The 69052-nt window shown below is 46.2% G+C and overlaps 11 protein-coding genes and 1 pseudogene across 12 annotated transcripts; 2 read left to right on the top strand and 10 right to left on the bottom strand.

Annotated features, from left to right (window-relative positions):
- Positions 1 to 3210: 3210 nt before the first annotated feature.
- On the bottom strand, positions 3211 to 3561 carry LOC104341911 (feather keratin 4). Its single transcript, XM_009946493.2, has one exon. The coding sequence runs from the start codon at positions 3559 to 3561 to the stop codon at positions 3211 to 3213; it is 351 nt and encodes a 116-aa protein (XP_009944795.2).
- Positions 3562 to 8240: 4679 nt separating this feature from the next.
- On the bottom strand, positions 8241 to 8591 carry LOC104342207 (feather keratin 4). The gene has a single exon (XM_009946492.2). It carries the CDS (start codon positions 8589 to 8591, stop codon positions 8241 to 8243), a length of 351 nt encoding a protein of 116 aa, XP_009944794.2.
- Positions 8592 to 14771: 6180 nt separating this feature from the next.
- On the bottom strand, positions 14772 to 15068 carry LOC104342269 (feather beta keratin). Its single transcript, XM_009946490.2, has one exon. The coding sequence runs from the start codon at positions 15066 to 15068 to the stop codon at positions 14772 to 14774; it is 297 nt and encodes a 98-aa protein (XP_009944792.2).
- Positions 15069 to 17866: 2798 nt separating this feature from the next.
- LOC147413554 (feather beta keratin-like) lies at positions 17867 to 18163 on the bottom strand. The gene has a single exon (XM_086478262.1). It carries the CDS (start codon positions 18161 to 18163, stop codon positions 17867 to 17869), a length of 297 nt encoding a protein of 98 aa, XP_086334388.1.
- Positions 18164 to 20875: 2712 nt separating this feature from the next.
- Positions 20876 to 21172, bottom strand: LOC147413555 (feather beta keratin-like). Its single transcript, XM_086478425.1, has one exon. The coding sequence runs from the start codon at positions 21170 to 21172 to the stop codon at positions 20876 to 20878; it is 297 nt and encodes a 98-aa protein (XP_086334551.1).
- Positions 21173 to 24991: 3819 nt separating this feature from the next.
- On the bottom strand, positions 24992 to 25288 carry LOC147413556 (feather beta keratin-like). Its single transcript, XM_086478267.1, has one exon. It carries the CDS (start codon positions 25286 to 25288, stop codon positions 24992 to 24994), a length of 297 nt encoding a protein of 98 aa, XP_086334393.1.
- Positions 25289 to 28004: 2716 nt separating this feature from the next.
- LOC147413557 (feather beta keratin-like) lies at positions 28005 to 28301 on the bottom strand. The gene has a single exon (XM_086478408.1). It carries the CDS (start codon positions 28299 to 28301, stop codon positions 28005 to 28007), a length of 297 nt encoding a protein of 98 aa, XP_086334534.1.
- Positions 28302 to 32029: 3728 nt separating this feature from the next.
- On the bottom strand, positions 32030 to 32326 carry LOC147413558 (feather beta keratin). Its single transcript, XM_086478312.1, has one exon. The coding sequence runs from the start codon at positions 32324 to 32326 to the stop codon at positions 32030 to 32032; it is 297 nt and encodes a 98-aa protein (XP_086334438.1).
- A 3408-nt stretch (positions 32327 to 35734) lies between these two features.
- On the bottom strand, positions 35735 to 36031 carry LOC147413559 (feather beta keratin-like). The gene has a single exon (XM_086478421.1). The coding sequence runs from the start codon at positions 36029 to 36031 to the stop codon at positions 35735 to 35737; it is 297 nt and encodes a 98-aa protein (XP_086334547.1).
- A 3304-nt stretch (positions 36032 to 39335) lies between these two features.
- LOC147413560 (feather beta keratin) lies at positions 39336 to 39632 on the bottom strand. The gene has a single exon (XM_086478325.1). It carries the CDS (start codon positions 39630 to 39632, stop codon positions 39336 to 39338), a length of 297 nt encoding a protein of 98 aa, XP_086334451.1.
- A 9779-nt stretch (positions 39633 to 49411) lies between these two features.
- On the top strand, positions 49412 to 51617 carry LOC147413561 (feather keratin Cos2-2-like; annotated as a pseudogene).
- A 14959-nt stretch (positions 51618 to 66576) lies between these two features.
- LOC147413562 (claw keratin-like) lies at positions 66577 to 67011 on the top strand. Of its 2 annotated transcripts, XM_086478288.1 has the most exons (2): positions 66577 to 66820; positions 66866 to 67011. In XM_086478288.1, the coding sequence occupies exons 1-2, from the start codon at positions 66577 to 66579 to the stop codon at positions 67009 to 67011; spliced, it is 390 nt and encodes a 129-aa protein (XP_086334414.1). The 2 variants fall into 2 exon arrangements, with proteins under 2 accessions (XP_086334414.1, XP_086334413.1); XM_086478287.1 differs by having other exon boundaries at positions 66577 to 67011.
- Positions 67012 to 69052: the final 2041 nt, after the last annotated feature.

Raw genomic sequence — 69052 nt, forward strand, 5'->3', positions numbered from 1 at the left:
GCTCTAAAATTTGTGTCATTGTTCCTGGCTGCAGGAATTACAGCTATTTTATGTTTAATTAAAACGTAGCTCAAGGTTTGGTTTAAGCCATCTCACATTTCAAGGAGATTCTCAAATAAGCTTCCCTAGTCTTTTTTAGCTTCACTAATTCTGTCCATTCCTCAGTACTTCTCCATATTCTAAGGATTAGAAGGCTTTCTCAAAAATAATTTCCTCTATAGCAGCTGGTATCTATTTGAGAAATTAATTCGCATAACAGTATCCATAGATTATTTTAATAATTTTTTAAATTCTTTCTTCACCCAAGCTCACCTTCGAAAACACAAAATACTCTTACAATCAGACTATAACTTTAGAAAAAGGATCTAGCAACATTTTCAGAGACGTCTACAGCCTTACGTGAAAATAATTACAATAATTATTGTTTTAACTCCAGCCACTTTATTGTACAGTCAGAATGACTGAACGGCCTGATCTTTGAGATGAATTAAATTGAGTGAATCAGAAGTTCACAGCTTTTTTTTGTATAATCGAGAACAGACCTATGTATTCATATTATAATTAAAACTACTTACATAATGTGAGAACATCCTCCTGAGACATCTGTGAGTGACTAAATGTCTGAAAAATATTCTTAATCAAAATGGAGCTGGAAGCTTACTCACAGTACCCCCCACATAATGGCTCCACACACAAAAGCGATGCCAAAATCTGTGCACAGAGAAACAGACTCGCAACAAATAGAAGTTTCCCTGGCAAGAAGAGTGCTCTCTGCAATAGATTTTGAATCGTAATTAATTAGCTCATTATAAAGAAATGGATGCCTCAGAGGCGTTCGAGCAGTTGAACAAATCTGTAAAATTTCTTGCAACTCAGAGCCCTTCTATGCCGTTCCTTTCTCCCACCATTCACAACACTCTGATAGTTCTTGCTTTTACTTCAGACCTCATTCTCAGCTAATTGTACTGACACAGATGCTTATTGAGAGCATTAGCAACAGCAGCTCACACAACAATCTAGGGCACCTGGTTCCAGGCCACTGAGAGTGGACTCTGCTAATGCCCTACGGTGTTAGCCATTTCTGGCCTATTGCTTAAAACAGAAGATGTGTCTATGGCTTAAGGTGGTTTAGTTCAGTCAGGTTGGATGCCTCTGCGTGGCGTTGCTGTTTCTATTGCAACCCACCACTCATTATTTGCTGTAAATTGTTCTTTGGCCCGGGCGGCTGAACAGTACATGCTGTGTGTGTAATCTGAGTTGCCTTTTGGTGTAGGCAGAGCCTGGGACTTGAGCTTCAGCTTCTGACACTCAGGTAGCTCCCCTGAAGCCAAAGGTGTTCAAATATAGGTAGATATATAGTCCTCAAAGTTCATACCTCAACATAGTTATTTTCATTGTTAATGTTATTCAAATAGTATTATGAAGAACTTTAAAACGACTAAAGTTTGAGGTTTGGTTTTGTATCTTACTGTGGTCTAATAAGCTTAAACAATTTATGGTGCAATTTCCTTTTTTGTGAAAAAATAGATGTGACTAACTACTGCATCCAGATCTGTGGAGTATTTCTGCAAAGAGCCAGGAGTAGTGTGGCTGGAATTCAATGGGGAACAGCAGAAGAAAACAACAAAAATTTATGCTGGAGGGAAGACATTATTTACTCACCAGAACTTCTGCAAAACACCACACTCAAATGGGTGGGTTTTAGTTATTTTTCAAATATGTTTGAATAACTTTTCATATATAGATTTTAATTCTATTTCAAGTTGTAAGACTGCAATTAGTATTTCTCTGCCCACGGCTCTACGTGCCAGATCCAGCTTCCTTGCAGAATGATATCTTGGTGCCAGCAAGACTGGTGAATGTGTACTTGTATCCATCACCTCAGAGCAAGGAATTGCCTATAATCATTGGTATAAACCATTTTCACAAGGCATCGTTTCTTGCTGCCAAGGGTTACATGAGATACAACTCACCTGTATTTTGCTGCAATTACATGCCAGGTCCCTAATTTCACCTTTACTTCCCTTAGTCATTTAGGAATAAAAGATCACAGCTTACTCGTTTGGAGCTGGAGACCCAGGACTAACACACATTAATTTAAAGCCTTTCCATCCCAGTAAGAAGAGAAATGTTTTCATGCTCAAAATAAACTTTGAATTTACATTCGCATGGGGTGAAAATTCGGCCTGTCATTTGCCTGCACAGATGCCCAAAACCAGTGAGTGGACACAAGTACCTCTGCCAAAACCAACTATTTCAGCACTAGCCCATGAAACTCCACACAGAGGCACCAGGAGCTGGGTTTACAACGTGAGTTACAAATCTACATTTAAGTAGCCTTATATAGGTTGGCCTTAATTACAAAAGATACTCAATATAATTGTCAGGGGGATCTGGTCTCCTCTTAGAGCATCCCCCCCAAACTCCCCATGGTCTCTTCTCTTTGGGGTCCCTTTTTGCTCAGACCATGGCCATCAGAAACACTTTCTGATGAACAAGTGAGATCTGATAACAAGCACTTGAAGTCCATGGTCTTACCTGTGGTGAAAGCCAGAGCTGGGGAAGGAAGTGCAGCAAATCTACAGTGGTCCTAGACAACATATCTACTCTGTACATAGTATCTGCTTTGCTACAGTGTATCTAATTTATTCCCACAATGTTCCCAAAGTTTCCTGGCTGTAAAATGATTTCTTGGCATAGAGGTCATCAGCCAAATCCTTATTTCTGATCAACATGAAAAAGTAGGTTTCGATTAACAAAACAGAGGAATAGCAAGAAATTTCATAAAAAGTGGGCTGCTAAATGCTTTTCAAACAAACACCAGGAGACTTGGATTGTGATGCAGCAAAACTTTAATGAGAGCAAAACGCGGAATAAAAAAGTACAAAGCATATACTTCTAGGATTCAATAAGACAACAGCTAATATGTCTTTTCATCCTGTTTTTTTTTTTTTCTCTGTGCTGCTGAGACAATAAAGTCCCATCTACAGCAACAGGAAAAAAAAATTTTCATCAGAAGTATGAAGTATTCAAAGAATAAGACAAGCAAAGACCTGGTTTTAGGAGATGCCGAGCTCCCACAGCTCCATTAATATCAGATTAAGTTGTGGGTATTTAACATCACTTCAGAAACCATGGCTGTGAGCTCAGTCCTGTATCAGGTCATGCTCCAGCATTCCTGGTCATTTCTTCCTGCTTGCTCCTCATGCTTTAGCACGGCTCACTAAAGCCACTGCGGTAGGTGTTGTAGCGACGGTAGGGCCGGCTGTAGCCACTGCCCAGGCCTGGGTAGCCAAAGCTCCCCAGTCCTGAGGAGCTGCCAGAGGAGATGGGCACTCCCTCGGAGCTGAGGGTGCTGCCGACAGCAGCGGAGGTGGTGGATCCCACAGCGGTGTTCTGGGGGAAGGAGCTGAGGATGGGTCCAGGCAGGGTCACCACCACGGGAGGGGGCTGAATCACATACGTGGAGTCCTGGCACTGCCTGACACAGGGCTCGTTGCAGCTGTTGGCCAGTGGGGTTGGGCCGCAAGTGGTAGGAGGACACAGGTCATAGGAAGACATGTCTGTTGGACAGAAGGAAGTCTAAAATACAGGGAAGAAAGTAAATGCAATACAAAAGCTATATTAAGTTTATAAAAGTCAGGTAAGAGGATAAAATATGTGAAATAGAGAAGGTGGTCAAAGAGGTAATCACTTATTAGATCATAATCCACAGTAGACAGTCAGAAAATAGCGTTGAAGTTTCTCTTATCTTTATAAGGCTGCTGGAGGATGTCTGTGCCCGGCAGCTGGCCTCTGAACTGTGGTGCCAGTCACGGTAAAGTTTGCCCTAACCCTTACCAGCAAAGGCATTTCCCATTGATTGTCACTTTCCCTTTGCACTATGGAGAAGGTGCAGTTGTGAATGTACCAGCAGCTGAAGAACAGCAGCTGGAGTCAGGCATGGAAAGTGGTTCTGAGCTGAACACTGGCACATAACCGCGTTTAGTGCCCTAATGCTAGAACTTAGGCGCTAACAGCCCAGCCAGCAGCGTTCGCATGACAACGGGAAAGCGTTCAAGAAGCATCCTTTGCTCCCAAATGTCATACAACCGCAACAGGCAAACTTGGAGTGCAAAGGATTCTTTTCCCTATCAGAGGTTTCTGCCTTGGTTTGAATTCAATATATTTGAATCTGCTGGGATCCCCACTCTTCTGCCTGTGGAAAACAGGAGGATAGATCCTGGAACTCAGCACAATTTTTTTCCTTTTTTTTTTTCTTTTTATTCTAGTCCCACTTTCTTAAAATGAGACTGTGTTTCTGACCTGGTTCATTGGCTAGCTAATCCCTTAGCGTCCATCTCTAATATGAGCATGAAGTTGCTTGTTTTGAGAGACAGTATTGCCAGTCCTCTAAGTCTTGTCTCATTACACCCGCCTTCACAAGCAAATAAAGCCTTCCTTTTTGACAGAAGTAAGCCTTTCTAATTTTCCTTCCCAAAAGAAAAGAAAGCTAGAAATATTTATGAAGAACTAAGAATAACAACAAAAAAAACCCACCACCAAAAAAGAACAACAACAAAAAAAAGCAGTCATCAAAGTTACAGTTTAGCATTTAAAAAGACACTGGGTAGACTCAGACTTACCTGTTCACCTGGGCAAATAAGGCAAAAGAAGTGGATAGAAAAGTCTCGAGTTGTACACGCTTTTATACAGTGTTCCAGACTGCCTGCAGACCACAGACATATATTATGCATTAAATTATTTAATGATACATACTTTTGCATGCAAAGTCCACCAAACTGATCAACACTTTTTTTTTCCTTTCATAATCTCTTTTAGTTTTGATTTTTTTCCCCTCCCCTTATTACATCCACATTCCAGTACAGACAAAGCTTTCATCTTCACCAATGTGCACCCACTTAATTGCTTCGAAGACTGCGGTGACTCGCTTGAATTACAGCAGTAATTATGCTGCCTCCTAAGGCCAATGTACATTTTATGTTTCATTTTAGTCATCAAGACACTGCTTAAGGGGAGTGTATGTGATGCACAGTCCTTATTCAAGACTTCACTCCTTTAGGTGAACAATCATTTAGCTCTGAGGTGGGGGCCTGGGCTCAATTCACAAGAATTTCCATTTCAAGGACTCAGCTTTACCACAAGACAAGATGTATAATGGATATTCCCAAATTTTGCACTTCTGCACTATTTCAATCCCACACAAGCATTCAGCTGAGAAGAGCACCAAATTTCCATAAGTATTGCAAAGGTTAAAGAAAAATAAGAGCAGTGAGAACTGCTGACCACAGACAACAAAACACGTTCCAAAACTGCTTGGGCAAACCCATGGTTTTCCCAGTTTGTATGAATACAGCTGACGCAAATGCATAGACTGCATTTCTTTACCTAATCATAAATTTTAACTTCATTTTCCATGTCGAATTCAAACAATCACAATTTTAATGAAAGAGCTTGATTACTTGATCTTATTGCTCTGTGGCATTTATTAACTGCATCTAATTCTCGATAGGATTTCTGTGCAGTCTCTCATATGAGAAATCACCATTATTCTTACCTGAAATCCCAGTAAGTCACTGGGACGTGCAGTAATTTTCACATCGGATTAAGTATGAATATGCAAGTTAAAGATTGCTTTTGAGTGTCGGTTTTTAAAGACAGTGCTTTGCCCGAGCCAAACTATGGCATCAACAGAAGTTACACCCAGCAGTTCTCCATTACATTTATCATTACATGATTTGTTTCACCTCTGCAGCCTGCAGTGGCCTGCCCTAGCTGTACTCCAGCCTGCTCGAAATACATGCACAGATGGAAACCATGCAAAAATCAGGGATCAGCTCTCTCCTCTTAGCACCACCATCCCTCAGCAACAGATATGAATTAACTCTAAATGTGGAGTGTCTTTATGCATAGTTTGGCCTTGGTCTTCAGAAGAATAAAGGACTTCAAAGTTTGGAACAGCTTTTCGCTAATGGCTCAAATATGCAAAATTTCATACTACCTAATGTTCAAGGTATGTGACAAGATCTCAGCACTCGCATCAGCTGGCTAATAACCTAATTTCAAAGCGTGTGAGTCAAAATCACTCAAAGGACTTCACAAACTAATTCAAGGTAAACACCTTCAGAAACATTAATAGTTTTGTTAAAAGTTCTCATAATTGATTTAAAAAAATAAAGCCAAATCTTCATCTTCTGTAAAATCCTATAACTCTACGTATTTCAACGGTTCTGCAGAAGAAAATTTTCCTCTCCTTTTCTATAAAAAGGGAGAGTCTTTTTCTTCCCTTTCCTCAAAATCTCTACTATCCAACATACTAGCTGTCATCTTTTTATATCTTTAAAAAAATTGTTTCCTTACAGGAGGTGAAAGCTATCCCTCACCTGGAGAATTCATTTCCCTTTCCTCTGTAAGAGGAGATAGCCAAGGAATGCCAACTTTTCCTCAGTTTTCCCTCTAGGGACATAAACAATTTTTTCTTGGAGGGTACATAGTATTTTAGAAACAGACTCATTAACAGCCTGGAAATGTTTTCATTGATATTCTGCCTGTTTAATCTAATTAGCACCTAGAGTTCACCCAGAAGGTTGAGAGCCTTTGGATCTTGCTTTTTGGGATTGTTAAGGCTGGTGAACCAGGACATAATAGCTCTCACTTATGGACCAGTAATGGAGCTTCACATTCCATGCACTCAATTAAAACCCTTTGTGTAACAACAGAGCGCTCCCATGACTGGCTGGTGAACTACCAAATTGCCAAAGAGCTGACAAATTACTTACATGAGCTGAAATTTGTATCATCTTTATGTTGACTTCAGAGGCTTGAGTGTAATAGTACAAGGCATTCAAATGATCCACGGGTCTTTGAGATGAAAGAAGCTTTGAGGAAGGCTTTTCATCTGATGCCAGGATAAGACTAGACTGGTACATAAACCATGAGCAATTTAAGTATTGGGGACAATTTAACCAGCTGCAACAGAATTTATATAACTGGAATTATCTGTGTACCTCAAACCTTCCCAACAAGAGAATCTCTTCAATTTTTCCCCAGAATCTATTGCTTTAGTAGCTTCAGCGGCTGTTGCAAACCTAGTTTCAACCTCAGGTCCTTACTTTTAGCAAAAGCAAGATATCTGTAAGGATTTCTAAAGGTTTTGATGTCTACACATGCCCTGTGTTTATTTTATATTGCCACGCTTCATTCCTTGACATGAGCTTTTTGTGGGAATTCTGTAGGGCTGCAGCCAGGAGAGTAAAGACAGCCATACTTTTATAAGGAGCCCTAAAATACACAGTACTTATCCAGCAAATAGATAAACAGGTTTGCTCCCTGTCAGAAAAAGCTATGTGTATACCTCCTTCTGTTGGACTTCCGCTGCCATTCATGTTTTACGCCACAAATCCAAGCATCCAAGCAATGATTTGATGGCAAAAGAATGTAAATCTTTCTTTGCACTCTGAAGCTCCAGGCCAGAGTTACTGAGAGTGTGAATCACAACAGGATTCCTTAAATCAAGTATCATTATATGCTAGATTAGATATCCTGCCATTCTGTTAGATCATAAAACGTTTCCAGCCTTGAGAATAATTTCTTGGCAGAGATGCATAAAGCTAAGTATTATGATGAGTCAGTGTGGAATCAACATGCATTTCAACTGAAAAATTAAATATTTTCTTGATCTTGAGCTCTAAACATATGTTCTTCTCCTATTATTAGTGGCCCCAGTAGTATTCATACCATGTCCCTGCCTGGTAGTGATGATCTACACAGCGATGAATTTCACACAGAAAAATTTTTAAAAGCAGGTAGAAGGGGAAGAAAAAAATAACAGAAGACTCGAGATATGATAAAAGCATAACTTTAATAATACTAAAGTGGATTAAAATACTGCAAAGCAACAGGTTTCAATATGGGAAGAATGGCACATCTCATGGTGATGTATTCCACAGACAAAGCTCTTCTTTCAGTCTACCATTGCACCTTAAAAATCAAGTCCCATCTACTGCCTAAATTATAGGTTTTACACCAGGTACTATCAAATACAGTGATGCAGAGCAGAACTACATGTTGATTAGAATTATAAAGTAGTATAACAAGAGCAAGAAGGGGCCTCATTTTAGGGAATTACTAACTCCCATTAACTTCAGGTGGAGGTGTGGGTATCTGACATCACATCTGAAAACCATGGCTGTGAGTTCAGTCCTGCATCTGGTCATTTCTTCCTGCTTGCTCCTCACACTTTAGCACGGCCCGTAGAAGCCACTGCGGTAGGTGTTGTAGCGACGGTAGGGCCGGCTGTACCCACTGCCCAGGCCTGGATAGCCAAAGCTCCCCAGTCCTGAGGAGCTGCCAGAGGAGATGGGGACCCCCTCAGCACTGAGAGCACTTCCAACAGCTGCAGATGCTGAGGATCCCACAGTGGTGTTCTGGGGGAAGGAGCTGAGGATGGGTCCAGGCAGGGTCACCACCACAGGAGAGGGCTGGATCACCACCGTTGAGTCCTGGCACTGCCTGACACAGGGCTCGTTGCAGCTGTTGGCCAGTGGGGTTGGGCCACAGGAGGTGGAAGGACATCGCTCATAGCAGGACATGTCTGTGGGATGGACGTGAGTCTGAAATATAGGACCAGAATTGAACGCAATGTAGGAGTTGTATTGCACTCACATTTACTCAGCTCAGGTGTTAGGAAAACAGGAGCTTTCTAGAGATCCTTTTAGGAGTTGGATGGGGAGCGAGTTGAGAAGGAAACCGGATTCTTAAATATGCTAGAAGAAGATGGAGGCTGAAATAATCCTCTCTCAGTTGTTGGTGATCCAGTGGAACAACTGGTAGAAGAACAAAAACACACATACCTGTATCACCACTTTAATTTCAGTATTTTGATTGGCTGTGTGTCTGGAAAGACAGTACTAAGATCCAGCCCCAGGTATTCAGAGCATTGTAGAAGTAGTAATTATGAGTAATACCTAGCCACAAATGTACTTACAGATAGAGTTCAATAGACACCTGGAACATGAAATGAAAAATTGTTTTCCAGGTTCCAACTTTGCCTATGAAGAGGTACAGGTTTCACTACAGTTAAGCATACTTGAAGCTGAGGTCTTTCGAAGTCTTTCCCAGACAATTTGTCCACAGACATGTCATCTATGAGAAAGCCAGGAGCTCCCTGTGTACTCCCAGTGTCTCGTTCCAACACACCAGTAAACACAATGTTCACTGTTTCCTATGCCCATCTCAGTCTGTTGGGTGCTCAGCTCTCCTTTATTTTTGCTGTTCTTTCCCCTTGTTCTCACAGTCCCTGAGAACATTTCCCTAAACTTGCAGGAGATGTCATCGCACCCTGTAACACAATTTCAAAACTTGGCAACCATAAGGCACGAAGCAGAACTTTTTAATGATGTCCGTGTTGATTACTATAGCAGAAGAAGGTTGAGGATATGTGATTAGAGCCAATATCCTTGCTGAACTCCGTTTGACGATTCCTTATCACCTCAGTATGCAGCTTCATTTTGTCTTCATTTAGAAAGCGGCATTTAGAGCACAAAACTTGTGGTTCTGTGTAATTGATTTTTAAAACTCACAAACCTCTGTTTTAAACCTTCCTAGTTTCCTTTGTCTCCAGCTCTTTCTTTTATTATCTGGTTCATTTTACCCTCCTCTTTCACACTGTGGCCAGTAATATATTCATCATAAAAATGTGAACACTGAGGAAGCCGTGGAATAAACAGCAAAGAAAAGGATTTTTCTGGATGACATTTCTGAAGATAAATCCTTTACAAAGACTACTATTTTCATATCAACCCAGTTGAAATTTCAGGCATTACAGATGATGGTTAAGAACGTTAAAGACATAAAATGCACATCTCTGAATCATAGAATGGTTTGAGTTGGAAGGGACCTTTAAAGATCAGCTAATTCCAACCCCCCTTGCACAGGTATTCCACCCATTCAGTTTGTTAATCTTTAGTAGTAGTAGTAGTAGTAGTAGGATTTGCTAAGTCACTTAGCATGCCTGATAGCCCATATTTGAATAAATTTATACCACCATTTCAAGGATCTGTATGGCCAAGTTGGGACTCCAGAAATACCTGCAATTCTAACAGCAGAAAATAATTTTTTTTAAGAGAAAAATTCTTCCCCCCCCAACCAATCCAGCAACTAGCAGAATACTGTGAAGGAAAAAGAACAACAATCAAATAGTTATGAAGGCAAGAATTGAGCAAATAGAAAAAGAGAAGTAAATTTGAACTAACCTTGTTCACAAAAGAGAAAATGTAAGAGAAGTGGTAGGAAGGACCTCGAGTTGAGTTAGCTTTTATACTGCATCTCAGAAGGCCTGAGGACCACAGACACCCTTTCTGCATGAAATTATTTACCAACGAGTACATCCTGAATGCAAAATGCCTCCAACTGATTAAATGTCTTTTCCTTACTGTTTATTACCTTGTTTTCATTTCCTTATCTTCTGACATAAATATTCCGTCACACAAGTTTCTCTCATCTAATGACACTATGGGCCAAATTTATTCCAGTGCCACCTTTCAGTCACAGCAAAATTTATGCTCCAGTGGATAGTTTCCCTTTAGTCATAAAGAAAAATGTTAAGAAGAATTTATACAACACGTAATTCACCATTCAAAGGTGTCCTTTTATTAAGAATATGAGTGTAAATCCTTAATAAATTCTGGTCTCCACCAATGTTTACAAAGCTCTGACTCCAGCCAAGCATAAGAACACTCTAGACTGAACTGGTTTTGTGAAAGCCCTGCTAAAAGGCACAAGTATATGCACACCTGAAATCCCACTAAATCAAATGAGAAAGAATCAGAGCCCTGTGTGAAATTCAGAGAAAAATACTATTATATCATACCAAATTTGGGTAGCGTCACCCTATTACACTTCAGTAACACAGTTTGAGGCACAGCTGCTAGCACACGGGGATATTTAAACCTGATTTATCAGTTCTTTTGCAAAGGGAACCTATAACTCCCTTCTGTACCATCTCAGACCACAAATATGAATAGCAGTTCACAAGTCATCTTGAGGACACATATGAATTTTAAAATATTTTGAGGCAGTATCTTTGCACAAGCTTAACTGTGGAGTCATTGGGGTAAAAAACCACACGAGGGCCTGTTTGCCATTGTATTTTTTCCCCTCGCTACAGACTGCAGTACCACAGTGATTATACTGCAGACAGAAGCGATGATGGAAGTTCATTCCGTAAATAGATACAAAATTTTAATATTTTTTTAACTTTACTTTGCAGTCTCTCCTGTGCAAGCTGCAGGGTTTGAACATCTTCTTGGAGATGAGTTACTAAATATTGTGTATGAAGAAGCATAGACATCTGGGAAATTAAAATTCTTGGTCTTAGATGCCTAAAGAAGGGCTCCAAAGTCCTTCACAATTTTCATTAACAATGCGCATATTCACAGAATTAAGTTATCAAACTGTCCATGATATTTGATGAGGTTTTAACACCCTCATCATCCACCCAATAGGATATATTTAAAACCTCTGAACCAAGATCATTCTTTGCCATCTATAAACCCACACTTAGGTTTCTACCTTCACAAAGTGTAGCCATTTGTATTTTAACAGACTCTATGAAAACCAATCCTGAACAATCCTTTAAAAAAAAAATGAATGTTTTACAAATTTTTAAACTGCTTTTCATATTTCAATGTTACCTAAAGTCATCCACCTATGCTCTTAAATATTTCCCTTCCCTTCCAGACATAAACAATGCTACCAACCCATAAATATGTAAATATTTTTGAAATAAAAATTCTTCTGTAACATCAGGTGCTTACTGACAGCCTGGAAAATTAATTTTCCTGTAAAACTTGTAACAATATCCACAGAAGTTTTCAACACTTCTCTTCTGCTTCCTTGTATTTGGTACATTACCTCACACTTTAAAACCAAACTGATCAGAGATCACTGCAGTATTTCCAAAAAGGCTCCTGAACTGTCTCCTGACCATCAACTCCAGATTGGTCTGATTGGCTCAGAGAACTCATCCAAGAGGCTTCAAGATCTCCTTGGAGACCTCCTCAGAGATTTTTTTAAAGATGGTGAACAAGAAGGTGGCAACTGTTCTTAAGTGGGCCAGACAGGGAATTGCACACAAAGAGTTTTACTAAATATCTTGAATGTGATCTTAGATTGTGCTTCTGAGACGCTCACAAGCTAACAAATTGCTGAGGAGCTGAAAAAAAAGTCTTTATTAGTCTGCGCTAGGAGTAATTTCATATTGACACTAACAGAGTCAATACAAAAGTACTAGTACACATAAATGGTGAAGATGCAAGAATTTTTAATAGATTAGAGTACACTTCTCATGCAATGCCAGGCTGAACCTAGACTGGAAAACAAAAGCAAAAAAATTTCATTATCAAGAAAATGTTCCTCCTGCAAAAATATATGTGGGAACAAATTCATGCAAAAAAGAATGCCTCAATAGTCTTGTAAATCTGTAAACATCTGTATGCATAGTTATTGTACCCATTTCTCCAATCTTAACATACAAAGGGGACATGGCTTTCAAACTGATGTCCACATTCTTCAGGAACTGTCTCTCTAATGATATATTTAATAAAGGCTTCAACATCCTGCACAAACACTCCGTGGTGCCATACTGTCTGAAGATGGCTACTGCTTTCTTTTTTCTCTTAAATCGGCGAGAGTAGACTTAGGGGCTTATGGCAAAACGTAGCTCTCAAGGATTTTAGTTCACAACAGGCACCACAAACGTACCTTTCAGGACATGATGTTGTTGGACACAGGCTACTCCACCAGACATTTAATTCTTCTGAAATTCATTTCTGTACTCATTATGCTACATGTCCATTTGCATCACAGAAAGACGCCTTCCTGCCACCAAGAATGAAGCCATTCTTTGATGTACATCAGAGTACAATCAGTGACTCCTCGCAGATCTAAGCAAATAACTAAATACTTCAGTCATACCACCTTTGTCAACAGGACACCATAAGCTTGTGTATGCATTCCAGTCCCTTTAATTATTTGTTTAGAGAATACAAGCATGAAAACCAATTTTTAAGCAGAGACTTCACTCAGTCTAGTACTTTATTGATTTACCATCTTTCATACTTTGCTTTTGCTGCCTCAAGCCACAGCCTAAAAGGGGGCATATTCCATCTTATCTCTAAACTTTTTTTCCCCTAATTTGGTAACTTCACAAGTGATTCTTAAGTAAATAAACTTAGAACATAAGTGTAAAACATTTGAAAAAAATTAATTTACCTCTTTTCCCCTACTGTGTGGACATTTGCGCTGTTTCCAGCACTGAACCCAAATGCCAGGTATCCTCCCTCTGATTCCTCCACTATTTCTGTCTCAGCACTACGATACTTTAATTTTCAAAGAGATTTTAGTGGCTCTAAAGGAGAAAACCTTGCATAAGGTATAAAGTCATCAGAAATCACACAAGGCACATTCTTACTGCTTTCCTCTCCTATGTCCTGATAGACCCCATGTAGCTCCAGCAGGAGAGCAAAGGAGTCAAAGGTTACAACTGAAAACTTGGATAAGTTTCTCAAACTTATGTACCTAGCAACAAGGACATTCTTTATTATTGATGTCTTAGTTACACACAGTGTGCTGAGCTTCAACATTTTCAAGAAAATTCCTGGATGGTGGGTAACAGGATTAAAACCAAACTGTTCTTAAGGGAAATACCTATGACCATTTGTTTAGTTCTTCACTCCGGTAATTTTTCCTCTGTATTATGAGAGTTCTTGTATTGATTAGCTAAGGAGTAGGCTTTACTGGATTTTGTTTAAGTCTTGAAAGGCAGGACAAAGCCCCTCATAAAAATGTATTAATGATACAATCATATAAAGAGTCTTATTACTCTAATGAGATTTGAACACCTACTTGACCTTTGAAGACTTTAGTCAAGCTCAAAGCATGTCATGGTTAAAGATTCAGAGTCTGGTGGTATTCAATCTAACCAAAAATACAAGCCTAAATAGTGCTTCTGAAAAGCTTATTATGCACTTACAAATTCTCAGAGTTTCAAGATGCCAAACAAGTGATAAGATGAGAAAGCTCCCAACCCAAAATATCAAAGTTGTACATTTATAAAGAGATGTGGAAAAAATTTTGGAAAAAACTAGCAAAAGAACTTCATAGGTAAACCTGTTCAATGCATCACAAGAACATAAATAACAATGAAATTATTTTTATCAGGTTGACTGTGGTAACTATTCAATTCACATTTTCTACTGAGAAAGTACCCTGCATAAATTTTCCATATAAAAACACATTCCTGCCCAAGGATATGAAAAAAGAAGAGAACCACAATGAAACACAAATTCAGATGCAACATCAGTTTAATAATAAAAAGTCAAGTAGTATACTGCAAAACAAAAGGAATATCTATATTTATAACAGGGAAAGAAGCCATTTAAACCATTCCAACCAAAAGACAGCAAGCAAGACTCCACTTCTTAATTCCTGATCAAAACCCATCCACTAAATATTTAACATTACAGCATTATACCAAGTATATGTGAAACTGAAAATCACAGATGCAAGGAAAGTCCTCAAAAGCAGGAATTTCAAAAATGAGACACATGTTGGCCAGCTGTTTAGATAGAAACTTATTTCCCTCCCTCCTTTACAGGAGGGCACGAGGGTGCTCAGCCCCTCTGGAAACCCTGGCCAGCAGCTCCGTCCTCAGTCCGGCACCTGGCTTGGGGCTTCCTGGTCGATGCACTCACTGGACGTCCAGCCTGGCCTTAGCAGGGCAGGCACCTTCTGCCACAGTAGCGGCCACCAAGGCCAGAGAGGTTAAAGCCCCCGGAGTTGATGGGCACTCCTTCCTCACGCAGGATGCTGCCAACAGCAGCGGATGCTGAGGATCCCACGGCGGTGTTCTGGGGGAAGGAGCTGAGGATGGGTCCGGGCAGGGTCACCACCACGGGAGACGGCTGGATCACCACCCGGGAGTCCTGGCACTGCCTGACACAGGGCTCGTTGCAGCTGTTGGCCAGCGGAGTTGGGCCACAGGGACGGCACAGATCGTAGCAGGACATGGCTGCGGGATGGAGGTGCACCTGGGAGAGAGAGCAGGGAAAGCACAGGCAGCATGTGAGGTGCAGCCTGACAGCCTGATGGGCAAGAGCAAAGGCAGAGGCTGCGGAGCAGGGACAGGCTGCATAGGCAGGAAGGGAGATTAAAGATCCCTGGTCCCCGTGGTTGACCTGAAAATAAAAGCCCGAGACCTTCTCCAATCTAAGTTCAGTGGGGTCCAAGATGGTTAGAGACACTGGGAGCAGGATCAAGGATCAAGGCTCTCAGCAAAACCTACTTCAAGAAAAAGACTCATTCAAGACCAGAAGAGAAAGAGAAGAACAAGAAAAAGAGAAGAGTGAGGCAAAGGCGATTGTAACTCACCTTGTTCACCAAGGAGGAGAAGGCAGGAGAAGTGGATGAGGAAGGCTGCTGTTGGACTGGCTTTTATACCACCCCGACCGCCCCAGGCCCAGAGGCAGCCTTTGCGCATCTAATGTGTTTACCAACAAGCTCATCTTGCATGCAAAGCACCACAATTAAAGAAATGGGGACACTGTTTAAGTTCCCTGCAACACTGCCTTTTCATTTCCCTATTCGTTCCATGCCCAGTCAGCCACACAGGTTCCTTTCAAGTGACGGTATTACAGGCCAAAGTATTTCCACGGAAATGACACAGAAGTAAATGAAGAATGAATCCATTTCACAGTACCTGAGCAAGGAAACTGCAGAGACAGTAGACAGGGGCAGCCCAGAGTCCAGCTCAACCATCACGTTCTTGGTGATGAAGCAGACTGAAACCAAGCAGAGCAGTCAGCTCACAGGTCTGGAGCAGATCTGGTGATGGTAACCTGGGCCAACAGAGCCCATGGATTGCTGACCAGGGCCATAATGATCAGGCAGACCCAAGGACAGGCTGGGAAACCAGTGGGCAGCTTAGCATCCAGACCAAGGGGGCTCATGGCAAAAGAACAGGAGGCTCACACTCTTGCCACCAAGCTGAAGAAAGAGCTAAGGGCTCAGGACAGAGCTTAAATAGAGCCCTGGGCCAAAGGGCAGAGGCAGGCGTGAGAGACCCCAGGTGAGGCTCATCAGGGCCATTGGGCCTGTTGTTAGGGCACTCAGGCCACTGGTGTGCAAGAGGAGGAAACCTCCCATGCACCTGGGACACAGGGCACTAGCTCCATCTATGTCAACACCGAGGGGAGGCTTGTTCTCTCAGGACAGAAGCTTACATCCATTTTATAACTGCAAAATCTGTCTTTCCTTCTAAAGGTCCTTTTGGTCACATCCCTGCCCCAGAAAATCCACAGGTGGAGCCTCCTGCCAGACCTTGATACACCCACAGTCATCAGCAACAGTGAGGGTCTTCCCAAAGGCTCCAGTGCCCTGCCGCACCCTGCTCTCTCTCATCACGTGCCACACATGCTGCCTTCCCTCCCTGGTACCAGCTGTCACCCCACCTTGTTTCTGCCCTCAGCTCAGCATGGCTCATGAGTGTTGATGGAGAGGCATTTCCTGAGGGCCTCCCTGCACAGCAGGGCACAGGGCTTTTGCTGACAGCAGCTGACTTTCAGGGGAGACAGGGCTTTAGCTGAGAGCAACGGCCCTCTAAGGGTTCCCACAGCGTATGGGAGAGCACAGGAGGTGCCCCTCACTCTGCCTGGAGCAGGACTGGTGGACACAGGGCAAAGCATCACCTGTGGAGGACTAGAGTGTGTGGGAGGAAAGGGTAGGCAGCTTATCGTCTCCTACATCACCAACTGCAGGACAACTTCACACGTGAGCAAGTTTACTTCCCTCCCCAATCTCGGTAGTCTTGCAATTCAAGGCAGAAAAGGAGGAAGATACAACGACTGTGTCCTGGATGTTTTCTGCTTTCCTTCCTCTGGTGTGGAAGCTACAAAGAAGGACTTGCTAAATACCCTCACATAAGTGGCGCCAGCCATGAGCCACGTAAACCCCCAAGCTGTGGCTGTGCATCTATGCCCACATTGTTGAATATTTCAGAAAGGAGCCTGAGGGGCACAGAGAGATGATGTGGGGGCAGAATTGAAGGGATAAACCCCCTTGGGCACCTGTCACACACCACAAACCTCTTGGAGCCATGGAAAGCATTGCAGGATTTTGCTGAGAGGCACAAGTTTGCTGTTCAGAACAAAGGCCTCTAGGTGACTTTGGCAAGGCTGTATCACATGTAAAGGAAAGTCACATCCAGGTGATCATTTCATTGGGACTTCCCTCCTCCAAGTGCACCAAGAAAGATACAGGTCAACCACATTCCTTCAGCCACACCTTTATCCTGTCTAGCATCCCGTTTCCCCCGGCAGAGCTTTGCCTGACATCCCAGGAGGGAAGGAACACAAGGACACGACAAGATACAATGCAGCACAAAATTTAATGAGATTTTAAGAGTGAAAAAAGGCAGTGCATGCTGGAAGGGCCTGGTCCAGGCTGCTCAACAGCAGCTGAGAGCCAGGCACCCCTTCACAGCAATGGGACACACATCTTCCTCCCACACACATGGGCAGAGGGTGATGAGCAGGGCCCCTCTCAGCTTGCTTCAGGATGAACCCTTGGCACAGGGCAGCAGGAGACAACAGGGACTCACAGTGCAGAGAAGAAAGCAGCAGAAGAAGAAGACATCAGTTGGCCGAGTTTCCAGACAGCACAGGCTGGCACCTCGCTTCCCTCCCTCCTTTGCAGGAGGGCACGAGGGTGCTCAGCCCCTCTGGAAACCCTGGCCAGCAGCTCTGTCCTCAGTCCGGCACCTGGCTTGGGGCTTCCTGGTCGATGCACTCACTGGACGTCCAGCCCGGCCTTAGCAGGGCAGGCACCTTCTGCCACAGTAGCGGCCACCAAGGCCAGAGAGGTTAAAGCCCCCGGAGTTGATGGGCACTCCCTCCTCACTCAGGATGCTGCCAACAGCAGCAGAGGTGGTGGATCCCACGGCGGTGTTCTGGGGGAAGGAGCTGAGGATGGGTCCGGGCAGGGTCACCACCACGGGAGACGGCTGGATCACCACCCGGGAGTCCTGGCACTGCCTGACACAGGGCTCGTTGCAGCTGTTGGCCAGCGGAGTTGGGCCACAGGGACGGCACAGATCGTAGCAGGACATGGCTGCGGGATGGAGGTGCACCTGGGAGAGAGAGCAGGGAAAGCACAGGCAGCATGTGAGGTGCAGCCTGACAGCCTGATGGGCAAGAGCAAAGGCAGAGGCCGCGGAGCAGGGACAGGCTGCATAGGCAGGAAGAGAGTCTGAGGTCCTTGGTCTCCAAGATTCCCTTCAAAGGAAGCCCAAGACCTCCGATCTAAGCCCAGTGGGAACTAAAACACACAGAGATGCTGGGAGCAAAATCAAGGATCAAAGCTTTCAGGAAAACCTACATCAGGATACAGACTCAATCTAGGCCAAAAGAAAAAGAGGAAAAGGAGAATGAGAAGAAACAGGCACAGATGGTTGCTACTCACCTCGTTCACCAAGGAGGAGAAGGCAGGAGAAGTGGATGAGGAAGGCTGCTGTTGGACTGGCTTTTATACCATCCCGACCGCCCCAGGCCCAGAGGCACCCTTTGTGCATCTAATGTGTTTACCAACAAGCTCATCTTGCATGCAAAGCACCACAATTAAAGAAATGGGGACACTGTTTAAGTTCCCTGCAACGCTGCCTTTTCATTTCCCTGTTCGTTCCATGCCCAGTCAGCCACACAGGTTCCTTTCAAGTGACGGTATTAGAGGCCAAAATGTTTCCAGGGGAAAGGACACGTCAGCACAGGCAGGTGATGCAGCCAGGGATGAGCAGTGTCCCACCTCGCCAGGCAATGCCGGCCTCTTGCCCTCCAGGGCCCCACTTTAAACTGTTTCCTGACAAATCGTGCAGGTCTCCTCATAACCCAGAGGCTTCAGCCTGGACATCCACATGCGAGGGTTGGCACCATCAGCCTCTCTCTCCTGGGCTCTGCTCCCTCACGCTGTATTAGGCATCAGCTTCCTAGGCAGGGCACCTCTGCTCTTGCATTCTAAACTCTCTCTCTGGGATTGAGCTTTCATCTCGGCAGCACCTTGCCTAGCTGCTTTGCCATCTTCCTTCTCTCCTTCATCCCTACCCGCCTTCAGCAGCAGGCTACCAGTGGTTAAGAATGAAGGCTATTCCCCTCCCGGCACTCTTTGCTGGAGACCTCTGCCAACATTGGAGGCATCCCGGCCACCAAGCACGGGCTGTCCGATACATACACATCCTTCTTCCCGCTCATGTCTTTGCCACAACTTCTGCCTTGGCCATCCAGACTGCCGCCACACCAGGCGTGACCAAATACTTGGCAGGAATTCCACAGGACACCCAAGCCTCAGCAGCAGCAAGCAGGGTTCACGATACAGTGCAAGGGCAGTCAGAGGAGCACAGCACAAGCGATGCCACCTACTCTCCCTGAAGCATGACCCGAGCAGCAGGACCAAATTATTGCCTGCATGCAAGGGAGGGACTGAGAAGAGAGCTGGCAGGTACCACTCCCTAAGTCTCCACAGCTTGGGGCCTTGTTGGAGGGACAAAAGGATCACTGCTTGGGACCTCTCCAGGCACTGCCTGCATGGCAGCTGAGTGGTGTTTCTGGAGGATTTGCTCCACCTCTGCTCCAGACTCGCTTCCCTTCGGGACACAGTGACATACACAAGGCACTCTGCAGCACTTAATGCCTTGGACCACAAGACTGCTCCAGCAGGGGAGAAGATGGCTTTCCTGCTCCCTTTTAGCCCTCCAAAGAGTTCCCAGGGTATATCACCACCAGTGACCATCTCTAAGAAGAGGGAGGATGAGCCCTGTGTGACCTATTCCCCTCTCCAACCTCTTTTACACACCCATGCTCATCCTGTTCCCATTGTGCCAAAATCCAGCTGAGGGCAAACATCTCCCTTTACACAGTTGCCCTGGCTGCCACTTGTCCCTTCAACTCCTTTGGGACTCCTTCGGGACTCCTTCCAGTTCCAGGGATTGGGAGAAGTGCTTGGAGGTGGGAAGGGCAAGGACAAGTTCCAGGTGGTAACATGAAATCAGAGCCTTGGACTGGTGCATATTAGCCAGCACAGAAATGTCTTGCAGCAGGCCAATGGTTTGCCTCATCAACAGGAAGGCAGTATCCAACCTCGGTTGTTGCTCACATAACCTCTGGGGAGATCATGGGCACCATTTTCACATTAAGAAAATACCACCACCATCACCAAGTCTCTCCCAATGACCATAGCCCTTGAGGCTTCTCAGTTCCTCAAGCCATGAGGGAGGTCCACCATTGGCCTTTACCCACCCACCCTTATCACCTCCACAGCATCCCATCTCCTCTTCCACAGCTTGCCTGGACATCCCAGGAGGGAAGGAACACGAGGACACGACAAGATACAATGCAGCATAAAATTTAATGAGCTTTTAAGAGTGAAAAAAAGGCAGTGCACGCTGGAAGGGCCTGGTCCAGGCTGCTCAACAGCAGCTGAGAGCCAAGCACCCCTTCACAGCAATGGGACACACGTCTTCCTCCCACACACATGGGCAGAGGGTGATGAGCAGGGCCCCTCTCAGCTTGCTTCAGGATGAACCCTTGGCACAGGGCAGCAGGAGACAACAGGGACTCACAGTGCAGAGAAGAAAGCAGCAGAAGAAGAAGACATCAGTTGGCCGAGTTTCCAGACAGCACAGGCTGGCACCTCGCTTCCCTCCCTCCTTTGCAGGAGGGCACGAGGGTGCTCAGCCCCTCTGGAAACCCTGGCCAGCAGCTCCGTCCTCAGTCCGGCACCTGGCTTGGGGCTTCCTGGTCGATGCACTCACTGGACGTCCAGCCCGGCCTTAGCAGGGCAGGCACCTTCTGCCACAGTAGCGGCCACCAAGGCCAGAGAGGTTAAAGCCCCCGGAGTTGATGGGCACTCCTTCCTCACGCAGGATGCTGCCAACAGCAGCAGAGGTGGTGGATCCCACGGCGGTGTTCTGGGGGAAGGAGCTGAGGATGGGTCCGGGCAGGGTCACCACCACGGGAGACGGCTGGATCACCACCCGGGAGTCCTGGCACTGCCTGACACAGGGCTCGTTGCAGCTGTTGGCCAGCGGAGTTGGGCCACAGGGACGGCACAGATCGTAGCAGGACATGGCTGCGGGATGGAGGTGCACCTGGGAGAGAGAGCAGGGAAAGCACAGGCAGCATGTGAGGTGCAGCCTGACAGCCTGATGGGCAAGAGCAAAGGCAGAGGCTGCAGAGCAGGGACAGGCTGCATAGGGTAGATAGGAGTTTAAACATTCCAGGTCTCCAAGATTTCCCTGCAACCAAAGTCCAAGACCTTCTCCCACATCCCATGGTGCTGGAAAGGATTCAAGTTTCAAGAACAGAACTAAAGAGCAAGGCTCACTGTAAAACCTATACCAAGGCCAGAAGACAAATTGCAGAGCAAGAGAAAGAGCAGAGCGAGGCAAAGGCCATGGTAACTCACCTTGTTCACCAAGGAGGAGAAGGCAGAAGAAGTGGATGAGGAAGGCTGCTGTTGGACTGGCTTTTATACCATCCCGACCGCCCCAGGCCCAGAGGCACCCTTTGCGCATCTAATGTGTTTACCAACAAGCTCATCTTGCATGCAAAGCGTCACAATTAAAGAAATGGGGACACTGTTTAAGTTCCCTGCAACGCTGCCTTTTCATTTCCCTGTTCATGACATGCCCAGTCAGCCACACAGGCTCCTTTTAAATGACAGTATTAGAGGCCAAAATACTTCCGCGAAAATGACATAGAAGTGAAGGAAGAGGAGGAAGACAGAGAAGGAGATGGCCCACATCGCCAGGTGATGCCAGCTTCCCCCCCTCCAGGCGATGGCTTTGAGGTTCTGTCCTAACACATGGGGCATCATTTCCTTCCAAAGCTGTCATTAGAGGCCAGACCTCCAACAAGTTCCCCGTGGGAGGACCAGCCACATCCTCAGCTTTCCCTGACAACCGGATCAGGCTGTGTCAGGTCACAGCTTTGCAAGGATATCAGCTCTGCCCTTGGGCTTTAGCCCTTCTCTGATACCAGGCATTGCCCCCCAGAGAAATAAGCCTGGCCGTTTTCCCTCTCACCTCTACCAGCAGCACCTAGAGGCCCCCTTTCACCAGCACAGGCACGTTTCTAAAGACGGACATGGCCCTGCCACAACCAAGAATTGCTTTGCCATGCCTGTTAAACCAGGATGCCCCCCACAAACAAAGGCACATGCTGGGGACCACATATACCAGCTTTCCTGCTCCCCATAATCCATGCCTCAACTTCTCCTTCGGGTCTACAGGACATTTCCAAACAACTCGCAACTATCACCAGAAGGAAGTGAGGGCTGGCAGAGCCAGCAAAGACAGCCTGCCGAGCAGCAGATGTCAGGATCACCCCAGAGGTGCACGTCAAGGGAAGGAATCAATGCTCTGCACTGCATTTCCTGGAGCAAGACAGGGGCTGAATGTCCCCAGGAGGAACGATGACTCTGCTTGGGGCACAGCTACACTCCTCTGACACCCCATCCGAGTCCTCACTGCAGCAGATGGACAAAACACCTTCCCCAATCAGGCTGAGACTCCACCAGAGACAGGCAACTCTCTCATCACAGAGGCCCAGCCCAAAGGCATCATTTAAGATGATGAAGAGCACTCAGAAGGTGCACTGTGTTAACCTGAAGATGACACTAAAAGTCCATCCAACCAGAAATACCACCAGGACCCAGTGAGAGGCAGCTGCTGCCTGCAGGATGGGAGCCAGGAGATGAGCACGATTAGAAGGCCGGGAGGGCAGCAGCCTCATGAGCAATGGACCCATCGCACAGTACCTGAGCAAGGAAACTGCAGAGACAGTAGACAGGGGCAGCCCAGAGTCCAGCTCAACCATCACGTTCTTGGTGATGAAGCAGACTGAAACCAAGCAGAGCAGTCAGCTCACAGGTCTGGAGCAGATCTGGTGATAGTAACCTGGGCCAACAGAGCCCATGGATTGCTGACCAGGGCCATAATGATCAGGCAGACCCAAGGACAGGCTGGGAAACCAGTGGGCAGCTTAGCATCCAAACCAAGGGGGCTCATGGTCAGGCATAAGCAAACCTGCAAAAGTACAGGAGGCTCACACTCCTGCCACCAAGCTGAAGAAAGGGCTAAGGGCTCAGGACAGAGCTTAAATAGAGCCCTGGGCCAAAGGGCAGAGGCAGGCGTGAGAGACCCCAGGTGAGGCTCATCAGGGCCATTGGGCCTGTTGTTAGGGCACTCAGGCCACTGGTGTGCAAGAGGAGGAAACCTCCCATGCACCTGGGACACAGGGCACTAGCTCCATCTATGTCAACACCGAGGGGAGGCTTGTTCTCTCAGGACAGAAGCTTACATCCATTTTATAACTGCAAAATCTGTCTTTCCTTCTAAAGGTCCTTTTGGTCACATCCCTGCCCCAGAAAATCCACAGGTGGAGCCTCCTGCCAGACCTTGATACACCCACAGTCATCAGCAACAGTGAGGGTCTTCCCAAAGGCTCCAGTGCCCTGCCGCACCCTGCTCTCTCTCATCACGTGCCACACATGCTGCCTTCCCTCCCTGGTACCAGCTGTCACCCCACCTTGTTTCTGCCCTCAGCTCAGCATGGCTCATGAGTGTTGATGGAGAGGCATTTCCTGAGGGCCTCCCTGCACAGCAGGGCACAGGGCTTTTGCTGACAGCAGCTGACTTTCAGGGGAGACAGGGCTTTAGCTGAGAGCAACGGCCCTCTAAGGGTTCCCACAGCGTATGGGAGAGCACAGGAGGTGCCCCTCACTCTGCCTGGAGCAGGACTGGTGGACACAGGGCAAAGCATCACCTGTGGAGGACTAGAGTGTGTGGGAGGAAAGGGTAGGCAGCTTATCGTCTCCTACATCACCAACTGCAGGACAACTTCACACGTGAGCAAGTTTACTTCCCTCCCCAATCTCGGTAGTCTTGCAATTCAAGGCAGAAAAGGAGGAAGATACAACGACTGTGTCCTGGATGTTTTCTGCTTTCCTTCCTCTGGTGTGGAAGCTACAAAGAAGGACTTGCTAAATACCCTCACATAAGTGGCGCCAGCCATGAGCCACGTAAACCCCCAAGCTGTGGCTGTGCATCTATGCCCACATTGTTGAATATTTCAGAAAGGAGCCTGAGGGGCACAGAGAGATGATGTGGGGGCAGAATTGAAGGGATAAACCCCCTTGGGCACCTGTCACACACCACAAACCTCTTGGAGCCATGGAAAGCATTGCAGGATTTTGCTGAGAGGCACAAGTTTGCTGTTCAGAACAAAGGCCTCTAGGTGACTTTGGCAAGGCTGTATCACATGTAAAGGAAAGTCACATCCAGGTGATCATTTCATTGGGACTTCCCTCCTCCAAGTGCACCAAGAAAGATACAGGTCAACCACATTCCTTCAGCCACACCTTTATCCTGTCTAGCATCCCGTTTCCCCCGGCAGAGCTTTGCCTGACATCCCAGGAGGGAAGGAACACAAGGACACGACAAGATACAATGCAGCACAAAATTTAATGAGATTTTAAGAGTGAAAAAAGGCAGTGCATGCTGGAAGGGCCTGGTCCAGGCTGCTCAACAGCAGCTGAGAGCCAGGCACCCCTTCACAGCAATGGGACACACATCTTCCTCCCACACACATGGGCAGAGGGTGATGAGCAGGGCCCCTCTCAGCTTGCTTCAGGATGAACCCTTGGCACAGGGCAGCAGGAGACAACAGGGACTCACAGTGCAGAGAAGAAAGCAGCAGAAGAAGAAGACATCAGTTGGCCGAGTTTCCAGACAGCACAGGCTGGCACCTCGCTTCCCTCCCTCCTTTGCAGGAGGGCACGAGGGTGCTCAGCCCCTCTGGAAACCCTGGCCAGCAGCTCTGTCCTCAGTCCGGCACCTGGCTTGGGGCTTCCTGGTCGATGCACTCACTGGACGTCCAGCCCGGCCTTAGCAGGGCAGGCACCTTCTGCCACAGTAGCGGCCACCAAGGCCAGAGAGGTTAAAGCCCCCGGAGTTGATGGGCACTCCCTCCTCACTCAGGATGCTGCCAACAGCAGCAGAGGTGGTGGATCCCACGGCGGTGTTCTGGGGGAAGGAGCTGAGGATGGGTCCGGGCAGGGTCACCACCACGGGAGACGGCTGGATCACCACCCGGGAGTCCTGGCACTGCCTGACACAGGGCTCGTTGCAGCTGTTGGCCAGCGGAGTTGGGCCACAGGGACGGCACAGATCGTAGCAGGACATGGCTGCGGGATGGAGGTGCACCTGGGAGAGAGAGCAGGGAAAGCACAGGCAGCATGTGAGGTGCAGCCTGACAGCCTGATGGGCAAGAGCAAAGGCAGAGGCCGCGGAGCAGGGACAGGCTGCATAGGCAGGAAGAGAGTCTGAGGTCCTTGGTCTCCAAGATTCCCTTCAAAGGAAGCCCAAGACCTCCGATCTAAGCCCAGTGGGAACTAAAACACACAGAGATGCTGGGAGCAAAATCAAGGATCAAAGCTTTCAGGAAAACCTACATCAGGATACAGACTCAATCTAGGCCAAAAGAAAAAGAGGAAAAGGAGAATGAGAAGAAAAAGGCACAGATGGTTGCTACTCACCTCGTTCACCAAGGAGGAGAAGGCAGGAGAAGTGGATGAGGAAGGCTGCTGTTGGACTGGCTTTTATACCATCCCGACCGCCCCAGGCCCAGAGGCACCCTTTGTGCATCTAATGTGTTTACCAACAAGCTCATCTTGCATGCAAAGCACCACAATTAAAGAAATGGGGACACTGTTTAAGTTCCCTGCAACGCTGCCTTTTCATTTCCCTGTTCGTTCCATGCCCAGTCAGCCACACAGGTTCCTTTCAAGTGACGGTATTAGAGGCCAAAATGTTTCCAGGGGAAAGGACACGTCAGCACAGGCAGGTGATGCAGCCAGGGATGAGCAGTGTCCCACCTCGCCAGGCAATGCCGGCCTCTTGCCCTCCAGGGCCCCACTTTAAACTGTTTCCTGACAAATCGTGCAGGTCTCCTCATAACCCAGAGGCTTCAGCCTGGACATCCACATGCGAGGGTTGGCACCATCAGCCTCTCTCTCCTGGGCTCTGCTCCCTCACGCTGTATTAGGCATCAGCTTCCTAGGCAGGGCACCTCTGCTCTTGCATTCTAAACTCTCTCTCTGGGATTGAGCTTTCATCTCGGCAGCACCTTGCCTAGCTGCTTTGCCATCTTCCTTCTCTCCTTCATCCCTACCCGCCTTCAGCAGCAGGCTACCAGTGGTTAAGAATGAAGGCTATTCCCCTCCCGGCACTCTTTGCTGGAGACCTCTGCCAACATTGGAGGCATCCCGGCCACCAAGCACGGGCTGTCCGATACATACACATCCTTCTTCCCGCTCATGTCTTTGCCACAACTTCTGCCTTGGCCATCCAGACTGCCGCCACACCAGGCGTGACCAAATACTTGGCAGGAATTCCACAGGACACCCAAGCCTCAGCAGCAGCAAGCAGGGTTCACGATACAGTGCAAGGGCAGTCAGAGGAGCACAGCACAAGCGATGCCACCTACTCTCCCTGAAGCATGACCCGAGCAGCAGGACCAAATTATTGCCTGCATGCAAGGGAGGGACTGAGAAGAGAGCTGGCAGGTACCACTCCCTAAGTCTCCACAGCTTGGGGCCTTGTTGGAGGGACAAAAGGATCACTGCTTGGGACCTCTCCAGGCACTGCCTGCATGGCAGCTGAGTGGTGTTTCTGGAGGATTTGCTCCACCTCTGCTCCAGACTCGCTTCCCTTCGGGACACAGTGACATACACAAGGCACTCTGCAGCACTTAATGCCTTGGACCACAAGACTGCTCCAGCAGGGGAGAAGATGGCTTTCCTGCTCCCTTTTAGCCCTCCAAAGAGTTCCCAGGGTATATCACCACCAGTGACCATCTCTAAGAAGAGGGAGGATGAGCCCTGTGTGACCTATTCCCCTCTCCAACCTCTTTTACACACCCATGCTCATCCTGTTCCCATTGTGCCAAAATCCAGCTGAGGGCAAACATCTCCCTTTACACAGTTGCCCTGGCTGCCACTTGTCCCTTCAACTCCTTTGGGACTCCTTCGGGACTCCTTCCAGTTCCAGGGATTGGGAGAAGTGCTTGGAGGTGGGAAGGGCAAGGACAAGTTCCAGGTGGTAACATGAAATCAGAGCCTTGGACTGGTGCATATTAGCCAGCACAGAAATGTCTTGCAGCAGGCCAATGGTTTGCCTCATCAACAGGAAGGCAGTATCCAACCTCGCTTATTGCTCACATGCCTCTGGCAGTGATCATGGACACCACCCTTTCCACACCTTGCCACACACACCACCACCACCACCAAGTCTCTCCCAATGACCATAGCCCTTGAGGCTTCTCAGTTCCTCAAGCCATGAGGGAGGTCCACCATTGGCCTTTACCCACCCACCCTTATCACCTCCACAGCATCCCATCTCCCCTTCCACAGCTTGCCTGGACATCCCAGAAGGAAAGGAACACGAGGACATGACAAGATACAATGCAGCAAATACTTTAATCAGTCTAAAGAATGAAACAAAGCAGTGCATGCTGGAAGGACCTGGTCCAGGCTGCTCAACAGCAGCTGAGAGCCAGGCACCCCTTCACAGCAATGGGACACACATCTTCCTCCCACACACATGGGCAGAGGGTGATGAGCAGGGCCCCTCTCAGCTTGCTTCAGGATGAACCCTTGGCACAGGGCAGCAGGAGACAACAGGGACTCACAGTGCAGAGAAGAAAGCAGCAGAAGAAGAAGACATCAGTTGACCATGTTTCCAGACAGCACTGACTGGCACCTTGCTTCCCTCCCTCCTTTGCAGGAGGGCACGAGGGTGCTCAGCCCCTCTGGAAACCCTGGCCAGCAGCTCCGTCCTCAGTCCGGCACCTGGCTTGGGGCTTCCTGGTCGATGCACTCACTGGACGTCCAGCCCGGCCTTAGCAGGGCAGGCACCTTCTGCCACAGTAGCGGCCACCAAGGCCAGAGAGGTTAAAGCCCCCGGAGTTGATGGGCACTCCCTCCTCACTCAGGATGCTGCCAACAGCAGCAGAGGTGGTGGATCCCACGGCGGTGTTCTGGGGGAAGGAGCTGAGGATGGGTCCGGGCAGGGTCACCACCACGGGAGACGGCTGGATCACCACCCGGGAGTCCTGGCACTGCCTGACACAGGGCTCGTTGCAGCTGTTGGCCAGCGGAGTTGGGCCACAGGGACGGCACAGATCGTAGCAGGACATGGCTGCGGGATGGAGGTGCACCTGGGAGAGAGAGCAGGGAAAGCACAGGCAGCATGTGAGGTGCAGCCTGACAGCCTGATGGGCAAGAGCAAAGGCAGAGGCCGCGGAGCAGGGACAGGCTGCATAGGGAGGAAGGGAGATTAGGATCCTGGTCCCCAAGGGGTTTCCCTGCAAATAAAGTTCAAGATTTTCTCCCACCTCCCTCCTGTGGAAAAATAGGAAAACAGCGATGCTGAAGCTGAATCAAGGAGCAAAGGTCTTAGGAAATCTGCATCGAGGCAAAGATCCAATATAGGCCAAAAGGCAAAAAGAGAACATGCGAAAGAGAAGAGTGAGGCAAAGGCGATTGTAACTCACCTTGTTCACCAAGGAGGAGAAGGCAGGAGAAGTGGATGAGGAAGGCTGCTGTTGGACTGGCTTTTATACTGGTCCATACCACCCCAGGCCCAGAGGCACCCTTTGTGCATGTAATGTGTTTACCAACAAGCTCATCTTGCATGCAAAACGTCACAATTAAAGTAATGGGGACACTGTTTAAGTTCCCTGCAACACTGCCTTTTCATTTCCCTGTTCATTCCATGTCCAGTCAGCCACACAGGCTCCTTTGAAGTGACAGTGGAAGAGGCCAAAATGTTTCCAGGGGAATTTAGAACAAAAATTGGGCAGATGTTTCAGCCAACTGCTTGGAGCGGCGCCATATTTTCAGATGATGTCAGCATCTTACCCTCCTGAGTCATGCTTTTAGCCTTTGTTTTAATGAATGCATTTTTTTTTCATTATAAACCTAGGATTAAAGGCCAGGTTTTCTTAAGCAGGGATGAGCCAAATCCATTGTTCTGTGTGCCTCCAAGGGCTTTTAATCTTTCTTAGGCATCATTGTTTCATCAGGGATACTCTGCTGTTCAGGTTTTGAAATTTCTTTGGCAACTTGCATTGCCCTTAGAACAAATTAGCCCGTCTGCATTGCCTCTAATGTCTTTCAGAATTGCCTGGTGCTCCCTAATCACCAGAACAAGAATGTTTCAGAAAGTAAGACGTTGTTTTCCCACAAGTATTCGTTAGCCACTTCTGCTATCTTGCACAAACCACTTCCTAACAAGAATGTCTTCTAGCTTCAAAACTCTTCCTTTTATTCGCTATGTCCATACCTCAACTTCTTCTCTGGCCCTGCACACTGACAGGACAGCTCATACAGTTCCAAACACTCATCAAGATTTCCATGCAACATGTAACCATCTGCAGAAGGAAGTGAGGGCTGGCAGAACCAGCAAAGACAGCCTGCAGAGTAGCAGATGTCAGGATCTCCCCAGAGGTGCACGTCAAGGGAAGGAATCAATGCTCTGCACTGCATTTCCTGGAGCAAGACAGAGGCTGGATGTCCCCAGGAGGAATGATGACTCTGCTTGGGGCACAGCTACACTCCTCTGACACCCCATCGAAGTCCTTATTGCAGCAGATGGACAAAACACCTTCCCCAATCAGGCTGGGACTCCACCAGAGACAGACAATTCTCTCATCACAGAGGCCCAGCCCAAATTCCTCATTCAGGAAGATGAAGGGAGCTTTTAGGTTGACACGAGATGTTTGTCTAAGCAAATATGAATGCAGAAGTAATCCCCAGTGTGACTGCCACACAACAGCCCTGCATGTAATGGAAAGATTTTCTTCAAATATAAAAGCATTTGCATTACCTTCAAACCATACTGCACACTGGTTTTCTATCTATGGCACTTCCGCTTAAAACCCTTCCACAAACAAAACCCTAAATGCAAAGGAGCAATTTTCTACCACCTCTCCATTCTCCACGACTCAACCCCCCACATTGAGGGTCTGTGTAAAAGCTCAAGAATCTTGACACACCCTGCTCCCTCAGAGCATGTACTGAGGATGTTGCCTTCCTTCCCTGGTTCAATCTTGACCTTGGTTCTGCTAGTGGCTCAGCACGGCTTACAATCAAGGATAGGAGTGCATTTCTACAGGGTGTCCGAACACATAAAGACAGAGGGGTATTTTGAAGGATAGTTTTCTTTTAGGGAAGACAAAAAGGTAGCTATCCAGTGCAAACTATACTTTTAACCTCAGGATAGCGCACAAGAGTTGTCTTTGACTCTGTCAGAAAAAGACTGTAGGGCAAAATGTAAAGCATTCCCCATGAAGAAACAGACCACAGAAGGGAGGGAAAGAGAAGAAAATTGAAAATCAGAACTCATGTTTCCTTTTACACGGTTGTCCTGGCTGCCACCCGTCCCTTCAACTCGTTAAGGAATCCTTATAGTTCCAGGGTTTAGAAGTGCTTGAAGGAGAGAAGGGAGAGGACCAATTGTGGGTGGTATCATGCAATCAGAGCCTTGGCCAGGTGGGTGTTACCCTGCACAGAAATATGTTCCAGCAGGTGTCCTAGTTCTGGCTGGGATAGAGTTAATTTTCTTACTAGTAGCTGGTACACTGCTGTATTTTGGGTTCACTATAAGAATAATGTTCATAAGACACTGATGTTTTAGCTGTTGCTAAGTAGTGCTTATCTTAAGTCAAGGATTTTTCAGTTCTCCGTTCTCTGCAAGCAAGGAGGTGCACAGGAAGCTGGGAGGGAGCATAGCCAGGACAGTTGACCCAAACTAGAAAAGGGATATTCCATACCATAAGACATCATGCTCAATACATAAATAGGGGGAATTCACCAGGAGGGGCAGATCACTGCTCAGGGACTGGCTGAGCATCAGTCAGCAGGCAGTGACCGATTGCATTGTGCTTCACTTGTCTTTCTTGGGTTTTATTTCTTTCTTTTTCTTATCTTCCTTTTCGTTACAATTATTAATATTACTACTATATTTTATTTCAACAATTCTTATCTCAACCCATCGAGGTTCACCTTTTTTTTCTCCACCCTGAATTCTCCTCCCCATCTGACTGGGCAGGGCAGGTGGAGGGGGGGAGTGAGGAAGCAATTGTGTGCTGTTTAGTCGCTGGTTAAGGTGAATCCATGACAGCAGGTCAATGGCTTGCCTCAGCAATGGGAAGACAGTATCCAATCTCACTTGTTGCTCACATATACCTTGGGGAGATCATGGACACCCTTTCCACACTCAGAAAATACCACACACAGCACCACCACCACATGCCTCTCCCAATGACCATAGCCCTTGAGGTCTCTCAGTTCCTTAAGCCATGAGGGAGGTCCATCATTGGCCTTTACCCACCCACCCTTATCACCTCCACAACATCCCATTTCCCCTTCCACAGCTTGCCTGGACATCCCAGAAGGAAAGGAACACGAGGACATGACAAGATACAATGCAGCAAAAACTTTAATCAGTCTAAAGAATGAAACAAAGCAGTGCATGCTGGAAGGACCTGGTCCAGGCTGCTCAACAGCAGCTGAGAGCCAGGCACCCCTTCACAGCAATGGGACACACATCTTCCTCCCACACACATGGGCAGAGCGTGATGAGCAGGGCCCCTCTCAGCTTGCTTCAGGATGAACCCTTGGCACAGGGCAGCAGGAGACAACAGGGACTCACAGTGCAGAGAAGAAAGCAGCAGAAGAAGAAGACATCAGTTGGCCGAGTTTCCAGACAGCACAGACTGGCACCTCGCTTCCCTCCCTCCTTTGCAGGAGGGCACGAGGGTGCTCAGCCCCTCTGGAAACCCTGGCCAGCAGCTCTGTCCTCAGTCCGGCACCTGGCTTGGGGCTTCCTGGTCGATGCACTCACTGGACGTCCAGCCCGGCCTTAGCAGGGCAGGCACCTTCTGCCACAGTAGCGGCCACCAAGGCCAGAGAGGTTAAAGCCCCCGGAGTTGATGGGCACTCCCTCAGCACTCAGGATGCTGCCAACAGCAGCGGAGGTGGTGGATCCCACGGCGGTGTTCTGGGGGAAGGAGCTGAGGATGGGTCCGGGCAGGGTCACCACCACGGGAGATGGTTCAATAATCACCCGGGAGTCCTGGCACTGCCTGACACAGGGCTCGTTGCAGCTGTTGGCCAGCGGAGTTGGGCCACAGGGACGGCACAGATCGTAGCAGGACATGGCTGCGGGATGGAGGTGCACCTGGGAGAGAGAGCAGGGAAAGCACAGGCAGCATGTGAGGTGCAGCCTGACAGCCTGATGGGCAAGAGCAAACGCACGGGATGGGGAGCAGGGACAGGCTGCATAGGGAGGAAGGGAGATTAGGATCCCGGTCCCCAAGGTTTCCCCGAGAAGAGAACCCAAGACTTTCTCCCACCTCCCCTCTGTGTGTCAAAGAGAACAGAGATGCTGGGAGCAGGACCAAGGATCAAGGCTCTCAGCAAAACCTACGTCAGGATACAGACTCAATCTAGGCCAAAAGAAAAAGAGGAAAAGGAGAATGAGAAGAAAAAGGCACAGATGGTTGCTACTCACCTTGTTCACCAAGGAGGAGAAGGCAGGAGAAGTGGATGAGGAAGGCTGCTGTTGGACTGGCTTTTATACCATCCCGACCGCCCCAGGCCCAGAGGCACCCTTTGCGCATCTAATGTGTTTACCAACAAGCTCATCTTGCATGCAAAGCACCACAATTAAAGAAATGGGGACACTGCTTTATGTCCCCTGCAACGCTGCCTTTTCATTTCCCTGTTCGTTCCATGCCCAGTCAGCCACACAGGTTCCTTTCAAGTGATGGTATGAGAGGCCAAAATGTTTCCAGGGGAAATGACACGTCAGCACAGGCAGGTGATGCAGCCAGGGATGAGCAGTGTCCCACCTCGCCAGGCAATGCCGGCCTCTTGCCCTCCAGGGCCTTACTTTAAGGATTCTCATAATGAACCAGCCATGCTTTCTTGCAACAGTAAAATACAAGGCCAGGCTTAAAAAGCATTTTCTGTGACAGGAGTCACCATATCCACTGTGTAACTATACCTAATTCCATCAAAGTTAGGTATAAACTTCCCAGTTACATTCAATACCCTGTAAGGTTTTAGCTCCACAATTTAACATCAAGAGAAATCCATATGCTCTTTGCCCTTCCTTACCTTATATGGAGAGTCTCCAGCAGCCTACAATTGACAGGAGAAGGATTTTTGAAAAGCAGAGACACTCCTCTCCAACACACACTAAGCCTACTGCCCCCAGCCCCCACCAGCAGAAAAGGTCAGTGTTGGGGCTTTCCAAATATTTCTTCTCCATCCTCAAGGCTACTAAACACTTCTTATTTGAGCCTACACACTAACTCAATAAACAGGCACAGCTTTCAATGAGACATCAGAACTCATCACAAGCACTCATGGTCTGGAAACATCAGCAGGAACATGCTGGAGGGAAATAGATATCAGGATCTCTGTTTCCTCTTCCCAAGCATCTCAGCACCCTCAGACATTCACTTTCCCACTTGCTTGTGCTAGCTCCATAGTCAGCACCTATAGTGAGGGTCTTCCCAAAGGCTCCAGTGCCCTGCTGCACCCTGCTCTTTCTCATCACGTGCCACACATGCTGCCTTCCCTCCCTGGTACCAGCTGTCACCCCACCTTGTTTCTGCCCTCAGCTCAGCATGGCTCATGAGTGTTGATGGAGAGGCATTTCCTGAGGGCCTCCCTGCACAGCAGGGCACAGGGCTTTTGCTGACAGCAGCTGACTTTCAGGGGAGACAGGGCTTTAGCTGAGAGCAACGGCCCTCTAAGGGTTCCCACAGCGTATGGGAGAGCACAGGAGGTGCCCCTCACTCTGCCTGGAGCAGGACTGGTGGACACAGGGCAAAGCATCACCTGTGGAGGACTAGAGTGTGTGGGAGGAAAGGGTAGGCAGCTTATCGTCTCCTACATCACCAACTGCAGGACAACTTCACACATGAGCAAGTTTACTTCCCTCCCTAATGTCGGTAGTCTTGCAATTCAAGGCAGAAAGAGGAAGACACAATGGCTGTGTCCTGGAGGTTTTCTTTCTTTCCTTACTCTGGTGTGCAAGGAACAGAGGACTTGGTAAATGCCCTCACTTCAGTGGCATGGGTCACAGGCCACATAAACTCCCAAGCTGTGGCTGTGCATCTATGCCCACATTGTTGAATATTTCAGAAAGGAGCCTGAGGGGCACAGAGAGATGATGTGGGGGCAGAATTGAAGGGATAAACCCCCTTGGGCACCTGTCACACACCACAATCCTCTTGGAGCCATGGAAGGCATTGCATGGGTTTGCTGAGAGGCATAACAAGTCTGGTGTTCAGGACAAAGAGAGGTGGGTGACTTTGGGAAAGCTTTGTCACGTGTAAAGGAGAGTCCCATCCAGGTGAGCATTTCAGTGGGACATTCACTCTTGGTCTCTCAAAAGGATACAAGTGCATCACACCCTTTCAGCCACGCCTTTACCCTGCATGAGATCACATTTGTTAATGCGGCACGCTATTGTACTCTGGGCTGATGTAGACAGTATTTCCATCAGGTTGAGGGAGTTAATCTATCCCTTTCACTCAGCACTCATAAGGCCAGACCAGGAGCACTGTGTCCAGTTCCAGGCCCCTCAGTAGAAGAGAGACGTGCACATACTGGAGACCGTGAAATGAAAGGCCATGCAGATGCTTAAGGGATTGGAGTGTTGCACATATAAGGAAAGACTGAGAGCTCAGAAGAGCAGGATAGGGGCATGGGGGTGCACTCATAAGTGCATTTAAATACCTGAAGGGAAGGCACAAGGAAGAAGGAGTTAGGCTCTTTTTAGTGCTGCTCATTGAAAGGACCAGAGGCAACGGGCACAAAAGTAAACAGAAAGCTCCATTTAAACGTCAGGAAATACTTTTTCACTGTGAAAGTCACCAGTCAATTGAAGATGATGCTCAGGGAGATTATGGAGTCTCCATACTTGAAGATATCCAAAAGCCATCTCACCTAGAGCAAGAGCTTATAGGTTAACCTACTTGAGCAGGGGATTGGACCAGATGACCTTCAGAAGTCCTTTCCAACATCAAACATTCTATGATTCTGCGATTTCCCACTGAGCAAACTGTCTGGGCATCCCAGGAGGGAAGGAACACGAGGACACGACAAGATACAATGCAGCATAAAATTTAATGAGCTTTTAAGAGTGAAAAAAAGGCAGTGCACGCTGGAAGGGCCTGGTCCAGGCTGCTCAACAGCAGCTGAGAGCCAGGCACCCCTTCACAGCAATGGGACACACATCTTCCTCCCACACACATGGGCAGAGCGTGATGAGCAGGGCCCCTCTCAGCTTGCTTCAGGATGAACCCTTGGCACAGGGCAGCAGGAGACAACAGGGACTCACAGTGCAGAGAAGAAAGCAGCAGAAGAAGAAGACATCAGTTGGCCGAGTTTCCAGACAGCACAGACTGGCACCTTGCTTCCCTCCCTCCTTTGCAGGAGGGCACGAGGGTGCTCAGCCCCTCTGGAAACCCTGGCCAGCAGCTCTGTCCTCAGTCCGGCACCTGGCTTGGGGCTTCCTGGTCGATGCACTCACTGGACGTCCAGCCCGGCCTTAGCAGGGCAGGCACCTTCTGCCACAGTAGCGGCCACCAAGGCCAGAGAGGCTAAAGCCCCCGGAGTTGATGGGCACTCCCTCCTCACTCAGGATGCTGCCAACAGCAGCAGAGGTGGTGGATCCCACGGCGGTGTTCTGGGGGAAGGAGCTGAGGATGGGTCCGGGCAGGGTCACCACCACGGGAGACGGCTGGATCACCACCCGGGAGTCCTGGCACTGCCTGACACAGGGCTCATTGCAGCTGTTGGCCAGCGGAGTTGGGCCACAGGGACGGCACAGATCGTAGCAGGACATGGCTGCGGGATGGAGGTGCACCTGGGAGAGAGAGCAGGGAAAGCACAGGCAGCATGTGAGGTGCAGCCTGACAGCCTGATGGGCAAGAGCAAAGGCAGAGGCCGCGGAGCAGGGACAGGCTGCATAGGCAGGAAGAGAGTCTGAGGTCCTTGGTCTCCAAGATTCCCTTCAAAGGAAGCCCAAGACCTCCGATCTAAGCCCAGTGGGAACTAAAACACACAGAGATGCTGGGAGCAAAATCAAGGATCAAAGCTTTCAGGAAAACCTACATCAGGATACAGACTCAATCTAGGCCAAAAGAAAAAGAGGAAAAGGAGAATGAGAAGAAAAAGGCACAGATGGTTGCTACTCACCTCGTTCACCAAGGAGGAGAAGGCAGGAGAAGTGGATGAGGAAGGCTGCTGTTGGACTGGCTTTTATACCATCCCGACCGCCCCAGGCCCAGAGGCACCCTTTGTGCATCTAATGTGTTTACCAACAAGCTCATCTTGCATGCAAAGCGTCACAATTAAAGAAATGGGGACACTGCTTTATGTTCCCTGCAACGCTGCCTTTTCATTTCCCTGTTCGTTCCATGCCCAGTCAGCCACACAGGTTCCTTTCAAGTGACGGTATTAGAGGCCAAAATGTTTCCAGGGGAAAGGACACGTCAGCACAGGCAGATGATGCAGCCAGGGATGAGCAGTGTCCCACCTCGCCAGGCAATGCCGGCCTCTTGCCCTCCAGGGCCCCACTTTAAACTGTTTCCTGACAAATCGTGCAGGTCTCCTCATAACCCAGAGGCTTCAGCCTGGACATCCACATGCGAGGGTTGGCACCATCAGCCTCTCTCTCCTGGGCTCTGCTCCCTCACGCTGTATTAGGCATCAGCTTCCTAGGCAGGGCACCTCTGCTCTTGCATTTTAAACTCTCTCTCTGGGATTGAGCTTTCATCTCGGCAGCACCTTGCCTAGCTGCTTTGCCATCTTCCTTCTCTCCTTCATCCCTACCCGCCTTCAGCAGCAGGCTACCAGTGGTTAAGAATGAAGGCTATTCCCCTCCCGGCACTCTTTGCTGGAGACCTCTGCCAACATTGGAGGCATCCCGGTCACCAAGCACGGGCTGTCCGATACATACACATCCTTCTTCCTGCTCATGTCTTTGCCACAACTTCTGCCTTGGCCATCCAGACTGCCGCCACACCAGGCCTGACCAAATACTTGGCAGGAATTCCACAGGACACCCAAGCCTCAGCAGCAGCAAGCAGGGTTCACGATACAGTGCAAGGGCAGTCAGAGGAGCACAGCACAAGCGATGCCACCTACTCTCCCTGAAGCATGACCCGAGCAGCAGGACCAAATTATTGCCTGCATGCAAGGGAGGGACTGAGAAGAGAGCTGGCAGGTACCACTCCCTAAGTCTCCACAGCTTGGGGCCTTGTTGGAGGGACAAAAGGATCACTGCTTGGGACCTCTCCAGGCACTGCCTGCATGGCAGCTGAGTGGTGTTTCTGGAGGATTTGCTCCACCTCTGCTCCAGACTCGCTTCCCTTCGGGACACAGTGACATACACAAGGCACTCTGCAGCACTTAATGCCTTGGACCACAAGACTGCTCCAGCAGGGGAGAAGATGGCTTTCCTGCTCCCTTTTAGCCCTCCAAAGAGTTCCCAGGGTATATCACCACCAGTGACCATCTCTAAGAAGAGGGAGGATGAGCCCTGTGTGACCTATTCCCCTCTCCAACCTCTTTTACACACCCATGCTCATCCTGTTCCCATTGTGCCAAAATCTAGATCAAGGCTCACGAGATGGTTGTTTTACACAGATGTACTGGCTGCCACTTGTCCCTTCAACTCCTTTGGGATTCTCTCCAGTTCATAGAATCACAGAATGGTTTGGGTTGGAAGGGACCGCAAAGATCACCCAATTCCAACCCCCCTGCCGTGGCAGGGACACCTCCCACTAGACCAGGTTGCTCAAGGCTCCATCCAATCTGGTCTTGAACACTTCCAGGGATGGTGCATGCACAACTTCCTCAGGCATCCTGTTCCAGTTTCTCACCACCCTCAGGGTGAAGAACTTCTTCCTTATATCTCATTTAAACCTGCCCTCTCCCCGCTTTCAACCATTACCCCTTGTCCTATCACTGCAGGCCCTTGTAAAAAGTCCCTCCCCAGCCTTCTGGTAGGCCCCCTTCAGGTACTGGAGGGCCACTATAAGGTTCTAGGGTTTGGGAGAAGTGCTTGGAGGAAGGAAGGGCAAGGACAAATTGCAGGTGGTAACATGCCATCAGAGCCTTGGCTAGGTGGGTATTGGCCCACAGAGAAATGTCTTGCAGCATGTCAATGGTTTGCCTAATCAACAGGAATCACAGAATGGTCAGGGTTGGAAGGGCCCTCTGGAGATCATCTAGTCCAACCCCCCTGCTAAAGCAGGTTCTGCCAGAGCAGGTCTCACAGGACTGCATGCAGGCAGGTTTTGAATATCTCCAGAGAAGAAGACTCAACAATCTCCCAGGGCAGCCTGTTCCAGTGCTCTGCCTCCTTAAAGAAGTTTTTCCTCCCTTAGAGACAGAACTTCCTGGGCTCCAGTTTCTGCTCATTGCCAAAGCCAGTATCCAAACTTGCTTACTTGCTCACATGCCTCTGGCAGTGATCATGGACACCACCCTTTCCACACTTAGAAAATACCACACACAGCACCACCACCACATGTCTCTCCCAATGACCATAGCCCTTGATGTCTCCCAGTTCCTCAAGCCATGAGGGAGGTCCACCATTGGCCTTTACCCACCCACCCTTATCACCTCCACAACATCCCATCTCCCCTTCCACAGCTTGCCTGGACATCCCAGAAGGAAAGGAACACGAGGACATGACAAGATACAATGCAGCAAAAACTTTAATCAGTCTAAAGAATGAAACAAAGCAGTGCATGCTGGAAGGACCTGGTCCAGGCTGCTCAACAGCAGCTGAGAGCCAGGCACCCCTTCACAGCAATGGGACACACATCTTCCTCCCACACACATGGGCAGAGCGTGATGAGCAGGGCCCCTCTCAGCTTGCTTCAGGATGAACCCTTGGCACAGGGCAGCAGGAGACAACAGGGACTCACAGTGCAGAGAAGAAAGCAGCAGAAGAAGAAGACATCAGTTGGCCGAGTTTCCAGACAGCACAGGCTGGCACCTCGCTTCCCTCCCTCCTTTGCAGGAGGGCACGAGGGTGCTCAGCCCCTCTGGAAACCCTGGCCAGCAGCTCCGTCCTCAGTCCGGCACCTGGCTTGGGGCTTCCTGGTCGATGCACTCACTGGACGTCCAGCCCGGCCTTAGCAGGGCAGGCACCTTCTGCCACAGTAGCGGCCACCAAGGCCAGAGAGGTTAAAGCCCCCGGAGTTGATGGGCACTCCCTCAGCACTCAGGATGCTGCCAACAGCAGCGGAGGTGGTGGATCCCACGGCGGTGTTCTGGGGGAAGGAGCTGAGGATGGGTCCGGGCAGGGTCACCACCACGGGAGATGGTTCAATAATCACCCGGGAGTCCTGGCACTGCCTGACACAGGGCTCGTTGCAGCTGTTGGCCAGCGGAGTTGGGCCACAGGGACGGCACAGATCGTAGCAGGACATGGCTGCGGGATGGAGGTGCACCTGGGAGAGAGAGCAGGGAAAGCACAGGCAGCATGTGAGGTGCAGCCTGACAGCCTGATGGGCAAGAGCAAACGCACAGGATGCATAGGGAGGAAGGGAGATTAAAGAGCCCTGGTCCCCAAGGTTTCGTTGCAAAGAAAGCCCAAGACCTTCTTCCATCTCTCATGATGGTGGCAAGAAGGAGCCAAGAGTCTGGAGTAGAATGGAGGAGCAAGGTTCTCCAATAAACTTGCACTGAGGCCAGAAAAGAAATCGGGAAAGGATAAAGAAGAGAAACTGGAGGAGGCATTTGCTGCTTACCTTGTTCACCAGGGAAGAGAAGGCAGAAGTGGATGAGGAAGGCTGCTGTTGGACTGGCTTTTATACCATCCCGACCGCCCCAGGCCCAGAGGCACCCTTTGCGCATCTAATGTGTTTACCAACAAGCTCATCTTGCATGTAATGAGCTCCCTACAACAGAAGTAAGCTTTGGTTTGGTATTTGCAATGCTCCCTCCCCTTTTCCTTGCAATGTCATGCCAATTCCACCCTAGAGCTTTGTTTTATGTGGCATAATTAGAGATCAAATGAATTTCATGCACAACACTGTCTATTCAGGTTATTTAGACATTTTTGGTAGTCTGTTTGGAAAGCAATGCATTTTTTCTCCCGTCCTTTTAGTCACCGTCTTGCCTTTCAGAGGGCCATTAACAAAATAGAATGATGCAAGAGTCATCTTAGATATCTACATAATTGGAAAATTTGCCTGGTTTATGCAGATATACTTCCAGGTTTTTAGAATTAGTTTCTTAGGTTGCACCACATATCTGGTTTGAATCTCTGATTAAGAGTGAAATATTTTTTTAGATAAAACCTAATTAGGTCAATACCTTGTAGACTAGCAAATTTTTAGTTTGTCAGTCAACATAAACCATTTTATTTCAGAAACAACATCATCGTTTATAGCTTAATATGTCACAGTATTCTAATTTTGTAGAACCTCCAACTACTTTTAACTCCCGACACACAACATGGTACCATCAGAATGTTTAAAAAAATGTATTGTTCCAAGCCAAGTTAACACTTCAAGGCATTTTTAGAAATAATTTGCCCCTTGACCCACAGAATAATTTCTGTAAAGACCTGAAGAGTGTTTTTTCCTTCCCTTCGATAGTAAGTTGAGGTCTGTTTGGAGGATATCTTATGTTTTCACACGGAGTCAGAAAACAAAGCAACTACTTGTAAGGACAATCCATTCATAACATCAGTCAGACTGAGAATTATCCCACCAAGCTGAGACTAAAAACTTTCAGACTTTATGGACTCATGTTCAAATTGTGCAAGGACAACAAGTTAGAGAGGCCAGCTGTTTCTACTGGCCAGATACTGAATTGCACATCCAAGATATCAACTAAAATCTGTTGTCCAAAATCAGACAGTCCAGACACCTATGAAGTACAGGAAAAACTCTTCTTACAGCAGGACTTTGAATCATCCATGTACTGACAGCCATGAAGTCTGTGATAACACAAGGTACAAAAATATCCAATTAAATGTTTGAGATGAAACCTAATGGAAAAGGTGCTGCAGGTGTTGGGAGATGCTGACTTCATAATTTAGCACAGGAAATCAGTTGGGAATTTTTAAAAAAAAAAAACAAACCAGACTCATTCTACAAAGCATTTCTCAGTGGAAACATACTGTTCAGCATCTGTTGTTGGATATGGTCCATTGGACAAGTCGTTTCCCCAGTCTAATTAGGGTGTAATAAGCTAAGGTTTTAGGTACTGGCATAACAATCTGGTATCCAGAGCATCCACTTGTAGTATTCAAGTCTGCTGTAGGAAAGAAATTAAAGCAATTGAGAGCACGTGAAAAGATGGCATTCATACAATTGCTTGGACACATACTTTCAGTCCATTCATTACCATATCCAAACACAGAAAACCAAATGCTTCATTCAGGTGGTGTAACAATCATTTACACCACATTCAAATAATTTGAGTTGGTAATTTTGGCTAACCAAATGAAGAAAACCGAAAAAAGTCTGAAGATTAAATTTTTGTATCATCGCATGGAACATTTCTGAAGTGAGAAATGTTTCATTTAATTCATTAAAATGGAGCCTGATACATCACGACTACAGCAAAACAAGAATTAAACTGACTGTAAAAGGACAAAATTATCCACCCAGCAGAGTTCCTACAAAACGATTACACCTGGATTTGTGATTTTATTTTTATTAATAGCTCCGTTCAGAGAAAAACCAAATTCCTTGGCAATGCATCCTGTAGCAATCATTGAGGTGGAATAAGTGATCAATTCCAGGATTAATGGAAATGATTTTGTAAAATATTCTTTCATTCAAAGAAGTATATTTCACTTAAAGTTTTCTACCTAGCAGTATCAGAATCTTGATCTTTCATTTACCTCCATTACAAATTTAGAAGCCACTGAGGTGTGTCTGCCTGTAGATCCCTCGGGCTGTATAACAATATTGAAGCTTCTCCTTTGGCTTCTTTAAAGGAAAGAACTTCAAAGCTAGTCCCAAATATTCATTATTGGTTGAGACGTATGAAGTGTATATACTATGTAAATATTGCAAGTATATGACAAAATTTAAATAGTTATGTCACTTGCATAATAACATCACTTTAAATTTGAGAGTCGCAGTTACTCCCTAAGCAGGCAATATTTAATAGCTTCAGAAACCAGGGTTATTAATTTTTTCATTAAAAAGTAGTTTTGTGTGTGTCATAATAATAACCTTTTATAAAACTTCTGGAGCAGATCCACAGCTGCTCCAAATTCTCATGACTACATAATACAGCAGCACTGGGCAACAAAATAAGGTTGGAATACGTATGTTTTTTTGGAAATCACTAGCACAAACTAACAAACTACCCACTTTCTTAAGCATTGGCCTGCTACCACGAGCTCTGTGCCTGTCCCTGCAGTTACCACAAAAATGTATTTTATACAAATCCTAAGTTATTGCTTCTCTTCCTTTGTCTGTTACAGCATATCCTTCCCAGAGAAAAATAACTTCCTCAGCTCTGCTAGGAAAAGACTAAGTTGCCTCCCTGCAGAGCTAGAGGCATACCTCTGCTCCAGATTCACGGTGAAAATTTACATCCAGTGACCCCAGTGTGAGTGAGCTCCTTCAGGTTCAACCAGGCAGCCTCTGAGACTTGCCATGACACTTCATGGCATTGGAAAGCCTGGTATAGTGTAATCACTTTTATTTCAACGTGCTGTCTAGGCAGAAATCGGTATTTTGTTTCTTATTCTTTAGAAAAGGACATTTCTGGCCATCCTAACGCTTTCTGATACATAAAGTGTCATCCTGCACTCAAGCTTTTGTTGGTCCCTGAGGTGCTTATTTGGGCATCAACCTTGATTAAAAGGTCTATCAGTAAGAATCACGGTGAAAAACTGCAGCCACCAAGCACGTCAAAGACATTTTTGTCCCCACGTAGCTCATCTTTGGGTTGTTGTGTCAAAAGCTGTACCTGTCAGCCCACAAGATGAGCTAATCGGGGAAAGTGTCTTGCATACCCTGAGATCTGCCCTTCCCTACAGACGGATTTCCTGTCTGGAGTTGTTTATCTGCTACGTGTTTGCTTCTTTAATAGAGCAGTAAATTTTTTTCTCAGTAAATTCGTCCCAAATTATGAGGTGTGTTGGAGGCATCCCTAGAGCAATAACTCTTATCGTGAAGCTCTGCATCCTCCCTGGATCAAATGTCATATCACAAGCATTCATTAATGATTTATCCATACAGAGAGCTGTGTTATTATACTTAAAGTGTGGTATTGGCTTCAGACACCCATGAATTGAGTAATAATATCCCTTTAAGATAAACAGATGAGAGTCACGTGTGTCATTCCACTAATCAGCTCATAATCAGGTCATGATTCCTGGCCTCATATGCTTTTTTTTTCCCCCTACACTGCATTCATATTGGATTCCACCCACCCCTTACAGTCTCGGGTGACCCTGGGTCCCAGTAGATGCAAATAAATTCCATTCCATGGGTCTGTATGTCATTGCAATGATTTCTATTATAAAGGGTAAAGCCTTATGAGTTTTAATCACTTTTTTCTCAGGATGCAAGTCATCTCAGTGACAGTTTTCCATTTTTGTGAGCATATTTCAAGAGCCAGGCCCTCTTCAACAGCACAGCTGCTAGCATTTTTCGTACGCTGCCTGTCATTAGTCTGGTGCTCTTGTTCCCCAGTCATCTTTCCCCTCAAATCATATTTAGCTTTGGTACTCATAAGGACATAAGCCAGATGGGCTAGGAGCTGGAGTGCACTTCTTGGAAAGCTTAGACACACTTTCAAAACTGCTGGTTACTTCTAGCTTCAAATTTGGAAAAGCTCTAAGATGCCTCATTTTCAAGGCAAATGATTTCTAAAAATCTATATCCTTTAAGGCATCGTGGCTCTGGCAACCAAATTCTCATCATTTTTCTGGTGGGAGCAAACCTTAGCAATACCAAAGATCACGGCTATGACTTCAGTGACCTCTGTCATTGGCCATACACCCAAGCAACCTGCATGCTTAGGGAGAGTGAGTTCACATCACCTGATACATAGGGAGAAGGAATTTGGTTTTCTTTGCGCCTTAATTTTAGTACTCCTGTACTCCAAAGAAGCCAGATCATACCCTCAGACAGGTGGTGTGATTTTGCAGCAGTCTTAGCAGTCAGCTGTTTGGACAAGGTTGATGAGCAAAGAGGACTCTCTCCCCTAATGCTGGGATTACATTTGCAGCTGGCTGTGAAAAGTCTCCCTTTGAAGGTTTAATGTACGAACTGCTGTAACTATGCAAGAAAATCTCTTTGGGCACGATGCTGCCACTGCTGGGGGACCACCTTGTCTTGTGGAAGATCGGGAGATTTTAGTATAAAAAGCATTCACACTCCATCACCTTTCTCTGAAAACCATTCCATTTTCTTAGTTGCTACTCTTTTCTTCTAATAATGCATTCAAATCTGTGGTCCTCTTCTAAATTATTCCTATAAAGTAGATGTCTTTGTAAAGATCCCAAAGCAATGCCAGCCATTGGGAATAGCCTGCGGAAGTTTCAGATTAAAGGATTTCAAAGCAATTTGCAAACATTAATGATTTATACATGCAAAACTCTTATTATCATATTTTAAGTATCCGGCATGATTACAGTGTTTTAAAACAGAGTTACAAAGTCACCCTGAAATATGTGTCAAGGTTATTCATGTACATCCTCTAGTTATGTATTAAGGTGCTTGCATCATACTACATTTTTGTTTGATTTTCATTTGAAAAGTAGCTTTGCACTGCTGCCAGATTTCTCAGAACAGGCAACTGATGAAACTTGTTGCAGAGAAAACTCAAACCTTCTCAGACAAGACTGATTTCTCAGAAACTACACAGACATGCACTTGCTCGCTTGCTATGTATGTGAAAACAGAGAATAATTGTGCAAGCATGCATGGCCTCCACATCTTTGATTTTGCTTGCATTTAGGGGAAGCATCTCAGAAAGAGCTGAACTACTCATATTGATAAAGGAATAACAAAATAAAGACCCTTTATTAGGACCCTTAATAAAGACTCAGAGGCCTTTTCAGAGGAGTCAGAAGAACGATTTGAGCAAAGGATTAGGCTCTTGTACATCCCTAATGAAAGAATGTGAGCAGAATGTGAAGGTCAGAAAATGTGCAAATCGGGCTAGTCCAACAGATATAGACAGCACACAGAACTTACTCTTGGAAAAAAAATAATCTGGGTAGCTGATTAGGACCTCATGCACACAAGGCTTCTTTAATCTTTCAATTAATTTAAGAGAGTTCCCACAACATTGGCCTCCTATTTCTCCTCTTATTCTTTATTTGTTTTCTTTATTTTTCCCTCTTTAACTATTCTCTCCAGAGAAGTAGATAAATCCATATTTTAGACAATTGTTCCTTGGTAACCAACCATTACCTAAAGGATGATTTTTGATGTAGGATTTTCATTTAAAGGGTATCATTTTTTTAAAAAAAATATTATTACTCCACATTAGTAATTTGCAGGGATTGGTAATTACAGATTTCTTAAGCAATAGCTTAGGTTTCAAAATACATAAATGAAGCCATGGATTTTAACTAGACATGGCATCTTAAATACTTCAAGCAGGTCTGAAAAACTTGGCACATTTTCTCTGTTATGTGGAGAAAGAAAAAAAAAAATTTAAAACCCCCCAATGTTCACTGTTCATTCTAACGTGGGGGAAGCACAGTTTGAGAATTTCCAGCCCTGTTAATCTGTTAATCGCTATGTTTTGTTCAGACCAAGTGGATCTCCACTACACCAGGATTTCTGATCTGTTTGGACACTTATCTCTTCAGATTCGATTTCAGGTCTCTTATCTTTCCTGTAAATATGGCTAGCCCATAGAGAAGGATGTTCTGGTGTCCAAACCACTGGCCTATTTGCAGTTGTACACACTTCAGTCATCCTATAGACTGAGCCGTCACCCCAAATCCTCAGTTCATTGTGGAAACAGCACTGGAAGAATGTGAATCTAATGGATACTCTTAAAATAAAATAATTTAATAAAACTCAGCTCTGTGTTTACTTCCTGACTGCCGCAGATTTCCTGTGTAAAACTGGAAAAGTCATTTCGAGACACATCAAAAAGTGCTCACTGTACACCCTGTACTGACAGACCCTCCCTTAATCCCTGTGAGTTAATGTTGCATTTGTAAGAGATAGCAATCCCTTCTCTTTTGTTTCTCAGGTCTAATCAGTTTGAATGCTTGTTTGCTGTGGGGACTTGCCCTTAGTTTGCCCAATGCAATGCAATCTCAGTTAAGACTTCAAAGAGCTACTGGAATTCAAATTACAAATAACATGATAAATGCCAATGAGGAAAGACTGTTTTACTCCAGGCTGTTCCATTCGCCGACCAAGTGACCTCTGACAATTCATTTAACCTCTGTGCTTCACTATTAAACCTAGATAATAACTAGAATTAAAATTTGCCAAAGGCAATGAAAAATTAAGCTGCAAGGGAAGTGTGAGGTGACATTTTATATAGCGTCCAAAACTTCAGAGTAAATATCTCAAGGAGTACCACAATGTACTATGGCACAGAGGGCTGGGAAAAGAGGATGTGATGAACATGAAGCACTAAGCAGTCTCTGGGACAGTGTTCAGAAAAGACAAGGCCTATAGGAGAGGCACGGGTTAAGCTAAGGCTGAATTAATGGCACAAAACGCTTCAACAACAGAAGAGCATAGTTGGCAGCTAAGGTTTTTCTTGCCAGGCATTTCCAGCTATCTTCCTGTAATATTTATTAAAGATCATATCTGATTTGTCCCAAGCACTTATCCCTCTTCTTATTATGGCCCCAAAAAACCCAACCTGGCTAATATATAGTAACATTCACTCAAAAAAAGAAAAATTCCAAACAGTGCTAAGGGTGAAATGCAAACCCACCTTTTTTTACTCCAGTATCCAGACTTTTTTTTGGCCATCTTCTGGCAGCAAGTGAAGCACCTGCTTCGCTCAGTGGTGTTACTCTATAAATTCACATGCTCAAAATCATTATGGGAAACAGGCAACAGAGCTCTTAATTTGTACAAAAACAACCCTTTGCCTCCCTGAAGAACAGCTGCCTTCAATGAACAGCAAAGGCTTTATCTTATGCATGTTATGCAGAAGGAATACGCGTTTTTTCCCCATAGCTTCAAGCTGCCAGATTTGATTTTGAGACATTTTAGACAAATCCGTGTAAATGTTCTAGTAATGCCCACAATGGCTGAAGGCATGCCGATGCGCAGGCGTGAGCACAACATATCTAGCAGTGAGTCAGTCTGAGCGCGAAGTTTTCTAATCAGGATGGAGCAAAGAAAAGGGGCCAAAGCGTGGGAAAATCAGCTACAATGGAATATACCACATTGTGCAAACTTGCACCAGCCTTGACTCCAGTCATTCTGCAGGGTGGCGAAGTGTTAATAAAATAACATATTTCAGCCTTAGATATTTGCCTTCTGCAGAGCAGCCGGTGCATCTCTGTCCCTTAAAGGAGGAGCCATTGTGGATCTCCGTGACACAGAGGCAATACAACCTTTCACCCTGAACAGGGGAGTCCTCACTGGAGTCCCCTCAGCTGGGTCACTTTTCTCAGTTACTCCAGTCCCAGAAAGCTCTTTAGTCCACACTAAAAATCACTGTCTTAGAGCAACCACCAGAACCTGGAACTTCACATCAAAGACTGTGAAAACTATTCTTTCTCCTTCACAAGATTTATATTCAAAGTGAATGGCAACCGTTGTGTGGGGCTAGGAAGTTGACATGCCTCCCTTCCTTGCCTTGCAAACCAGGAGGAAGGATTCCTTTGTTCATAATCATTATTTACTTAAAATTTTCTTTCATATAATAAATTATTTGTAGCTTAGGAGGATGTTAGAAGGGGTCCTAAGGCAAAAGCACTTATGGGAATGAGAACAGAACAAAAGATTTCAGATGTCTTCCCAGTCATGTATGCAGATAAAGCATTGTGCATCAGGTATGCTAATGCAAGTTGTATTGTACTTGTTAAGTGTGTGCCCAAATATGTAAATGATCCCTGTCCCTGGCATTACAACAAGATTTTAATTAAGAATGTGTTATGTATTAAAAAAAACTGTTTCAAATTTATGAGCTGGCATGTCAGGTAACTTATGCCAAAAAACCTCCTAGCTGCACTAACTGGTGGCTTTTTCAGAAATCTGTTTCCATGTGAATCCTGATTTCCCTCTCCTTAACATGATATACCTGCCATATTAATTTCCTCTTTAAGTTGTTTATAAAAGCATTTTTAAATTCGTGTGGCTGGCTCATTCATAAAAACCTTGACAAACTGACAGCCCACATTCCCTCTGATTCTTTGGTGGTCTTGTATTAAACCTGTGTCTCCTATTTGTGTTCTCATCAGGATAGAGCTATTTCTTGTGTACTTCCCCCCCAACTCCAATTTGTTCCTTAGTACTGTCACAGAAAAACACAGACTGGATAGAAACACCAGTTTCACAGCACAGTCCATTGCAACCTTCCCTTTCTTGTAATATTGTCCTTTTCAACCCGGTCAAAAAGCTGGGGGGGGGGGGAAGAGAGAAAACCACCACCCAGCTCTGTGACTTCACTTTGAGTCAGTAGCAAAAAAACAGGGGTGGCATCTGCCTGCCTTTAATTGCAACATGGTCAAACCCTGCAAAGAGACCCAAAACAAATTCACATGCTCCAGGTAAATCCTATGCAAGTGCTATTTGTAAAGACTAAAGCAGATGTTAAATAACACAGAGCTCTCTCCCTAGGAATCAGCCCTGTTCAGAGATGATCAGTCTCGGGGAAAAGGCTACGAATTTGTTGAGTTCACGGAGTGGGATAACAGCAGCATACTCTTAAAGTTTAATGCCCTGTAAGGCATTTCAGACAAAATCTCTCTTCTCTCCCGCACTGACATCATGTCAGGTTTGGGAAAGGAAAATAAAAGCCTGTTCCCTGACAGCAAATGGTACTACCAATGCTCCCTTGAACCCCTTTCACGGAACGAATTTGAGGGGGAAAAAATGCAAATAAAAGAGTAATTGATCGACTCATGATATAACTGAAATGTGGTTAATGAAGTATATCAAGTTCTTTTTGACCCATGACATGTTAAAGTGAATTCTGCCTGTAGGGTGTAGTATATATTTAGCACGCTATGTGAAGATCCAATAACTAACAAACACAAACAGCAAGCAAAACAGTTTCATTACTCGCAGGAGTTATGCATGCAGCAAAGTTTGTTTTGCAACTAATTAAGACTTCATGCAAAAAGGGTGTCACATCCTCCAGGCAATTTGACTAAGTGTATAAAAGCATTTGCTACGTAGAACTCTTCTAATCACTTTTCTTAAACTCTTCTCCTTGGTGATCTGGGTAAGTCAATTTTGAATCAACTATTTATTGCTATCTAAATATTATCAATTGATAGGTTAAACTTAAGAAGTGGCAAGGGGGTATTCTTCCATAAATATCCTTTCTATTGTCTAGTTTTAAGTCAATTTAATTTTTACACTTCAGAAGTGAGAGCTGGCATTTGCAAACTACATTAGTGTTCCGGACAGCAGTTCATTTAAACCACTGATGGCATATAGAACTCCCTCAGAACTCTAAAAGGTCTCAATCATTTCATACTGGTGAGCATTCTTTTCATATTATAAAGACTAGATTTCATTAAAGAAATTATCATTGAAAAAGAAAATTTCTTATGTTCTAACCCTCAGCTGCCTTCAAGGAAGCTACAGTGTCTTTTGACAGTTGGAGAACTTGTCCTAGATATTTTCAAAATCCTACAGAGACTGGAACTCAGATTTTTTTTCTTACTAAAAAGCCACTTTACTGTTGTTTCTGTTTAAAATGTATTTATAGTGTTGAATTCCAAATCTAGAAGGAACGTGCAAGTGTTGTTTCTTCAACTCTTTTCATGATTACTAGGACAAGCTTTGACAAATAGTTTGTCTGTATTGGACTACCTGAAAATCCTTACCCTTAGACTGATCCACAGTAGCAAGTCTTTTCCCAAAGGCAAAACTAGCCCTTTCAGATCCAGCTCTTTAGCTGGTAAAACATTCTGTTGTTGCCTTTTTCTTACTTTGAAGTTGAAAGCATAGGGTCAATTGGAAAAAGCTGACGATGCAGCCCTGAGGATTGGAGAAGGCAGTATTGGCATGTGGCTAAAAAGAGATGTTTAGATGGAGACGCAAGAAATCTCCCCTGAATTTTGTCTCTCCCACAGACGCCTGGGGCAAATGAGGGGACTCATTTGGGAAATCAATCCAGGCCCATCCTTTGTGCCAGCCCCTAATCTCTTCCACATTAGTTTCATACTGATAAAGAGAAGAAAATTATCACTTCTCCCTCACAGTTTGCCTTGACTAATTAGTGTGGGCACAATTCAGGGCAACGACAGCCTGTTAATCTATAATTATACAATGCCCAGGAAAATCTGGCCTTGATATCAGGTGCAGTTTGAGCTGTGTGATTTCAAATATAAAATGCTGTAATCCAGATGATATATAATGAGACTAATAAAAGATGGGTGGATCTCCATCCCAGATTGTACTGTTCCACTTCTATCCAGGTGAGATGAGGTAACAGGTTTCACCCCCATGTTTTGGCTTTGCCAGTACACCAAGGATTAAAAATCAAAGTTTAAAACATGGAATTGAGTTGGAGTTATGTCTTTCAGCAGGGTTTGAATCAGTAACAGTAGTGAGACAGAGCAGTGCAACACACTCAAAATCCTGATAAGCAATAGAACAAGAGCATTTTAGGATGAAAACACCACTGATCTAGAAAATGTCACCAGATATTGAAACAATGACGTTCAAAAAGGTCACTTAGGAAGAGCTACCGGATGGAAAAAGGAAACTGCACATTTAACTAGCACCTGGACTACTTGTACCTTGCAATTCCCTCTTCTGCAAGCAATCGCGGTATGCAGCATGAAACCCTGTCTTCAAAATCTTGGTATTTAATATATAAACTTTTTGCTGGACTAACAGCTGCCTTTTATCCCCACCCCTCCTCCTGTGTTTCAGGTCTGGATCTGTCACATGTCTCCCTACGAGTGCTGCCTGCCGCCAGGGGTGATATGCCCCGAGCCTTTTGCCCTCACCTCCAATGATACCTGTGTCATAAAATACCCTGACACAATAGTGGACATAGTGGACCCTGACTCGCCACCATATTCTGTGATATATCCTGGCCCAACTCTCACCACCTTCCCTCAGCAAACCATAGTGGGATCTACTGCACTGTTCGATGTCAGAAACTTACTCAGTTCCAGGGGATCTCTCGGGTTTAGGGGTATGTGTGATTCTGGGACAGCATGTAACTCAGGATTATCATTTTATGATACAGGAAACTTTAATCCTTTTTCTCCTCACTTGTCCAAACCATTTTGTTATAGAACTTGCAGGCCAGCCTAAATTCAACATGGATATCTGTGGATCATGTGAAATGCAGAACTGAACGTTAAGACAGATCACGACTAAGTTTACGGATAATGGATTACAGAAGTGCTGAGCTCCCACAGTTCCCAGCGGAGTCAATAAAAGCAGGGCTTCCTGGCACTCGACCTGCACAAGGACTAGAATTTCCAAACTACAAGAAATTGAAATTTCACTATTGATCTTATTCAAAATTCGGATTAAATAAAAACCAGAATTTTCCAAGAAACAAGATTTTCAAAAATATATTTTTGGTTTGATAAAAACGTGTCTCAATAAATTCAAGTTTTTATGCCAACATTGACTTTTTATTACCAATTTATCTTAAAATAAAAAGTATAAAATATTTCAGAATTATATGGCTGAAAATCTTGGGTTCCAAAATGAAAATTTATCAAAACTCATATTCACTAGTATATATAGCTGAACCAGTAGTTACCATTAAAGAAAAGTCAGCTCTACTTGGCATTTCTTAAAATTAGGCATTTGTACTTCTTGTGCTTTATTTCTGCTTAGACCCATGACGTAATCGTTTCCCAGCTTATTTTTCTGCCTATATCTCATTCGACGCAAGCCAGAGCAAAAAAAATAAACAACTTCAAGCAATTGTAACAGCAGATTTCTCTGTAAAACACTTCTGATCAAACAATCTGTGCAAAATCCTGGAACTAGAGATTCATTGTAGATCCTTGTGAAGTCCTGGAAGTATTCTGATTATATCTTATCCATCTAATTTTGCACATGTATATTCAGCTTCTCATTCCCATTAAATACTGTCATGCAGCATGCACTTTTTGGTTTTCCTTTTTTCTCCTCACTCTATTTTTGAACCCTTGTGAGTCCTACTGTTAAGTCATGTTGTCACCTTCCTGAGGCTCAACACCCGTGCCAGCATGAACTAAATCACCACTCAATATTTGTAAGCTTTTGCATTTTTCAAGAATTCATCCAAACTGCATCTCTGCATGGAAGTAAGATGCTGCTGTCTCTGGAGGGTGCCGTACCTTGCACAGCACAGTGCCAGTCCACCTCTGAGCAGGTTCACAGAGAGCTGTCTGGCTAAAGCAGCATGGAGTGCCATCAAACCTCCTCCACACTGCTTCCCAGGCTGTCAGGAACGCAGGTGCCCACACAGCAGATGCAGATTTTTGAATGGATGGGAGTACTAGAACGAATTTCCCAGCGTACTCACAAAGCTGTACCTCAAAACAGGACAGAAATCGTTGACCAAGCATGTACAGGCAGCAGCAGGGCACAATAACCCGCTCTGGGTCATGTCATTGGGACAACTTGCACAAGAAGAATCTGCAATGTGGATATGTGTGACTTAATGGTGTAAAGAAAATACATGTATTGGCCAATATATGGTAATACCTAGGACTAATGAGTTATTAGGCTGAGCATTAATATGCTAATGTTCCCCCCAGAGGAACCAGGGGCCCAGCAGAGGGTAATTCTGCTTTTAATTATCTACATTCTGTGACTCAGAAGGATCACTTTTCCTCCTCCCTTATTATTCTGTGCTTTCAAAATATTTTTTAAAAAAGGACAAATACAATCGAATAATTTTTGGCCAGTCCTGTAGCAGTAAATCCATGAAAAATTACATCAAAGTTCACACCCTTAAGTCAGAGACAAAAGCTGCTACTTCCCAAGATTTTAAAACAGAGACCTTTTCCCCACTGTAATTTCCAGGGGACTATTTCCAACATCCTTCCACATCCCGCAGGACATTTCTCCATACTAATCTACTCGAGTTCTTGGGAGCCTGCAAATTAAATCCGCAACTTATTTTTCCATAAATCAAATCCAATTTCAGATGGCTCCTGCATGATCCTTTCAATAATAACAAATACAGTTTCCAGAATGCTTCATAAACATTAATTATATTTGTACACGTGCAGAGCATTGCAAAACTAAGCCTCTGCCTTTGGATTTAGACATCCAAATGTTGAGCAACAGCCACACTTTAGAAATATGTGTATGAGGATTGCGAGCACCATTTCTCAGGCAAGATCACCATTTAGCATTTTTTCATAAAAAGCTTTTTTAAAATTTTAAACAAATCACCCCACACATCCCCCAATGCTTTTTAAAGTGTATGGGACAAATCCCAAGACAGCAGAAGCCAGACATCTCTCTTCCCTTCAGCAACCCAGTATGAATTATGGTCAGATCGCGTTGTGCATGAATACGTCATATTCATGTATATTCTGAGTATCGGTACCCAGTAGCAGTCTAGTCCTTCACACATGTCTCCAGTAGCGCTCTATTTAATAGCAGATCAGCAAGGCAGATGCTAGTAGCTATCATCCACCGCTAGGGTCACACAAGATTACCACCACCACATCCCTCCTTCAGGTTTAGCCATGATGCTTCTCCTAGTGTCTGTCATTGGAGAATCCTTGCTCATTTGGACCAAAGCCTGCAGTGAGGGGATGGCGTCTGTCCTTTCGTTCTCCTTCCCCAAGGATCTATGCAAAACCTGTGTTGGTCAACACAGCCATAAGTGACCTGGCGTATGTGCCACATGTAATTTTGCTGTGAATACCCTCAGCTGCTATGTGGCCCAGACCTTTGGGCAGTAGCCATGCTATAAAGGAGGGCAGGCGCGTGCAGCACTGGTGTCAATGCTGGGAAGATCCGCATGGCTGCAGTCTACATGAAGGGGAAGGATCACTCAGGCCCAGATTTTGTTCTAAAAGTCTGGGCTTATTCCCTTGCACAATTTCCATACAGCCCGGGGTTTGATTTAATCGGATTTATACTCCCAACTACCTCTAGCACAGGAAGTGCCCCTCTGAGGGTCAGCCGGGGCAAAGTCATTCACTGGGAAATCTCCAAGTGTCCTCAAGGGAAGAGTTTTGAAATACTTCCTAAGTGCTTTGTGTTGATTTACATAGGCAAAGTGCCTATTATAACGTTAATATCAAGTAACTCAATTTAGATATCCTGGAATCAGATATTTGCTGTCAAGTAGCTATTCATCTAGATCAGGTGCATCTAATAATAAGCCTTGAATGTGCAAAGGGATTGTTCATCACAAAAAAAAAAAAAAACCCACAACTTTCCCATGCAGCAGACTCTCCATTCCTGATTCTGCCTAACATGCTTGTCTTTCCCTCTCCAGTTTCAGAGAGCTTCTCCTATGCGCAGGACCAGGATAGAGCACTCTTAGTATTTACGTTCTTGTTCTTTGCTCATTTCCTAAATTTGCAACTTCTTTCACAGTTTTTATACCAAGTTTTTGGTCTGCCCCCTCAAGGAACTTTCAAGCAATAACACCTACCTACAGTTATTTAGAAGAAACAAGTTCAAAATCCTCGTGTCAAACACGGTTTTGCTTTTCCTGCACAAAACCTTGGACCAAACAAATGGATTGAATCAAACCGCATTTTATCGGACTCCTTATATTCAAATAGCAAGTAATAACATTATTTTAAATTATGCATAAATGCTCAATTCATGATACTTCATTAATATACTCATCATTAGTTCTAGCCCTTGAGCTTTGAGTACTTCAACCTCCAGTAAAAGTCAGCCCCCCCAGGGCACGTATGCAGGAGCCAAAGTCTGTGTGCTGGACAGCATTTCTCACCCTGTAACCACCCCAAGTCTGAGGTCTGCCAGAAAGGACACGGGATGACTCACATCAGATTTAGCTACTACACCCACAGATTGCTAAAAATACTTTATTCATTCTCCTGCATGATTTGTTTACATTCCTGTGGTCTGTTCCTGATTAAATAACTTCAGGTTTCCATGCCATAAATTGTCCTTAGAATTTGAGATGAATGTGTGGGATCCCCCTGGGGGGAAAAGTTCACTTGTTAAATATATCCTGTTGAAGGCTAAGCACAAATACTTTCAAAGAAGTTTGTGAAGGCTGTACATCATCTTCTACAGGCACCACACTACAGTATTACAAATCATCAGTGTTCCAGCAAGCTCTGATGCAACACAACTGAAAACTATCCTTTTTTTATACCTGCTAAGACTGATTCTGTGCATTTGCTACTCATTAAGAAACAACTGTGCTTTAAAGCAATGTTTTAGATCTGCACACTGCATTTTAGGTAACATGACTGAAAATGGTAGAGATGTTAAAGATTGAGAAAACCAGCCTGCACCAGCTGAGGGTCTAATTCTGCGTTTCTAACTTTTCTTAGGTCTCTCATCCAACCTCTTGTTCAAAGCAGGATCAACTCTGAATTCAGACCACGATGCTGAGCATCCCCTTCGTGGGTAATTTTTTTCCCCTCAATCTGAACCTCTCCTTTCAGTTTATACCCATCACCTTTCATTCCCCTGCCATACATACCCACAAATGGTCCACCTCCATCTTCTCCCTAACTTGTGCTCGCTTGTGTTCAGCCTTTCACTTTTGTGCATCCATTCCTGATGTGTAAGTGGTGACAATAGCTCCTTCTCCACCCTTTGATAGGTCAGGCTGATGATCCTAGATACAATCCTGTCCAGGGAACACCCCTTACATTGCTATTTCATAGCCAACACAATATTGCCTTCATTTTGATTGTGACATTGCAGGTGATATAAAGCTGATACAGAGTTATAACCAAGTCTGGTCTGCTCCTTATCTATCTCTAGAAAACCAACCAGCATCTTCAGCATCCATATTTGTATGCGTCTTGAAGACAGACAGCAATTCTTTTAAGTCAAGGGCTTACACATGACAGAATGAAAACAGTCTGCTACCTATGTGCTGCTGCCTAATGCTGTACAATGAAGAGTTGGGGCTGGGTGCTCAGGAAGGGCGTGAGAAAAACTCAAAATCAAGGGAAAATGAGGCAGGCTGTGTAATGTCGTGTGGGGCAACCAGAGGGAGCTGTGGAGACCAAACATTGATGCTTAACTCAGCATCTTGTAAACCTAGCTGCATGACTGGTTTCAACTTGGAAACTTCAACACTAAGAAACAAGATTAACAAAAAAAATACATGCTGGGATCAGGGAGAGCATACAGGATATGTGTACTCCAAACAGATTTTACATCATTTAAATAATTTCTCTCCTGCCCTGAACAAGTCAGCACTTTGATTTTCCTGTGTTACAACACATTTTAGTACAGTTCTGGTCAGCACATGGTGAGGGACATGTCTTTTTTCTGCCCTACTACCTCCGTTCTCTTTCCTTCTGTGCTCCTTCACCATTTATTTCCTCCAAGTTTATCATGCCAACTGATCATTTGTTGACAGTTCATTGTCATTTTTCAGTATTGAAAATCCAGTTTAATCCCACCTAGAAGTGAACAAAAAGTACAAGACTGGGGTTCTCCTACTGCATTTAGGGCTTTTTTTTTTCCACAGGTCTGCTAAGCCCTGGAAATGCGTCAGTAGAGATAAAGAAAAACCAGTGAAGCCCAGCCCCCCACACCAGTGGGGGCCCTGACAAGGCAAGAAAGCAAGAAGCCAGCCAGCCATTGCACATATCATGAGGGCATCACAAAAAGAAAATTTCCTCTTTTTACCCACCTAATGATATCAAAAAACCCTCAGAAAAGGCTCTGTTCTCTTGAGCTGGCAACTACATTTGGAGAAGACCACCCTTCACCCTGTCATATACCCAGTCCATGGGTTTTTTTTTTTCCCCAGTAGCTGCAATTTTGTTAAATCCTGTTCCTTCTGCCAGAAATTAGGATTTATGAGGTGTTTCTGGAAACACCCTGCATAATTAAACACCATGGGAATGTTCTGAGGACGAAAAATATTTCACAAACACTTATTAACACATTGCCTATGCAAATAGTTCTATTATGATAATAGCTGTAGGTGACGCCTAGTGTTGGGCAATAGTATCACCTTAAAGGAGATACATTAGCATAATTTCTGGCATTGTCCTAGTTAGACTGATTCACTGCCTCAAATTTTGGGTTATTCAACTTTCACTTGCAGTTTGTATAAAATCAGAAAGCCAAAGTTTCTGATAGTGTAAAAAACAGTGACTCTATACACCAATACGTAATTAACTGTTGCTACTCATCTGGGCTTATGTTTCAGTTCATACTTGCCTGATGGGCAGAATTCTTGCTGATATAATGTGTTCAGATGATGTAAGCAAGTAGAGCTTCTTTGAAGTAAGTGAATGAATATTGCAGACCAACATCAGCAGAACATCCATCACTAAGCATTTTCTTTGATTATTTTTTCATTAGCAAGTGCTCCTGACTCAGCTTTACAAACAAAACTTCTGTGCTCTGAAGTTGAACAGAACTGGTTTGACGACATAAACCATATCTTAGCTAGGCAAGAGGTATTATTACTGCTGTCCCTGCCTTACACAAAGATATAATTTTCTAAAACAATTTAAAATTAATAGGTGCTGACACTATTAACATTCTATATTGTGGTGTATACAGTCTGCATTACTCTCTGCCCTTTATTGCCTTTATTACCTTTGTTATTTACTCTACAGCACAACACAAAGTGGGGCGGGAAGAAAGTTTTCTATAGTACTGCCATGGGAGAATTTTGAAAAGAGTCAATTACATTGTAGATAAGGGACCGCATCTTAATATGACAGCCAGGATTCAGTTCCTAGTTCTCTCAGGGGTCTCCCAAACACCAGAGATCTACTGAGGGGAGAATCCAGAGTGCTTCGCTAGAATCCTTTTGTAGGGGCAAATTTCATACTTGTTATATGTGCTTTAATACCCATGTTTGATAGAGCAATTTTGGGGTGCATCCTTGGAGAGAAGAGCTCTCCCAGCTAGAAATTACCAGAGTTAGAACCAAGAGACATTGAAAACTTAGGGAGAAGAAGAAAAAAAATATCCCAGCTATGTTTTCAGCTGAGTTGTGAGCTCCTCTGACATAGGACATTCAGCCGACCTCATCAGGACCAAATCGTGAAAACCTGAGGCAACCGCTACCATGGCACATACCAACAAGCTGGACGCTGCCGCAGCCGGTACCAAGGGACTTCACTCTGCCCCTGGGCGCACCAAGGTGCTGTGCCCGATGGGAGGCTCCCATGCACACAGAGGCTCCCTCAGGTGGCAGAGGCCACCGGGAGGACCTTGTCAAAGAGTGCTTGCAGTACACCCATTTTCCCAGAAATCAGTTCACCGCACTCACTCTTCCCTCTGGAGGGAAGTTTCATGCATAAAAATGCCAAGCACATTTAAATGACTTAAAACCACCACCACCACAGTGTTTATGACTTGATGCTTTTATGACATTATTCTTATTTTGAGGCACCCCTAAATGTCCCCTGGGCTGGGGATCTTATCAAGAATATTCTGGAGACATCAGGAACTGAGATTTCAAAGTAGTTCACAAACATCTGTTAGTATGTCATACATGGAAATTATTTTATGTTAGTAGTATTCATAATATCCTAGTGGATTTAGACTGCTCTGACCTCATGCAGAATGAAATATGTAAAACATTTAATCAGCTCCTCATTTTAAGCCTCATAATTGGAGATAGATTCATTTTTATTTAGACGATAACTCTGTGATAGTTTCGCTCTTTAAAGTTTATGCACCAGATTCTTCCTCTTGCTTAAGATCACATCCGTAAACATCATTAACATTGCACCAGGTGAAAGGCAAGCCCTCTCTTTCTAGAGATTTATCTAGACATGAAGACAAATACTAGATGTTAGCTTCTATTTCCAATAAGAAAAGCAAATCCTGCGTGCGCCAACAAACCACGCCGCCAGCATCTGAGACCCCCTGCGCAGTCATGTTTTTATCAAAGGTAAGTCACCAGAAATCTATTAATTCTTAGCACATTTTTGATTCTTAATGACATCAGCAGAGCAAAACCAGGAAATTTCAAGATGAAAAGAACTTGCAAGGTACCATCTGCATTTTGTATGTTACCTAACTCAGCTTTAGATAATCATAAACAGCGAGCAAAACAATTACTGCAACTACAAGAGTAATACATGCAACAAAGTTTGCTTCATAAGTAATTAAGGCCCTTTACACAAAGGGTGTCTCAGCTCCTCCAGGCAATTTGAGAAAGGGTATAAATACTGTCTCTGTGCAAGGCTTTTCTATCTACTTCTCTTGACTTGTTCTCTCCGGTACACTGAGTAAGTCTGACTTGACAACTATAAAAACCTTGAGTTTAATTTTGCTTTAGCATGAATTTTTGTTAAAATCAGGACTAAATCCTGCATAAATATTCTGACTCTCAGAGACATTAGTAAGCAACTATCTACAGATGTTTTCTGTGCTAGATAAAGGATGTGGAAATAAAAGCAAGGGCTTTTCAAGATTGCTTTGGGCTGTTAATTTTATGGGAGAATTAGGAATTTCAATCTCTTAGTTCTGAAAAATTTTTGGAAGAGCTCTGAGAATAGATTTCAGCATTGTTTTTGCATATATGTCATGATTAGGGGATTCAGCAGTTGTTAAGTGGGGGGATTTCTTAGATAAATATTGAAGTAAAATCCTTGCTCAAAGTTCTGTGCAGCTATAGACATGCAGCACTGCTGCTGTTCGTAATCTGCCCACCTTCAGCTAATTTAATTGGAGTCACAAGCTACACCAAGCAGTGATTAGATACTATTACTTAAGGTAACTGTGGAAATAAGCTTTCATTTCTAACTATTAAAACTTTGTTAGCATTTTGATGTGTTTTTACAGATATTAGATTAAGCAATTTTTTAGGTCAAAGCTACATTGTAACTAAGGGTATTTGGGGAAAAATGCTATGTATGCTTTTTGCCTTTTTTTTTTCCCAGAATGATACATTTGAGGACACTTCTGCTTTTCTTTCTAAATATAGTTGAGACAAATAGATCAAAGAGCTCATTGCCCTGCCCATTACCCTGTGCCAGCAGGCTGCTAGCACCTGGTGCAAAACAGCACTGAGCTGCTGAAGTGGAGGAAAACAGCTTTCAAAGTATTTTTATTTTGTGCTTGGCAATATAATAGTTTATTTATTAGAAAGCTTTGCGGGCTACATATTACGATCCTGTATACTAGTTCTCCATAGATAAGACTTACTGATTTCAGCCACCATCTGCCTTAGAACCATTCTGCATTTTCAGTTTACTTCTTTTAAGGAATACTGCAGAACTGCCATGGCCCCTAGTCCTCGTCTTGCAAATGTTCTCAAGGACAGCAGTTTCAGTATACTGCAGCACAAAGGACTTAACTGAGAATAAAATAATACTTTTGCCGTATTCATCCCTATAAGATATCTTTGATCCACAAATTTAAAAAAATAGAGCTGCACTGTACCACAGAGAGCTAATTTTCATGTGAAGATTTAATCTGAAGAAAGAAATAAATGCTGTTACATGTGTACCCTAGCTGAAGCTGCAATTTTAATTTGGGTTGACAATATCGTCAAAATATAAATATTTTAAATGATACGTTTACTTATTAAACCAGTATTTTTAACCCCACATTTATTCTTAGCCTTTCATTTTTCTGCGTTTTAGTGGAATGTTTAGTGCCTGAAAATAACAGGAATCTGCAAGGAAAATATAGGAAATTATGTAGGCTGCTAAACAGACTACTCAGCACTCAAATCTATTGAAAATCCAGACTCCCCTGCCTTGCTCACTGTCTGTAAAACGCGGACTGCGGGCACTGCCCTGAGAAGCTGCATGTGGGAGGAAAAGAGACGCTGTGGGAACAAGTTCAAACTTGTCTCCAGGAAATATTACAGAGGCCTGGGAGGTTTTAGAGCAGATGTTTGTTTTGGAGGTGGCACACAAAGAAAACAGAGGATTTTTGCTCCCGGGGAAGATAAGTAAAGAGAGCAAGCTTAAAGCAGCAAATTAGAAAGGGCAAACAGATGCAGGCTAAGTAAAAGGTGGCAGATACAAGGAAAGAAGCTCAACTACTGTCTTTATCCCAATTATTGCTGTCTAAAGATCTCTTGTAGCCAAGCTTAGACATAGCAATAACCAAGCACATGGGTGCTTCATTTTTTTCTTCCTAATTCCACAAATAAATTGCAGGCACTCCCCTACCACGGCCAGGCGATGGCTTCCGACCAGCTGGCATGCACCAACCCCTGCGAGGCCAAGTGTCCCCAGCCCCTGGCCACCAGCAGCAACGAGCCCTGTGTCGTGGCCTGTGGTGACTCCCGGGTGATTATATACCCACCCCCCGTCGTGGTCACCTTCCCAGGCCCCATCCTCACCACCTACCCGCAGCAAACCATCGTGGGAGCCTCAGAGCCCTCCGAGGTGACCCTGGCAGAGCCCAACGCCGCAGCCCCTCTGCCAGCAGAGGTGACAGGGAGGCTGGAAGCAGCAGCTGAGAAACTTGCCCCCCAGGTCATCGCCCGACCTGAGCCACGGTGTGCCCCCAAATACTCCTACACCTATTCCTCCCAATGGACACATCCATGCAACTCATACCGCTCCGGGAAACGGTGGACATACTAAGCTCAGGCACAGCGTGCACGGAGCAATTTAAAGAAGCAGCAAAGGAAACTCGAGGTGCAGATTGTGGGTGGAGCTGAGAGGCACCAGCCCCAGCGCTGGGTGTTGTCTGGCTCCAGCTGAAAAGAATGAGAGCTGCAAACGGCTCAGCACCTGTGAAAGGCAGGCTCGTGCGTGCCCTTTCTCATTTTGCCTTTAGTTTAGATGTGTTGTCCTCTGGCTTTCCAGTTTAGTCATCTGCTTACATTGTGCTTTGTCTTATTTCAGTTATATTGTTGACACTGAACTTAGAGAGGTGACTTAGGATGCTAGAAATTGCATACAGCAACTGCGCCAGAGGAGAAAAAATGTTTTTTTATAGACTGCATCACTCTGACCCTGGTGATTAACCAGAGCCTCGCTGAACCCCTGGAAAGATGGTCTTTATATTCTGTACAATTTTGTTCCAGAATTGTAGAAAAGCTGTCTCTTTCCAAATAAATTTTCTGTACCAAAATATGTCTTCTGGTTTTCATTACCACACAATAATTTCCTTCTTCTTTTACTTATCAGTTGAATGCATGGTGTATTTATCCTTGGTCATAGGTATTCCCCGCTGCTTCTTTGAGTGCAAATGTGACAAAATCCTAGGAATGCTTTTCAACAAAACATTATTAAATGTGCTGAGCATTTGGCACACCCCCCCACCCCCCCCCCCCCGGACCAACCTGAGTCCCTGGCAGTTGCCACTTTTAACAGCAGTTGCTGCAAGGGCTCAGGTAATGCTCAGCTCCTAATTTGCCACGTCCATCTCAGATCAGAGCAACTTCCCAGCACTTTGCCCCAAGCCCAAAGGACGACATGAACATGGGGTGCAGCTGGAAGGGTGGAGAAATGTGCAGCCCACACACAGCCCCCTGACACACTGTGCAGAGCTGCCCAGAGGCCACAGGGGGAAGGATGCCCTCAGGCTACCCACAGATGATAGCACTCATGAATGCACTAGCCACACTGCAGGGTGCATGCTCAGTGCATCACCCTGAGCTTCGGGAACACGGTGCAGAGTATGAACAGGAAAGAAATGCGCCACTAGTTCAGTTTTCATTCCTCTATAGCCCTCAAAACAGAAAGTGGTACTTCAACTTTGAAATCCGTCTTGTGTAATGAAGCTAATAATTTCCTAGTAGCATCCCAACCTTGCAGTTCAGAGGTCTTTTCTGAAGCAAATTGAGAGCTTCCACATATGTTTTTTGCAAATTAATTACCATCTAACATTTCATATCATTGCTCAGTTACAGAAATAATTCCAGCCACAGTTAAGAATAAATTCAGAACCAAAAACATTTTTCATGCAGTACAGATTTTTTATTCTGGATGGGAAATTAATAGACAGTGTCAGCAAGAAACAAACCAACAGAGTAACAATGAAATGAAAACGTGAAAATCATGAGGCTGCAGCAAGGCACAACCCAGGGATCCAGCCCAAAGATTCCCTCCTCCTATTGCAGGTTGAGAGTCTCAGAGCCGGGCAGAGCAGGGGAGATGCTCAAACTGAAGATGAGGACAGCTTCATGGTGTCACAGCTAGAGGGGGGTTTTTGGAGGCAGTGCTGGAAACCCTACAGCCACCAGCTGGAGAGCTGCAAGGTTACTCTTGCAATAAGCAAGGACCATAAAGTTCGAGCTGCTGTTTTGCACAGCCTAAATAGGGGCTGAAAGCTTTGTCCTGCATCTGGTGGTAGAAGACAAGAGGAGCTACTTGTGAAGACTGAGGATAGATGCAGCACTGAACACCATGGATGTCTGGGGCTTAGCAGGGCCCACAGTTGCCATTGAGGTACCTGTGGCCTCGGCCCCAACCGCCATAGCCACAGCCGCCAAAGCCTCCGTAGCCCCCGGAAAACCCACAGCCTCCGTAGCCTCCATAGCCCCCAAGGCCTCCATAGCCCCCAAGGCCTCCATAGCCCCAGGAGCCCCAGGAGCCCCCATAGCCTCCAAAACCACCACGGCCTCCAAAAGTGCCACCGTAGCCCCCTCCAACGCCGGGGGCTCCCGCCGAGCCAACAACGCTGTACTGCGGGAAGGAGCTGAGGATGGGCCCGGGGAAGGTGACGACGGAGGGTGGGGGCTGGATCACCACCGTGGAGTCAGGGCACTGCCGCACGCAGGGCTCGTTGGTGGTGTCAGCCAGTGGGGCCGGGGCAGCCACCCCACAGGACGGGGCACACAGGCTGGAGCAGGACATCCTTCGGTTCAGGAGGTGAAGCTGCAAGACAAGGCAGAGCTACGGCTCAGTGCAAGGCCTGACCTCAAATCGCTCCTGGCCCTCTTGCACTTTCGAACCTCTGTCCCAGGACATGCTCTGGATCATCTCTGGCAGTCAGAGCAAAAACACGCCCCACAGTTCAAATGCTGGTGTAAACCCCTCTCTCCCATCATGCTCGCTGGGCCTGAATTGCCCACACGAGAGAGGAAATAATCCCTCATCCAAAGCAGACGGAAAACCACCAAGCTCCCAAAAGACTTGAGTCCATTGGTACACGCAGGGCATCGTACCTGCAAGTTTAAATTTCCATCCTTTCCTCAGCTCTCAAACAGCATCATCTCATCTAACTATGCACTATGAAAGCGTAGTGGAGCACACTGCAAAAGTTACCTTGAGAAAGGCACTGCTGAGGAAGGAAAGAGGGACATAAGACTTGGACTTACCACAATGATGAGGACAGTCCAGTGGAGGAAGCTGGATAGAGGGCTCTGAAGCCCTCAGCTCTTTTATACACGTCCTAAACTGCCCGGGGCATCGGCCAAGGGGGTGGTGGTAGAAACCCTAGGTAGTCATCAAAACAAGCGGACAAGTTTCATGACACAGATAGCAATGTGAGACAATTATACATCTCCTCATTGGAGAGATTGGTGTGCAAACGTGTTCTGGAGAAGAAAGAGGTGATGAGAGGGACAGGCTGTGACACATCGTTACACAAAATAGAAGGCGCTCCTGTAGCTGACCTTGTAGCACCAATAAACCCTGATATGTCCCTAATCCCTCACTTTGCTGACACGGAACAATCCTGGGCTTCCTGCAGAAGATTACTGTGGCCTGCCATGCCACACTCAGCAGCAGTACAGCTGCATGCCCAATGCCAGCTGCGCCAAGTGTGTCTGCGTTTTCGGGGAGCGCGGCCACGTGCAGCCTGGCTCCCTGTGGGTGCTCAGCCAGCCTCTCCTGGCACAGCCCTCAATATCCACTTGAGTAATCCAGTCCCTCCAGAGAGGTCTTCAGTAGAGCCATGCTCACAGACATGTAGCTGAAGGAGCTGAGAGTGTCTTGGTCCTGTTCCTCCCCTCCTGCTCCTCTGTGCATGTCTCCCCTCACACAGGTCCTTGGTGCCTGATCCCACTGCCTTCCCACCCACATCTGTGCCAGCACTTTTCATAAGCGGGGCTTCATCCCACATGGGACCCATCTCCTCTCATCTTTGCACGACCATCAGGTGAATTGGGGAGCTAAAAATCAGCATGTCGTGCAGTGGCAGGAAAGTGTCCAAGACTTAAAGGATGCACCTTGCACCCAGCACTGCAATGTCCTCAGCCCTTGCCAGAAGCAGGGCCATGGTCGATATTTGGGAGCTGCCCTGAGCGGGTGGGATAGCTTCTTCCTTTGCCCAGCCTCCCAGTACCTCTGTTTACCAGCCTGTAAAAGGAAGGTAATGACAGGCGTGATGGCCGTGCCCAGGATTGCAAAGCACTTCTGAAAGATGCCCAAGAATCTTACACATAAGCAAAGTGGGGGGATTAGGGACACATTGGGGTTTATTGGTGCTGTGAGGTCAGCTACAGCAGTGCCTTGTCTTTCATGTAATCATGTGTCACAGTCTGTCCCTCCCCTTACCTATTTGCTCTCCAGGGCACATTTATTCACTGGTATATCCAATTAGAGATGGATGTAGTTGCCCGCATCACAATTTGTTTCATAAGGCTTGCCTGCTTGATTTCATGATTAGCTGGGGTTTCTGCCACCACCCCCTTGGCCGATGCCCCGGGCAGTTTAGGACGTGTATAAAAGAGCTGAGGGCTTCAGAGCCCTCTATCCAGCTTCCTCCACTGGACTGTCCTCATCATTGTGGTAAGTCCAAGTCTTATGTCCCTCTTTCCTTCCTCAGCAGTGCCTTTCTCAAGGTAACTTTTGCAGTGTGCTCCACTACGCTTTCATAGTGCATAGTTAGATGAGATGATGCTGTTTGAGAGCTGAGGAAAGGATGGAAATTTAAACTTGCAGGTACGATGCCCTGCGTGTACCAATGGACTCAAGTCTTTTGGGAGCTTGGTGGTTTTCCGTCTGCTTTGGATGAGGGATTATTTCCTCTCTCGTGTGGGCAATTCAGGCCCAGCGAGCATGATGGGAGAGAGGGGTTTACACCAGCATTTGAACTGTGGGGCGTGTTTTTGCTCTGACTGCCAGAGATGATCCAGAGCATGTCCTGGGACAGAGGTTCGAAAGTGCAAGAGGGCCAGGAGCGATTTGAGGTCAGGCCTTGCACTGAGCCGTAGCTCTGCCTTGTCTTGCAGCTTCACCTCCTGAACCGAAGGATGTCCTGCTCCAGCCTGTGTGCCCCGTCCTGTGGGGTGGCTGCCCCGGCCCCGCTGGCTGACACCACCAACGAGCCCTGCGTGCGGCAGTGCCCCGACTCCACGGTGGTGATCCAGCCCCCACCCTCCGTCGTCACCTTCCCCGGGCCCATCCTCAGCTCCTTCCCGCAGTACAGCGTTGTTGGCTCGGCGGGAGCCCCCGGCGTTGGAGGGGGCTACGGTGGCACTTTTGGAGGCCGTGGTGGTTTTGGAGGCTATGGGGGCTCCTGGGGCTCCTGGGGCTATGGAGGCCTTGGGGGCTATGGAGGCCTTGGGGGCTATGGAGGCTACGGAGGCTGTGGGTTTTCCAGGGGCTACGGAGGCTTTGGCGGCTGTGGCTATGGCGGTTGGGGCCGAGGCCACAGGTACCTCAGTGGCAACTGTGGGCCTTGTTAAGCCCCACAGTGGGTCCTGCCACAAAGAGGGGAGCTCTGGAAAAGCCCTTGGCTCATCTCGACACAACATTCTGTGGAAGGACATCCGTTTGGCATTGCTGTGGTCAGGATCTTGGATGCCTCGTGCCTGCTTGGAACCCAGCTATGCCTTCCTCCTGCCCCGCTTGAGCAACCCTTCAAGACCTGCTTCTCATGACAGTGCAGCCTCATGATGTGTGCCTCATCTTTCCACAAGACTAGTGACCACTCTGGTTCTGCCCACTGCCAGGAGAGAGCTGAAGGCCATTGTCAGAGCCCTACATCCCTCCTATCTCGTTCCTCCACTCGATCTGCAATAAAAGCTGTGTTGCATTGCAATATTGACCCTTGGTTTTCTTGGATCCTTCCTCCATACTCAGTACCCTGAGTGGCAATAGGGGTTTCCATGACTGTGCCTAACAGCTCACCCCCTGGCCCTTATTAGAGTGAGCTTCAGGAGATGCATAGTTTCCTCATGTCTGGCTTGGCCATTGCATCCTTCTGTGGGAGGATCACCCAGAGTGGGGACTGTGCCCATCTTCTTCACCAACACCTTCTCCTTCTTTGCCCTCATTGTCTTCTCTCCCACTTTCGGCCTCTCCTATCTGCAGCCCAACAAGCATTGTTGGGACCAGCAGGGACTTTGCTGCCCACTCTGGCCATTCCCCACAGGCTGCCTGCAGCCCCAGGGCTGTGGGCATTGGGACACCTATGGAGTCACTCCAATAGCAAAGGCCCATCTCAGAGGCACTGGGAGGCCAGGGGTCAATAGGGCAGAGGGTGAGCAGTCCCCAGCACCTCCCCAGCTGTCTTGCCTGCCTCCCCTACACATTCCTGCACTCCTCAATCTCCTTCTTGTCCTGTTTTTCTCCTGTCTCCCACTGCTCATTGCAGAACATTTGTTCTCCCCATGTCCCCACTGCTGGAGCAGAAACTCTTCCCGGGATTCCCTGTGTCCCCCACCTGCAGCCTGGGGACACAGCTCTGCCCAGGAGCCGCAGGAGAACTTCCCACAGCTCAAGGCTCTGGACCAGACTTTGCTGGCCTTTTCCTGCCCTTCCTTGCACACCAGACTACAAAGTAGACCGCACTGCCACAGCCCTGCAAAGCACCCATTCACAGCAGCCCTGACGGGGTCACCAAAACCCCCTTCCTTCACTGTGCCCTCAGGAGACACACGGGGGACACCACCTGAGCCAGGACCTGGTGGATGCCTGAGAGTCAGTGCAGGGGCCCTGGACAGATACGGGGATGGGCAGAGATTGAAACGACCTCAACGGGAAGAGAAGACGTGCAAACTTCCGTTCAGGTGGTGGACAAAGTGAATGCCTGCTCTTGCCATTTTGCTGCCTTTTTTCCCATCCTCGCTGTTCACCACTGCAGAGGACACACCTGTTCTTGAGCAGCCTAGTGGTGGCCAATGTGTTGCCCCAATGCCCTTCCTGATGGCTCTGGATGGAACCGTATCTGGCCAAGACCACTGTGCAATGCCCCTGGTATGACGAGATCAGAAGGTACTTGGGGAAGGGAGGGACCTCAGGAGGGCAGGCATTCCAAACCCCTGCTCAGAGAGCTCTGTGCTTCATGTGACTGGATGTCTGTGGCCATTTCATGCCTCTCAGAGAAAGCCAGGAAGTTTTGGCTGTGTCTGTTTCTCACCCCTTCCCAGTGGGCTCCAGCTCTTGCTGGGCACATGGGTACAGCCAGCAGCCCTGTACATGTGGTGTTCATCTCTCCATTTCTCTGGACCTCCAAATGTGACCAATAACAAGGCAAGGAAAGGAGGTAATGCCTGACATGCTGATTTTGCAGAGGATTTGGAAGAGCTTCTGCAAGACTCCTGTAGCTCTTTCATGTGTTCAAAGAGGGCTTTGGCTGCAGATAAGAGGTGCCTAAAGTTTGGGAGAAGACGGGGGGCAAGGACGGAGAAGGAGTAGGTGAAGGAGATGGGCACAGTCGCCACCGCAGGTGAATGTCTGCTGGAGGGATGTGCTGGCAAGGGGAGGCAGCAGGAAGTGGAGCAG

The sequence above is a fragment of the Leptosomus discolor genome, chromosome 26, assembly GCF_034619465.1.
Source record: "Leptosomus discolor isolate bLepDis1 chromosome 26, bLepDis1.hap2, whole genome shotgun sequence".
Lineage (NCBI taxonomy): Eukaryota > Metazoa > Chordata > Aves > Leptosomiformes > Leptosomidae > Leptosomus > Leptosomus discolor.

What these genes read in the sequence shown, in the direction of transcription:
- LOC104342269 (XM_009946490.2), bottom strand. Translation starts at nt 15,068, where the DNA reads ATGTCCTGCTACGATCTGTGCCGTCCCTGTGGCCCAACTCCGCTGGCC.
- LOC147413555 (XM_086478425.1), bottom strand. Translation starts at nt 21,172, where the DNA reads ATGTCCTGCTACGATCTGTGCCGTCCCTGTGGCCCAACTCCGCTGGCC.
- LOC104342207 (XM_009946492.2), bottom strand. Translation starts at nt 8,591, where the DNA reads ATGTCCTGCTATGAGCGATGTCCTTCCACCTCCTGTGGCCCAACCCCA.
- LOC147413558 (XM_086478312.1), bottom strand. Translation starts at nt 32,326, where the DNA reads ATGTCCTGCTACGATCTGTGCCGTCCCTGTGGCCCAACTCCGCTGGCC.
- LOC147413559 (XM_086478421.1), bottom strand. Translation starts at nt 36,031, where the DNA reads ATGTCCTGCTACGATCTGTGCCGTCCCTGTGGCCCAACTCCGCTGGCC.
- LOC147413554 (XM_086478262.1), bottom strand. Translation starts at nt 18,163, where the DNA reads ATGTCCTGCTACGATCTGTGCCGTCCCTGTGGCCCAACTCCGCTGGCC.
- LOC147413562 (XM_086478287.1), top strand. Translation starts at nt 66,577, where the DNA reads ATGTCCTGCTCCAGCCTGTGTGCCCCGTCCTGTGGGGTGGCTGCCCCG.
- LOC147413560 (XM_086478325.1), bottom strand. Translation starts at nt 39,632, where the DNA reads ATGTCCTGCTACGATCTGTGCCGTCCCTGTGGCCCAACTCCGCTGGCC.
- LOC147413557 (XM_086478408.1), bottom strand. Translation starts at nt 28,301, where the DNA reads ATGTCCTGCTACGATCTGTGCCGTCCCTGTGGCCCAACTCCGCTGGCC.
- LOC147413556 (XM_086478267.1), bottom strand. Translation starts at nt 25,288, where the DNA reads ATGTCCTGCTACGATCTGTGCCGTCCCTGTGGCCCAACTCCGCTGGCC.
- LOC104341911 (XM_009946493.2), bottom strand. Translation starts at nt 3,561, where the DNA reads ATGTCTTCCTATGACCTGTGTCCTCCTACCACTTGCGGCCCAACCCCA.